Source organism: Lissotriton vulgaris, chromosome 6, assembly GCF_964263255.1.
Source record: "Lissotriton vulgaris chromosome 6, aLisVul1.2, whole genome shotgun sequence".
Taxonomy (NCBI): Eukaryota; Metazoa; Chordata; class Amphibia; order Caudata; family Salamandridae; genus Lissotriton; species Lissotriton vulgaris.
This window is the reverse complement of record NC_141694.1, coordinates 1,903,077,619-1,903,149,707: the sequence shown is the minus strand read 5'-3', so window position 1 is coordinate 1,903,149,707 and position 72,089 is coordinate 1,903,077,619. Positions and strand designations below refer to the sequence as shown.

Sequence of the window (72,089 nt, the reverse complement as noted above, 5' to 3'; positions counted from 1 at the left end):
CCGCATGTCTAAATCATTAATGTAAGGAAGCTTTGCATGTCTAAATCATTAATGTAATGAAGCTCCGCATGTCAAAATCATTAATGTAATGAATCTCCGCATGTCTAAATCATTAATGTAATGAAGCTCCGCATGTCAAAATCATTAATGTAATGAATCTCCGCATGTCTAAATCATTAATGTAATGAATCTCCGCATGTCTAAATCATTAATGTAATGAAGCTCCGCATGCCTAAATCATTAATGTAATGAAGCTCCGCATGCCTAAATCATTAATGTAATAAACTCTGCATATTAAGTGTGATTGTCTAAGTCAAATGAGATGATGGACACAACTTTTGTTCGCTCCAGACCTCCTTCTTCATTTTAAAAGCAGACAATGAGCCAGAGTTCTAATCCTGACTTTCTACACTTGGTAAACACGTGTGATCATCGGGTGACCTTGTTTAAACAAGTAATAGGGGCGTTGTCATAATTTTTTGAGACATTTTGCACAGTGGTAGTACCTGTAACAGGCACTGCCATGGGGCGGGGTGAGGAGGCTGCATAGCTGGCCCTGCGTGTGGCAGCCATGGCGCCGTCTCTTATCTCCTCATCCAGCGTCACCCAGGGCTGCTCAGGGGCTCGCTGCTAGTATGGTGCTCCTGTGGTCATAAATGCAGGGAGTGGGCTGCCCCCCCCCCCCCCCCGGGAGGCTCCTAGCAGCCCTGTGGTTCACCACGGCAGCTATTGTCCCGGCTGCTTCCTGCTTTGAAAGTGGAAGCGAGCGTGGCCCGTAAAATGTAAGCAAAGCACGTCCTAGATAACTAGAAAAAACTCAATAAATAAATAGTACATGTACGTGTTACAGCCAAGTAAAGGGGCCAGTAGCCATGGGAGGATACAATTGACAACATGGCCATAATAAGCAGGGACTAACAAGACTCAAAATGAATAAGAGGCCAGCACTTATGAAAGAGAAACAAACAATCCAATGAAAAGTATGGGCGGGGTAGTGGGCGGGGCTTCTCTCTTGTACTGAACATGCCCAGATCTTCCCTAGAGCAGCGCTTGCGCGCTGCCTCTAAATTCGACCTAAAAAGGACCAGTATTTAGTGAAATCATACATATGAACGCCTCCCGCACATCTTTTAGTTTTCAGGCGATGAGGGCTTAAATATGTGAAGTGCAGGCGAATACGGCAATGGTTGGCGTGTGTACAGTGAGGAAAGCTGGATTCCAACCACTCGATCGCTTCAAACCAAATGGTGCCTCTGTGGGGGAATCAGTAAAGATAAGGACCGCACCAGCGCTGTGCATTAGAGAACAGGAAGGGGGTCAGTGGAGCTCAATGTCAGAGCCTGCAGGGATATGCACTATTTAGGAGTGCAGGGCTGAAATATAAATAATGAAAATAGACTGCCTGTGACCAGTAATTCAGTAAAGTTATACACATGAACGCCTCCTGCACAACGCTTACTAATCAGGCAGCAAGAGCTTACATATGTGAAGCCCAGACACGGCATGTAGACGTGCGCCTCTCTAATTGTAATTGCATTTAAATAGCATTTATATAGCACTTAGGTGTTGAAGTGCTCTTCAGTGGATAGCACGCTTCTTCGAACCCAAACAGGATTTGTTGTGAATTAGCATAGGGAAGTATGAAATTAATTTGAGCGGTGGACATGTGACTTTGTTATTTGTATTGAGAAAGGATAGTGGAGGGATAGAAGAGGGGAGGGTATTGCTCCCAACTGCTCCCCAGGGGGTGCATAAAGACAATGGCCATTCAGGGCAGCCCTCACCCCTCAATTGACATTTTTAAAAAATCCGTGTTGCTAGTGGGCCTTCCGCCCCCAGGGGGGAAGATCAGGGGCTATTGCCCCATCTGCCCCCAGGTGGCGCAAAGACTGTCCCCTCTAGTGTTAGTATTTGGTGGGGTGGTGGCATTGGCATGTCCATTTTGGGCAGTCCCCACCCCTACATATTAAAAAAAAGATTTTCTGGTGCCTTATGTGCTTTCTGTACCCCCTGGGGGAAGATCATGACTATTACCCCGTCCCATAAGTGTTTGGTGGATTGTGGTGGGGGTATTGGCATGCCCAGTTTGGGCAGCCCTCACCCCTATATAATGAAATAAAAAGAATCCCTGATGCCTAGTGGGCTTTCTGCCCTCCCTCGGGGAGGGGGGCAGATAGGGGGCTGTGTTCCCCATATGCCCCCTCGCCGAGGAGGTAGTAAGATTGGAAATGCCCAAAATAGTTGGGGGGAGCAAAGGCCCTTGCCCAAGGGATGATCCCCCTCTCTGGTGTGGAGTGGTGGATCCCTGCTTGAGGATCGGCCTCCTGTGTTGATCCCCATGCAGGGATCCATTAGGGAAGGGTAGCATTAAAAAGGGGAAAGTATCCGCCTTCCAATGGTACGTCTCCCGTCTGCCTACGTGCTCAGGGGGCTGAGATAAACCCATGACCATGTAGGCAGTGAAAGTGAAATGAGCCGATCGCCATTACAGTGAAAGACAAATATGCCTTGGCCAGCCTCTGAAGCTCTTCCCCAGCTCCAGAGGCTGAACAAGTAAAAAGTAAATCGCTCTGCCGTTCATAGAAGAGGGATTTCTGAATGGTGTGCCCTGGACGTAAGGGTTACGTCCTCAGCACCGGAAAACAAAGGGAAATGCTGTATAAAAAATACTGACCTGTAATTACATTAATTTGTCTAGAAATAACTCTCCTCGCCAGATCCAAAGCTTGCAAGTCAGACACATGCTTATAAGAAAACAGTGATCAATTTGGCTGACAATTGCTTTATTGACAGGTATTTATAGCCTGGCCAAGAAACTGAAAGCTCCAGACTATGCTAATGTTCCATAAAAAAGAATATGCAAGCTGAGGAGGCTTCGTAATAAGAATATCTCTCATCAGCTTGCATACTATTGGCTGCTCGCTGGCTGGTTTACCGCCAAAGGTGAATAACCCACTGAAATAACTGATCTAAGACTGTTCCCCCATTGGATGGCCATGCCCGCATAGGCTAAGGATGACAGATTATTCACTACCAAACTACAGTCTGCTCCAACGGGCTCCGCACTCCATTCACAGCACCAATTACACACTCCATTCACAGCACCAATTACACCAGCTTTTCCAAGCTGACGCTAATCGTTTGTGCATTCCTGAGGACCAGGCTTGACAGATAAAAGCATTAGCCTCTCGCGAAAGGCCCAGGAGACTCAATCTTTCCCCGGAAACCTGCCAAGCAATTAGAGAGGTGTTCTGACAGGATCAGTGGATGTGGACGACTGACTAGATCCATAAGAAGGTTCAACAGAAGGGAATTGGGCAGGCACAGACCACTACCTGAAGCACTGGAAACCACACTTGTGCTCTCCAAAGCAGAGTCACTAAGATCAACTCTTCCCTCCGGCATCTCAACTGTGTCAAAAACCTGGGAATCATCATGAATGAGGGAAAGGCGTAACACAGGAAGGGGGACAAATCTGGAAGAAATGCAACTGTGGCCTCGGCTCCCGGATGCAACGGAAAAGGTCTGGGGTTTACGATTGAGGTAAGATACAAACAGGTCTACCAAACATGGCCCCCAATATTAGTGAAGCACACGGAATACAGTTAAATACAAGGGAAACTGCTGCATCGAAGACGTAGACACTGACTATATGGCACATTTTCTCTCAAGGCACGCAGATTGAAACTATAAAATGTAAGTAAATTGTTCTTATCTGTTGTCTTATAATAAGTCCTGGTGCCAAGATGAGTGCCTTCCAGAAAGATCCTAATATCCAAGGTGGAAGAACGAAAACTTACCATATAGTCAGTATCTACGTCTTTGACGCAACTCTAGTAACACAACTGACTTCAAGATACAAGCAAAAGCCTTCAATGAAAAATTAAATATCAGAGATTATCCAACCAACATTGTGACCAAATGTTAAAAATGAGTAAAAAACCAACATTGGAATATCCTGCTCCAAAAAAGAGGCCCCCTCTAATCAAGATCTGATGGCATCTACAGCTACGTCCAATGCAGCATCAAATCATCGTAAGACGCTCATCCGTAAGAACAGGAGGATGTCAACACAGGAGTTTTCAGTTGGCCACAACCCCGCTTGGCCTACAAAAGGGAGAGAAATATGAGAGATATTCTTGTACATACGCAGCCTAAAGAGAGAGCAGAGAGGCATGGAAACTATTACAACAGCGTGGCGTCTGCCCCTAGTGTAGGCCATTACCCATGCGGCTCCTGCTCAGTCTGCCATCTGACCACAGCCACTAAAGAGATCGGTTGAAAACCAGATCTGAAGTGGATGTTGAAGAAGTAAACTCATTGTAACTGCTTGCATGTTAGAAATATGATCACCCGCCATTTACGTTATGTTGGGATGACGCGCCGGAAAGTCAGAACTACCTCTGCGAGCATCGAAGCCATAATCAACAGTGTTCAAAGATCTAGGATTGCATTCGGTGCATTCAGCAGATGCTCATTTCATTACAGATGAGCATCTTTAACAAATGCACCCTACAGAAGTAGAAAGAATACAATTGTTGCCTACACGTGATATAGGAGATTGTAATCACTGTTGTAAGTAGAGGCCACTTATTCAGATTGTCCAGCAAACTGTCTAGCAATATCTGTACAAATGGTGGCGGCTCCCGTCCCACACAAAACCATAAACCTGATGCACACATACTTTTGGGGGCTCCAAACATCTAAGGACACTGGTGTCTGTCTTCCAACCAACCCCAAAACTCCACTTCTCAGCTCCAGGGCAGGATTGCTATTGAGTGGGTTACATTTAAGTGGTAGAGTGTGGTAGAGGAGAGTGGAGTAAAGTGAAGTGGGTTAATGTGAAGAGGGGTGGACTGGGGTAGAGTGGAGTGGGGTAGAATGGAATGAGGTAGAGTGGGGTACATTGGAGTGGGATAGATTGTAATGGAGTAGAATGAGGTATGTTGAAGGCTGTTGACTGGTGTAGAGTGGGGTACATTGGAGTGGGATAGATTGTAATGGAGTAGAATGAGGTAGATTGAAGGCTGTTGACTGGTCTAGAGTGGGGTACATTGGCGTGGGATAGATTGTAGTGGAGTAGAATGAGGTAGATTGAAGGCTGTTGACTGGTCTAGAGTGGGGTACATTGGCGTGGGATAGATTGTAGTGGAGTAGAATGAGGTAGATTGAAGGCTGTTGACTGGTGTAGAGTGGGGTGCATTGGAGTGGGATAGATTGTGATAGAGTAGAATGAGGTAGATTGAAGGCTGTTGACTGGTGTAGAGTGGGGTACATTGGAGTGGGATAGATTGTAATGGAGTAGAATGAGGTAGATTGAAGGCTGTTGACTGGTGTAGAGTGGGGTACATTGGAGTGGGATAGATTGTAATGGAGTAGAATGAGGTAGATTAAAGGCTGTTGACTGGTGTAGAGTGGAGTATAATGGAGTGGGAAAGATTGTAATGGAGTAGAATGAGGTATATTGAAGGCTGTTGACTGGTGTAGAGTGGGGTACATTGGAGTGGGATAGATTGTAATGGAGTAGAATGAGGTAGATTAAAGGCTGTTGACTGGTGTAGAGTGGAGTATAATGGAGTGGGATAGATTGTAATGGAGTAGAATGAGGTATATTGAAGGCTGTTGACTGGTGTAGAGTGGGGTACATTGGAGTGGGATAGATTGTAATGGAGTAGAATGAGGTAGATTGAAGGCTGTTGACTGGTGTAGAGTGGAGTATAATATTGGGGTAGAGTGCAATGGGGTAGAATGGGGTAGGTAGATTGTGGTGGAGTAGGGTAGTTTGGTGTGGAGTGGGGTATAAAGGGCTAGAAGGGGGTAGACTGGGGTAGGGTGAAGTGTGGTAGAACTGGGTGGAGGAGGTAGATTAGGGTAAAATAGTATGTGGTAACTTGGGGTTGAGCAGATTAGGGCATAGTGGAGTGGGGTGGCATACAGTGTGGTGGAGTAGATTTGTGTGGGGTAGTTTGTAGTGGAGTACAGTTAAGAAGACTGGGGTAGGGTGAAGTGAGGTAGGGGTAGATTGGGGTAGGATAGTAAGTGGTAGATAGAATATGGTAGAGTAGGATGGAGTAGTGTATAGTGCAGTGAAGTGGAGTAGATTTGTGGTAGTGTGGGATGGGTATAGAATGGGGTAGATTGGTGTAGATTTTAGTGGGGTGTGGTGGATTATAGTAAGGGTGGGCGTAGTACGCGTAGTCGTGCTACGCGAAGCTACGCGAAGCCGTTCTCGCACTACGCGAGCTTCGCGTAGCTCCGCGAGCTTGCGTAGTAGCTTGCTGGTCCCGTTCGCAAGCCGTTTTTCTTGCTCAGGAGCGCGTAGTGCGTGTTCGGGGCGCTGTCTGCGTGTTCGGGGGATTGTAGCGTGCGACCTTACCCATGTGGTGGGCTATGGGCGCGGCCATCTTGTTTTTTCAATTGTCCCGCCCGCCCGCCCGCGTCCCCTACTTCCTCTTCCGGGTTGCGAATAACGCGTTCGCGCGGTGCACGTCTTGTTCGGGAACACAACTACTTGTTCACACTGACAAAGTGCGTGTTCGCGTGAATCTCGCGCGAACTTACCCACGTGGTCGCGATGGGCGCGGCCATCTTGTTTTTCACACTCTATGATATGGTTCTGGGCCTAGTTTTCTATCCACCTTATATCTGTTCAATCTTTACCTATTTTCACAGTTTTTCTTACTTTTTTTACTTCTCATCTATCTCTCTCTGTCCCTAAGTTTATATTTTGCATTTTATTTCTACTTTCCACCTTTTTTTTAGCTTTTCTACTGTTTTATTTTACTTCTTTATTTAAGCTCCTACTTCTTCCCCCTAACTTTTTTTCCTTTTGTTCTAACTTTTCTTTTCCACCTCCACCTCCACCCCAGAACCATGGCAAAGGGGAGCAGCAAAACCGGCTCGAAGGGCAAGGCGCCTGCGCCCAAGAGCCGGCTGCCTTGCGGCAGAATGCGACCTGCAGGGGTGCAGGCCCGGAATCTTTTCGGGGAGGCGGAGGTGGCCGCCCTGTTTTTTTTTCATCCAGCGCCACCTCCCCTTGACCTTGGCAGCAGGCGGCAGGCCAGGGTCCGGTTACCTTCCAGAGGAGCATCACCGCCGGTGGGCGAAGGTGCGCCGGGCAGTCTACCGTCGCTCGGAAATCCGGCGCACCCACCAACAGCTGGCCCACCGGTGGGCAGACATTCTGGACAGGGAGCAGGACCTGTTGGACCTGATAGGTGTTGAAGTTGTGGGGCTTGGTGAGTAGCTAGTAATATTAATAATTTAATATATATTATAGTAGTATAAGTATTGTGTATAATTCTTGGACGAATAAGTAACACGGTTACTGGTGTGCTTAGTTACATTGCAGATCAATTCTGTCCCAAATTCTTCTGTTATTGTATGACACAGGTGCTGCTCGCCACTTCTCTTACTGGTTTGTAACTTAGCACTAGCTTGGGCTGCTGATAATTGATGTTAGAGTTTTTAGAGAACTGAAGTTAGTTGATGCTATTGCTAGAGTCTAGTCCTTACATTGTCCTTTAATGAAATAGTGGTGGATGGATAGTATTAGTTCATATTTTTTTAACGGTCTGCATGACGCCTCTTCTGTCACTGAATGCTTAGTTAGTTCTTATTTACCCCACTCCTCCATAGAACCGTTTTGAGTTTGTTTACTGAGTGGTAGGCTTAGCATAGCAATAGCATGGTCAGGTGAGTCAGTAGCAGTTCTCACGCAAGCAACCAACAATTATGTGTATGTACAAATTTATGCATGTGTCCTCCATCTCATCATCTATGCATGTTTGAGGGAAAAAATAAAATTGAAATGCCGACTTACTGAACAATTGGCCCGTCTGGATTCTTGAATAGGTGGTGTAGGTCAGGTGGTACTGGCTTCATTAGTATTCTGCACTCAGAATATTTATGGCACATTTTATTAGTGTTCTATAAGTAGACGGTCTGTGGATCTTGCAAGCCAGTAGTCATTTCGAATTCAATTTTATTGGAATTGTTGTTCCCTAAAATGTTTGAGAGGATTTTTGAATGAGGTCTTTGTTTCACAGCACTTAATGTTTCTCTTTCTTTATTATTTCTTACATGATCAGCACCACCCAAGGGCAAGAAGACGGGGTCCGAGTTGGCGGGACAACCACAGGAGCGCTCTTCTACTGAGGATCCTGCTGCTGGCCCCAGTAAGTCCTACAGTGCTTATATTATTAACAATTATATTTCCCTAACTTTTTAACGCACCTTATTTTTTCCAACCTATTAATCCTCCTTCCTAATTCAATGTTAGCAAAACCTTCTTTGGTCTTAAATTTGTTTTCCAAATTTTTGGTAACTATCCAATGCCATCCCTGACTTTCAGTTCCTTCAAACTGCCTCTGCCCCAAGACTCTCTGTGCTACTACTATTAGACTGTGTGTAGCTAAGCTTGCCCTGTTGGCCACTCTTTAGTTAAGGTATTCTTTTGAATAAAGCTGTGATGGAATAGCTGAAGGCACTGGGTCCACTCGTGTCTTTTGTGTTGTCCTCTGTAATCTCCAGTATTTGTCAATTCCCACCAACAAAAATGCATAACCAGATGTTGGCCTACCAATTTTTGTTCAGTTAGTATACTTCTACTACTGTTGTGGTTATTATTCTCTGCACATACACAATCACATATTTATTTATTTATTATGAAGCTTATAAAGCGCACGGCTACCCCCAATGGGGGTGTCCCAGCTCTGTAGACTGCAAGCTAGAAAGAAACGGTGCTACTTACGAGAGAGTGAACAACCAGGTTTTCAGTTTGCTTCGGAACAATGATTCAGAGGAGATAAACCTAAGATCCAGTGGGAGGCTGTTCCAGAGTTTAGCGGTTATTACGCCAAATGCTCTGCCGCCACTTCTAGCACGACGAAAACTGGGCACCACCAGGAGGCGTAGGCTATTCGATCTCAGAGACCTGAGAGACTGGGACAGTTTAATCCTCTTTCTCAAATATCCTGGGCCCAACCCATTGAGGGCACGAAAAGCAAAAACCAAAGCCTTGAACTGAATGCGACGGGCAATGGGAAGCCAATGCAGCTTCCTCTGATAGGATGAAACCGAGTGGCGAAAAGGAATATTGCCAATCAGTCTAGCCGCAGCATTTTGAACTATTTGTAAGCGTTCAATTTGGTACAAGGGGGCGCCAGCATAGAGACTGTTGGCATAATCTAGATGCGATGTAATCAGGGCATGAATAATAGTTTTACGGGAATCAAGTGGGAGGTATGGAAATATCTTCCTGATCATATGCAGTTTGCCAAAGCAAGCTGCTGTGACCTTGTTAATTTGTGATTTGCATGATAGTGCATTATCAAATTGAAAGCCCAGATTTCGAGCTGTCTGGACTGGGACCGGAGGAGGATTAAGTACAGTCGGCCACCACTGAATGGCAGGCAGTGCGGTTTTCTGATTAAAAAATAAAACCTCCGTCTTATCGGTATTAAGTCTAAGATGATTAGAGGTCATCCAGGAGCAGATATTGCTGAGGCAGTAGCGAAAATTGATAAAATTGATGTCAGAGTGATCTCTAAATGAAAACACGAGCTGAGAATCATCAGCGTAGGAGATCACTCTGACCCCCCAAGATTCGACCACCTTCGCCAGAGGTGCGAGATAGACATTGAAAAACAAAGGGCTCAAGGCAGAACCCTGAGGCACTCCACAAAGTAGAGGTTTACCCTCTGATTAAAAAGGTCGAAGAAAGACCTTCTGGGTCCGACCTGAAAGGAAAGATCTAATCCACGTTAACACAGAGCCTCCAATTCCAGTCTGGCCTAACTGATCCAACAGTATCTCGTGAGATACTGTGTCGAAAGCGGCGGATAGGTCGAGGAGGACCAACATGGCCTCCTCGCCCCTATCCACACACTCACGAATCGTCTCCGACACCTCTAAAAGAGTGGTCTCGGTACTAAAACCTGTTCTAAATCCAGGCTGCAAATCATGTAACAATTGGTTGGCTTCTAAATAGTCCTCCAATTGTTTCTGGGCAGCCTTTTCCAGGATTTTTGCCGGCTTAGGAAGGAGAGAAATTGGTCGGTAATTACAGAATTGCGTGGGATCCGCATCTGCTTTCTTCAAAATCGGGACTAACATTGCCTGTTTCCATGCAGTCGGGAATTGACCAGTGCATAACGATGAATTCCAAATAGAGAGGAGTGGGCTGATCAGTAGAGGGGCCAGATTGCCCATCACCTTAGCAGGGACAGGAGCTAAAGGAGACCCCGATTTGCATTGGACAAGCAGACTTCAGGGTCACTGGGAAGAGGGGGGGCCACAACAGGATTGAATGAGGATGTTAAATTAATAATTTTGTCCTGAAAGTAGTCCGATAACCCATTGCATAGGACCTTGCTAGGGGAACTCTGAAACAGCATGGCGGGAGGGTTAACAAAGTCCTTCACAATATTAAAAAGTGTTTTAGTAGAGTTTTCAGCATTCTTAATGTGTTGGGTGAAAAAATCTCTCATTGTGGACTGTTTAATTTTTGAATTTTTTTTAGGGCAGTCTTGTAAATCATTTTCGACTCAAGATCATATGTCTGCCGCCATTTGCGTTCCAGCTGTTTACAGCGGCTCTTTTCCTCTCGCAAAGCGGGGGAGAACCAAGGAGCAGATGGCCTGGATCTGGCGGAGACGATAGGTTTTAATGGGGTAATGGCATCAATGGCAAGTAAAAGGGAGGAGTTTAATGTCACCACTTCTTCGTTAAGGTCCTTTGAGAGAGGATCGTACTGATAAGAAAAGAGAGGATCAACAGCGGCACGTGTTACTTCATGCCATTTTCTCCCAAATTCCCTATCAAGAGTTGACGAGATGGGTAATTAGGGAGGACTAAGATCAAAAGGAAGGAGGTAATGATCCGACCAGGTAAGGGGAAGTGAGGGAAGCGTTGTGATCCCAGGGTGATTCGTGAATATCAAATCAAGAGTGTGTCCCGCTAGGTGGGTCGGGCCCTGAACTAATTGAGTCAAGCTCAGGCCCTGCAAGGTCTCTAGTAAATGAGACGCTTGTGAGCATGAGGGGTTTTCAGCATGAAGGTTACAATCTCCTAGCACTATAAAGTGCGAATGTCTAAGGGAGAGATCCACTATCATGTGTAATAGTGTTGCTAATGATGAGGCGAAAGCATTGGGGGGGTGTTACACTAAGATGCCAGCCAGAATAACAGTAGCCGAATCTAGAATAGTAAAGTACATGGCTTCCATAAGCCCAATATTAGTTAATTTCTTGGAAGTCATATTGAGATGTGGCCTTAGGATGACGACAAGACCGCCACCGGTTTTAGCGTTTTCTCGATTAATACCCACCAGTCGATAGCCTATGGGTGTAGCTAAGTGAATATCAGGTTTCGAGGTGTCTTTGATCCAAGTCTCAGTAAGAAATAGGATATCCCAAGCATGGGTATCGAGTGACAACCAGATCTCACTAGCATGGCGAGGAAGGGAGCGGCAATTAATCAGGGCCGCCTTCAGCGTCATAGTGTGGCTAGGGCGTTTGACCAGATTCGAATGATGAGAGGACCGTTTCGACCAAGGAGTGAGGATATGCTCACAAAGTGGGCATTTAAAAGGGCGGCCCTCAAGGCTGAGTGGACAGCATAGGGCAGCTGGCAAACAAGTACCTAGTCTCCACTCCAGGAGTTGAGTTCTAGACCAGCAAATCTGTCTAGTGTTGGAGCAACCGACAGGGGGACTGGCGCTGGTCGCGGGCCAGGGGCGGACGGGCACAGACAGGCTTGCCTTAGGCGTGCCTTCGGTGCACCTTCGGTGCTCCACCGGCGCGCCCGCTGTGCCCGCCCGCTGCGCGGACAGGGAGTCACTTTGTTTTTATACATGCTGGAGGAGGGTCGGAGGCGTCCAAGAGCTGGACCGCTACCCTGCCTCCCCCTAAGATGGCGGCTAGCCCTCTGACACCCGGCGTCAGCGCCTCAATCGGCTGCGCCGATAGGGAAATCTAGTACAGGGAGCCTTGGTGCGATGCAAGTCTCGGACACAAGGATCGCCACAGTAGGTACATAAAACTGCACAATTAAAATATATACAGATTTAAAAGAGATCCTACAATGTTACCAGCAAAGTGCATACATACAGAACTATGCACAAGAAAACAGGATGTTGTTGATGTTGGTGATAGGGAGGTTAGACCTTACACCCTGGTCACAGAACTCAGTCAGAAGAACCCATAATCCAATGACCGTCTAGTCTACCTACCTAAGTGTCTCGGTGGAATTTGTTAATAATTTTGGAGCTGTTTTCTTTGTACAGATGCTCTGTGGATCCTATGCGTTTAGCTCTGAGTAACTGAGAATAAGGTAGGTGACGCTTGAGACTGGGTTGATGAATGCTTTTATGGTGCAGGTAGTTGTTGCGGTCTGTTGCTTTGGTGTAGATGGAAGTTATGAATTGATTGTCACATACTCTGATGAGTACATCCAAGAAAGAGATTTCAGTCTTACTTAATGTGTGATTGAATTGAATACGTTCATTCACTGTGTTGAGTTCATTGATTGCAGACAAAAGTTGAATCTCGTTGCCCTGCCAAACAAGGAAAATGTCATCAATGTACCGGAAATATGCACACAAAAAAGGTTGCCATTGGGAATTTTGAAGAATGTGTTGTTGTTCAAATGCGTACATAAAAAGGTTAGCATATGCTGGAGCAGCACAGTTTCCCATGGCTACTCCAGACAGTTGAAGGTAGGGTTGATAGCACCTCAGGATCCAGGAGGTGAACACCCGGTGCACTTATAAGATTTGTACTTTCGGTTTCACCATATAGAATACCATAACTACATTGGAGTGCAGCGATTATTTCCCTTTGTTGTCATAGTTGAGCCATACTTATTGAACCCAACAACCACACACCAGGCCTTTCCATCACAGAACTTCTCCAGAGGCTTAAAGTGTAAGCCTTGTTTAACCAATATGGCCACTTCCTTAGCCACGGAGGAAGAGTAATAGAAGTATAAGCTCCAGCTATTGGCAAAATGATTTGCTCTCACAGAAGCAGCATGCTACATCCACCTAATGTCTATTGACTGGTCAATCACCAGTCGAGCCTTGTGGTTATCATTCACCCCACTCACATTCCAGATAGGTCATGCGACAACCACCTAATGTCTATTGAAGTACACGATCACCAGTCGAGCCTTGTGGTTGTCATTCACCCCACTCACATTCCAGATAGGTCAAGAGACACCCACCTAATGTCTATTGAAGTACACGATCACCAGTCGAGCCTTGTGGTTGTCATTCACCCCGCTCACATTCCAGATAGGTAGTCTAATCTTACATCCAGGGCTTTCCTCAGTCATTTTTGTTGTGTCTGCAGTTTTTACTCCGTCTTCCCTCTAAGCTCTTCTGTCAGATCAGGTGCATGTCTGACATCAAACCCCTGTGCCACCTGTGTTCTAGTAACAGCTCTCCCAACAATCCCCTACCCACATTGCATGAGTAACCTTACCAGAGCTTTATAGTCTTGCCTCGGGATGGCTAAACTAGCATCAATCACATTGTTGTACAGACTCATGTGATGCTCTGCAGTGTTAGATATAACAGTAGTGTTAGAAGCCCGTCCTTCTTGCATATCGATGAGAGATGTAACTTGTCTTGAGACTGTGGGTGGTTATTCGAGGATTAGTAGCTACTGAATTCTGTATGGGGGAGACCTTTTCTGACTCACACACTGACTGCCTCCCTCTTTTACAATCTATAACGCACAAGAGCAAGTCTTGCTCTCTGCGAAACTAACAGCAGTTTGCCTTTCATGAACAAGTGAAGAGAAGCATCCAGATTTTTAATATTCTCCATCCAAGTGTCACTGTCTTCAAGATGGTGAAACGACGACCTATCATTTGCCCCCTTTTGTCCATTCAAGGACTGAGGATTCATCTTCGTATTCTTCCTGCTGTGGCTCTTCGGTCACCAGATGGGTCCATACAGATCAGTAACATGTTTTTTTATCATTGTTACTAGCTGGGATCCCAGTTGGAGGCCAGGTCGGATGGGAGTGTGGTAAAATGCTGTTGCATTTGTCATTACAGTTTATTATTATTTATTTATTTATTTGCAGAGTTTTTTAAAGCATGAACATACACCCATCAGGGTATCAAGAGTACTGTGCATATAGCAGTCAGGGCATACAAACAAGAACATACAATGCAAGAGGGAACATGCAGAGAGCAATGTAAATAAAAAAAAACAGGTTGTTTTTTTTCTAGTTCATGGGCATAGTCTGAATGGACATTCAAGCGCTTTAGTAACGGTATAAGAATGATTGCAGTGTTCAAACATCTAGGACTGCATTTGGTACTTTCGGCAGATGTTCATTTATTGAAGATGGGCATGTTTAACAAATTCACCGTACAGAAGTAGAAAGAATACAATTATTGATACATGTGATATAGGAGATTGTAATCACTGCTGTAAGTAGAGGCCTCTTATGCAGATTGTCCAGCAAACTGTCTAGCAAGGTCTGTACAAACGGTGGCAGCTTCTGTCCCTCACGAAACCATAAACCTGATGCACACATACTTTGGGGGATGCAAACCTCTAAGGCCAGTGGTATCTGTCTTCCAACCGACCTCCAAACTCCACTTGTCATCTCCAGGGCAGGATTGCTATTGATCGAAAGGAAATGTCAACAACAAACAGCAAGAACATAACATCCTAGATAACAAACTGAATGTCTTTATCAGAAATGTCCCTAAAACTTTGGATACAAGCTCTAGAAGGCCTTGCAGAACAAATATCACTTTACTGAGTGAATAGGCAGAGTGAGGTCTTATCACAAGATGGCCAAAATTGTCCTTATACTACAGTAGGCTGGGAACAAGGAAATAAATCTAGCTGTTGATTTCTATAGCATTTGCATTTTGTCGAAGTTTGATGCTCTCTGGAGTTTGCATCTTTTAATCTCTGTCGGATAGGGGTAAGGTGGGACCTTTCCTTGAATAATCCTTTGGCACCTACGATGACATCCACTTTTCTGTTCCTTTGTTCCACATTTTGTTCAGGTAGTTCGTTCCGCTCTATCTGTGTCAGGTGTGGATTTTTTTAACGTAGCAGCTGATGACTATTTCAAATGAAAGACTTCAATATCAGTACTTCTTAAACCGGGGTGGCCATTTTGATAACTTATCAGAGAGCGTTTGGCAGGAAATGCTCTTTCACGTTTATAATATTTAAATGGCTTCTCCCTGGTGTATAATTTCTGAACAAGCATTAGCTATTCCTTTGTAATGAATGTCTTATCGCACGGAAGACAGATATAGTTTCTAACTGGAATACATGTAGACACATCAGGACCCTCCTGTGAGAAAACATTTGCAAGAACAAGGTGTTTCTACCATGTTGATCATCTGAGCAATTCCTGGCCACACATATTGCTTCAGTTACTTCCCAGTGTGGATTTTCAGATGTTGCATTAATAGTCCTTTCGGTGTGCAGTGGTATGCATTCTCCACCATCATGACTTTCTACTCTGTGTTGACTTACTGCTATTGTATCAGCTGTGCCCGGCCAATAAATTAATTGTCATGTTCAGTACATTTATATGGTCTCTCCCTAGGGAGGGCTTTTTGACGATGTGTTTGGTCTTTCTTTTTTAATAAATGCCTGTACGTATTAGTTGTGATATGCGTTCTTTGTGTCTTGACTTTCTTCACTTTGTGGACTTTGATATTACATTAGCTGTGCCTTACTAATAACTGCGTTGTTAAATTGAGTGCAGTCATATCATTTCTATCCCATGTGATCTTCCTGATGTCATGCTAGTTTGCTTTTATAACAAATGCCTTGTCACAGTAAGTGCACTGATGAGGTTTCTCTCCTGTGTGGACTTTCTGATGGTTTGTGCTGTACCCATGTAATAAATGCCTTGTCACTTCTGTACATTGAAGCAGTTACTTCCAAGAATACTTTGTCACATTCTGTACATTCAAAGAAATGTTCCTCAATGGGGGCATTTGATGTTGTTTTTAGTCTCCCTTGCTAATAAATGCCTTGCCTCATTCCATGCAGTCTTCAGTGTGGACTTTTGATGTTGCGTTACCTCTCCATTTCTTATGAATATATTGTCACTTTCAATACATTTATATGGTTTGTCACCTGTGTAAACATTCTGATGTCATTGATTTTGTTTTTGTAATGAATCTTGTAACATTCTGTACATTAATATGGTTGTTCCCTAGTGTGGATTTGTTGATATTGCATTAACGTATTCTTCCTGTGGACTTTATTACATTCTTAGCATACATAGGATTTCTCTCCATGTGGAGTTTCTCATGTTCCTTCGGCTCTCCAGTTGTTATGAATGCCTTCTCACATTCTGTACACTGATATGGTTTCTCTCCTGTGTGAACTTTCTGATGGGCAATTACATTTTGCTTTCTAAAAAATACCATGTTACATTCAGAGCATTCATATGGCTTCTCTCCAGTGTTGAGTTTCTGATGTATTTTTTAACTTTGCTTTGCAATAAAGGCTTTGACACACTCTGTACGTTGATATGGTTACCCCCCAGAGTGAACATTCTGATGTTGTTTTAGCTGTCCATTTGCTATAAATGCTTTGTCACACTCTGTACATTGCTATGGCTTCTCCCCAGTGTGGATTTTCTGATGTTGTTTTAGCACTTCATTTGTTGTAAATGCTTTGTCACACTCTGTACATTGATATGGTTTCTCCCCAGTGTGGATTTTCTGATGCCGTTTTAGGTCTCCACTTTGTATAAATGCTTTGTCACACTCTGTACATTGATATGGCTTCTCCCCAGTGTGGATTTTCTGATGTTGTTTTAGCACTTCATTTGTTATAAATGCTTTGTCACACTCTGTGCATTGATATGGTTTCTCCCCAGTGTGGATTTTCTGATGTTGTTTTAGCAGTCCATTTATTACAAATGCTTTGTCACAGTCGGTGCATTGATATGGCTTCTCACCAGTGTGGATTTTCTGATGTCGTTTTAGGCCTCCATTGGTGATAAAAGCCTTGTCGCATTCTGTACATTCATATGGTTTCTCACCAGTGTGCATTTTCTGATGTTGCTCCAGGTTTCTATTTGAAATAAATGCCTTGTCACATTCAGTACATTCGTATGGTTTCTCCCCAGTGTGGATTTTCTGATGTCGTTTCAGCCTTCCAATTGTTATGAATGCCTTGTCACAATCTCTACATTGATACGGTTTCTCGCCAGTGTGGATTTTCTGATGTTGCTTTAGGCTCTCCTTAATCCGGAACACTTTATTACATTCTGTACATTCATATGGTTTCTCTCCATTGTGGACTTTAAGATGTTGCTTTAAATCTCCATTTGTTATAAATGCCATGTCACACTCTGTACATTGATATGGTTTCTCCCCAGTGTGGATTTTCTGATGCCGTTCTAGTGTTCCATTTGTTGTAAATGCTTTGTCACACTCTGTACATTGATATGGTTTCTCCCCAGTGTGGATTTTCTGATGCCGTTCTAGTGTTCCATTTGTTGTAAATGATTTGTCACATTCTGTGCATTGATATGGTTTCTCCCCAGTGTGGATTGTCTGATGTCGTTTTAGCACTCCATTTGTTATAAATGCTTTGTCACACTCTGTACATTGATATGGTTTCTCCCCAGTGTGGATTTTCTGATGTCGTTTTAGATCTCCGTTTGTTATAAATGCTTTGTCACATTCAGTGCATTGATATGGTTTCTCCCCAGTGTGGATTTTCTGATGTAGCTTCAGCTCTCTCTTTGTTATAAATGCTTTGTCACACTCTGTACATTGGTATGGTTTCTCCCCAGTGTGGATTTTCTGATGTCGTTTTAGATCTCCATTTGTTATAAATGCTTTGACACATTCAGTACATTTATACAGTTTCTCCCCAGTGTGGATTTTCTCATGATTCTTTAGCTCTCCATTTGTTATAAATGCCTTGTCACATTCTGTACATTCATACGGTTTCTCCCCAGTGTGGACTTTCTTATGTATCATTAGGTTTCCATTGGTAATGAATGCCTTGTCACACTCTGTACATTCATACGGTTTCTCCCCAGTGTGGACTTTCTGATGTTGCTTTAGATTATTCTTCCTTCGGAACAATTTATTACATTCTGTACATTCATACGGTTTCTCCCCTGTGTGGACTTTCTGATATTTCATTAGGTTTCCACTGGTAATAAATGCTTTGTCACTTTGTGTACATTTATGTGGTTTTTCGCCTGTGTGAACCTGCTGATGTACTTTTAAACTTAGCTTTGCAATAAATGCCTTGTCACACTCTGTACATTGATAAGGTTTCTCCCCAGTGTGGATTTTCTGATGTTGCTTTAGATTATTCTTCCTTCGGAACAATTTTTTACATTCTGTATATTCATACAGTTTCTTCCCTGTGTGGACTTGCTGATATTTCATTAGTTTTCCACTGGTAATAAATGCTTTGTCACGTTGTGTACATTTATGTGGTTTTTCTCCTGTGTGAACCTGCTGATGTACTTTTAAACTTAGCTTTGCAATAAATGCCTTGTCACACTCTGTACATTGATAAGGTTTCCCCCCAGTGTGGATTTTCTGATGTTGCTTTAGATTATTCTTCTTTCGGAACACTTTATTGCATTCTGTACATACATTTGGTTTCTCTCTAGTGTGGACTTTCTGATGTTGCTTTAAATTTCCATTTGTTATAAATGCTTTGTCGCGTTGTGTACATTCATATGGTTGCTCACCAGCATAGATTTGTAGATCCTGCTCTTGAATTTTCCTCCTTCTGAACACTTTATTATATTCTGTATATTTATATGACTTTTCCTCTACGTGGACACTCTGATGCTGCATTAGATCTTTCATTTCAGAGAAAACTTTTCCAAGTTAGTCCACCAATATGACTTTTCTCCAGTATGAAGTTGCAGATGTCGCACTTGCTATTTCTCTGCCGAATAAATGTTTTGTGACATTCATATGGTTTCTCTCCGATGTGTTCTTTCTGACACCAGGTTATCTCTTCCTTCGTAATGAGCACCTCATAAGGCTTGCTTCAGTATGTCGGTGTGGTATATCTTCTTTGTGTATCATCTGAAGCCTAAGAGTCAAGTACAGACCTCATTGGTCAGTTTTGGTTTTCTGTTGTGATTTTGGCGAGGCATTAGCCTTCAAGGAAAGAGATTTCGAGATATACTGTTTTTACATCACTTCCTAATCGATTGATGTTTAATGGCTTCATCGTTTTCGTTTATCACTACATTTATTTCACCTGTTAGATTAAGAAAAAGAAACACTGAATAACCTGAAATGCAGGGTCCATCACAAAAATCTATTGTCATTTAATTGTCCCAATTGATAAGTAAGGTGAAGAAATTCTGGATTACACTTTCAATGTAAAAATGCAATCAGCAGAGTAAGGGTATACAACCCTTCTGTTTTCCCCTTCTATCGAGGAGTGTGAACTCAAGGATTAACCAAGACCCCAGAGAAGGTTGCTTTTTAAGCGAATGAGACCCTTTCCCCTATGACAAACTACAGTGTTAAATTCATAGCGACAAGATGCCTCCCTAGTCCAGGGAATGCTTCTATTATCACGCGACCTAACAAATGAAACAAGATGGAGACTTTTCCAGTGAATGGACCATGCAACACAGAGCATCACAATAACGGAGGAAAACATAAGCAACTGCTGCAGGGAGTCCTTGATACTATCAGAGAGCCTGGGCTAGGACCCGGACATGAAATCTGAGCATCCTCCACATAGTGTAACTCCAGAGATCCAAGACTCTGACCAGAGCTACACAAGGAAAAGGAGGTTTACAACCATTTTAAACACACATTGGCAAAGTCAATAAGTCTCACCTTTTAGGCGTTTTGGCTTTCCCAATGCAGAACAACATTAGAAAAAAAAGAAAAACAGAGAGACTATGATGCATCTTCTTTTTCATAATTCGGTAGGTTGGACGACATTTCTCCACATATGCGCACACCTACAGATTGACACATGCACTTTTATCTGTGTTCAGTCTGGTGTTAGCCAAGACATTTTATTTTACACAATTACATGCATTATATACCTACTTAAAGGGGCTTTCAGCTGTCCTTCAATTGGTCGGTTGTTGTGCCATTCACATTTTGCTTCCATCCACTACAGAATATAGCATGGGGCAGTGGGTCTGCCTACTTCAGTCACTGGCTAACTTCACTCTGAGTGACAGCATTTTACTCTTTCACAAGCAGGTAGTTTCCCTCCGTGCCAGTGTTTATGTTTGTACTTAATTACATTAGTGTTGCCGGTGCGGTTCGAGCTTCATTTTATAGCAGGACGCTTTCTACCAGCTTGTCACAGCACAGGACACATTTCAGCTTTATCAGCTTTATCAGTACCTGCCTCCTGCCAATGATGTTGTAAATTCCTTTTGGAGCCGCCTTTGTTTATCAGATTGCTGCTATATCAGAGTATACCAGATGGTGTCCATTTGAACCTATTCTTTATAAAGTAACTCACTTTTTAGAATGCACACAATGATATGCAATTATACCTGCACTCCTGTCTGTATTTTAATTGAGGACTACAGCTCTGATTGTAAGCCAACTTAGTCTGTATGTCCTGCTTGTAGGTCTTTATAGTTTGCTTTCAGTGTTTGTTTGTTGTGCGTATATAGATATTTAACTGTTGTATTACTAATTGAATCTGCACCATCTATGTTTGCAATCCTATCTGTCTACCTCTGTCTGTGTTTGTGTCGATCTACCCGTCTCACTGTCCATCTATATATGTGTCTACCTGTCAATCCATCATCCTGTCTATTTATCTAGTATCCCTCTATCTACTGTCTTTCCTGCTATCTATGAGACTTCTATCTTTGCAACTCCATCAATCTTTTTGACTTCTATGTCTCTTTGCAAAGATATTTATCTTTGCAAATCTGTCATTCTATTTGTCAGCCTATCTATCTTTTCAGGTGTATCTGTCATATCTACAAGGTTATCTCTATCAATCGGTCTATCCAATCCTGAATCCCTATCTTTACGAGCTGCTCTGTTTTGCAAGCTTCTCTATTTATCTATCTTTTCAAACATCTCTATCTATTTGTAACAAAGATTTCCTAAAAAGCATTCTCAAAGGCAAGAGGATGGCAGCCAACACCAGACCAATTTTTTGTTAGGTTGGGTGTTGAACCTTTCGATTTTATCAAGTTGATGTATTACACACTGTTATTTATAGTGGCTTCAGTCAGACTTCATCTATAAGTCTGTTTTATCATTCACATTTTTTATTATTTTTTCCTTTGCTTTTAGAGCTACGAGGGTCCGGAATCTTCCTCAATAGTAACCTTTTGCAAAAACCATGTCTGAACAAATCAAGCCTTGACAAAGTCAAAAGGCTGGTGACCAATGACAGATCTGTAAGCTTGGATTGCAGCATTTATAGTGCCATCCACTAGAGCGGCAACAAAACGTGCCTTCACGCCAGGACTGCAGCATTTGTAGTACCATCTGATATAGTGGCAACGAAACATTGCTTCAGACCAGGACTGAAGCATTTATAGTGTCACCGACTAGAGTGACAACAAACGTGGCTTCAGGCCTCCCTGTGTAGCCTGGTTTTGAAAGACAATTACAAGGAAAAAGAAAAAAATACATATGGAGCCCCATGCCCTGGAACAGAAATCCCTGGGAGTTTGGAGGTGGGGGAAGGAGAGGGGGGGGGGGTATTTGTTTTTTAAATAACTATATTGGGAGTGAACTCACTATTCCAAACTTTTCATACGAGTTTTTGATCCCAATGCTTGTTTGTTCTTGCATTTAAAAGTGATGATATCTTCTAAAATCTGTATCTCCAGAACCCTCAGGTGGATTTTGTTCATCAAGGTCTCTAAAAATTCATAAAATTATAATTTATATCTAGGATTCAAAGTCTTCTTTCGTTCATGTGTCGTTGTTTTCTTAGTTAATTGTTTGGTGCTGTTAAATGCTTTGGACATCAGGGCTTCTTTACAAGCCCTTGTCGCCGCCGGTGTGTCACTTTTTCCCACATTAAAAGTGACGCGCTAGTGGTGCAAAGGCTTGTAAATAAGCCCCATAGATCCTCTGCTAGCCTTTACTGCTCAAAGCCCCAGTTACCCAGGGCGGGGCTTGAGGTTAAGTAACCAAGCCTGACTGGACCCAAGATGGTATTTGTGAGTGTTCTGTGTGATAAGGCCCCACACCCAATCCTCACATTGATGGCAGCGGTGGGATCCAGAACGTGTGTTTAGCTGTAGCTTACAATTAATAAGTCAGTGACCACTGAAAGAAAACATCTAAGTTGACAATGAGAATAAAAAGAATTCTGAGGCTACTAAGTTCTGTTACAAGGCACCTGATTTCCAAGAAGAAAAGTTACAAAGTTTGCAAAATGTTTAACCAAACGTCTTCAAAGATGGAGAACAAGGAAGTTGACTTGTCCACCTTCCCCACATTGATGATCAATGAACTAAGATGTCACACTTGGAAATTCTCTTACCAAGTTTGGTGCACTGGAGTGGTTCCCAAATTTGGTTCATGAAGGTTCTGGTCTGTCCCAGGTATGGGTGACCCTATCCGCTAGCCACAGTGCTGCCGGCATTGTAACACCAGAGCAGACTGTGCCTTCCAGAAGGAGTCCCAAAGAGGAATAAACCCTAAAGGGAAAAAACTCTCACTGTCAGTGCAGACTCCAGGAAGGAAAGGGTTGAAAGGAGATGACCAAGAAAAAGACCAGAGGAAACCAGCAAGGAGAATGGACCTGAAGACAGGAACTCCAGGCAAATGCAGAAGGCTTCAAGCAAATCCAAAAAGCATTGGCATAGCCAATAGGTCTCGTGTTTTGGGATCTTATAAGTATTTAGTTATGCAGCACAATATCCTTGGTGCAACAACATCAACTGTTGCATGGCTAGACACTTCTAAGGTCCCAAAGGCAAGACCTATTGGCTATGCCAATGCTGGTTTAGGACTTTGTGCCCTGAGGGAGCCGAAGGGGTAGTGTGTGTTGTCAATGGGGTCAGGTACATTGGGCAGAGTGCAGTTGGGTAGTCTGTGAACAGAGGGGGGATTGTTCAAGCAGAAGGCACAGGGAGCCGATTTGGGAGTCAGTGAGATGGGAACAGTGTGAGAGCAGAAGGGGCAAGGGGCAGAGTGGAAGTGTGAGAACAGAAGAGAGGTTGTGTGCATACGAAGGGCAGTGTGTGAGCAGAAGGTACAGTGAGCAGAAGGTTCTGTTGTTGAACTGAAGGAGCAGGGTGCAAATTGGGCAGCGTGTGAGAAGAAGGGTCAGGGAGCAGAGGGAGTAGAGGAGGAGAACAGGGTCAAGTATTAGCAGAATAGCCAGGAAACAGCGTATGGGATGGGGCATGTTCCGAGGGAAGGGGCAGTGTATGACCAGTAGTCAGTGAGTCAGCAGAGGAAGCAATGAGTGAGCAGAACTGGTAGGGAGCAAAGTATCAACAAAGGAGGTAGTGTGTAGACAGAAAGGATAGGGGCATGATGCTGTGGTAATCGTTATATGTGAGTATACAAGTAGTTTGTGGGCACAGAGAGCAGTGACTGGCCATAGGTTTTCTAACTGTATATCCAGGGCTTTAAGTGGGCCAGGTCCTGCTATTGCGGAGACTGTTCTCTATCAGACTCTCCATTTTTGCCCTCACCATCAGGGTGAAAAAAGATCTTAACTCGACAGCTGTACATCTCTTCATTGCCTGTGGTACAACTTCAAAGACACTCGTTATAGTTCTTGCAGTCTCATCCTTTCAGAATTTAAACAGTTTCAATATTATATACAACAAAGCCATTGTTGTAGCTGATTTATCTTATGCAACTAACAACCATCGACAAAGCCAATAGTCCCGGCTTTTTGTAGGTGTAATGTTACTTTTTGTATTCTATATCTGGATGCAATGACAAGCAGCAAAATACTAGTCGACTGGTACACTATGCCAAGCACAGATTTTTGGCATATGTGTTTTGAAGCTGCGCCCTTAATTACATCGACCACGTCCCTTTGAGAGAGCCCCCCATTCTCAGTTTTTTGATCCCACATAAACCTGTGTATATTCTTAAGGGTTTATTGTATTTAAAAAATAACCTTGCCATTCCTAAAATGGATAAGATTTAACACATTTCAAGTCGATAAGCCTGTCAAACTCAGACCCCATCAATAATTTTATGCACTCCGCTACCAATGTCTATTTTTTAAATGTGTGCTTGCCATGTGGGGTATTTTCCCTCGTGGATCATCGGCCCTGTACAAAACTTTATACCAAGCCTGCAATCCCAAAATATAGCAAAGTCCCAAATTGCCTCTTCCAACAAAGCCTGTCGGCTGACCTACATACAGTTATTTCCACCGACAGCTGAGAGACAACTGCTTGGAGCTTTATCCAGGTTGGGAGGCAGGGAGAGCAGGGCAGCAGGAGTTGATTGGACGGAGCACAGAGGGGGGGCACAGGGGCGGAGAGAGGCCTTGAAGGTAAAGAGAAATCTGGAGAGAAAGAGAAGGCGACTCAGGCCTAGATCGAAGTGAGCACCACTTAAGGGTGAGATCTCACCCGCCTCAAGGTGTTGAGTTTCTATCCCATTAAACTGCTGGACCAGAGCACATAACTTATTGTTAATGCCACTTAGAAACAGCAGGCTTGTAGTGTGCGCACTAGAAAAAAACACTGCCCAACCACAGGAAGGCTACGAACAAGCGGTGTTAGTGGACAGGATCTGAGTGGAACGACGAGCCATACCTTTTTAATTTTTTTATTGAAGAAAAACAGTTACCCTACTTGTGAAAAAGGCAAAAATCCCAGGTGGTTAATTTCAAGAGATAACAAGCACAAGCTCGCGCGGCAGCAGGAGCTGGGGAGAGAGAAGGAGGCTGGAGCGAGCGGCTGGAGCAGCGAGAATTGATAACATATGGCGCTGCGCGCTCACGCAAGTGAATCGCCACACGTGCACGCGTTGTCATTGAAGGCAATGGAATACGTGCACGTTTTTGGCTGAAAAGCCAAAGCGATGGCTAATGGTCTTTTTGCCTATGCAGTGCATGCGCGCTGCATAGACGAGACCTAAAAAGGAACAGGACGCGCCAACAGGAAGCGAAAATATACCAGACAGGAGCAGAATGCACTGATAGGAGCAAGACACACCAGCAGGTGCAATGAGTGTTGCAACACAAGGAAATAAAAGATTCTGCCCTTTATATACCCATGGACAGGAAGTGATGTAACAGGAAGTAAGTAGTTGTCATCTTGGATAGGAAAAAAGGAGTGAAGGGAAAAGGAAAGGCCGTTATCTTAGAATGGTAGACCAAAACCCCTACCATAGCCTTCTGGGAACAAGACTGTGGAATCATGGGAGGAAAGGCAAGAAGATGGACCACATATAGAAGGATTGAAATCAGTAATATTGTTCAACAAGCATAATGTAGGAGTATCAGGGCCCCAGCAGAGCTTTTATATTGCAAGCCATAGTTCCAAGACTGGAGCTGCAGAATTCCTGAAATGCCACAGACCCTACTACGGACCGTGGCGTGGCCGACACAGATAAGAAGAAGACCGGCCATCGCGTAGAACCCCGACATGCCCGTGAAGAAGAGGAAGGCACCGGGGGATGTGCAGTGGCCCACAGCAGCACAGCAGGCAGCGTCACAGGCTGAACCACGGCCCGCAACACAACATAAGAGTACTGTGCAAGGAGAGGAAACTTTTCCTTGGCCCTGAGAACACGGGAAGGAGCCAGAAAGAATCAGGCTCAACTGGAGGAAGAAATCACCCTTGAGAGACGAAACTATCCCAGTTGACATTGAGAATAAAAAAAAATCTGAGACTACTAAGTTCTGTTACAAGGCACCTAGTTAAAAAGAAGAAAAGTTACAAAGTTTGCAAAACGTTTTGCCAAATGTCTTCAAAGATGGAGAACAAGGAAGTTGACTTGGCCACCTACCCCATATGGAGGATCAATGATCCCCATATTGAGGATCAATGAACTAAGATGTCACAATTGGGTCTTCTCTTACCAACTTTGGTGCACTGGGATGGTTCCCGACTTTGGTTCTTGAGGGTTCTGGTCTGTCCCAGGATTGGGCGACCCCATCTGGTAGCCACGGTGCTGCCGACATTGTAACACCAGAGCAGACTGTGCCTTCCAGAAGGAGTCCCTAAGAGAAACTCTTACTGCCAGCGGAGACTTCAGGAAGGAAAGGGGTGAAAGGAGATGACCAAGAAAAAGACCAGAGGAAACCAGCAAGGAGAATGGACCTGAAGACAGGAACTCCAGGCAAACGCAGAAGGCTTCAAGCAAATCCAAAAGGGAACAAAAAGCGCCAACAAGAAGCAGAAATACATCAGCCATTAGCAGAATGCACTGACAGGTGCAAGGACACACCAGCAGGAGAAAGGAGTGTCATTGCACAAGGAAATGAAAGATTCTGCCCTTTATATACCCATGGGCAGGAAGTGATGTAACAGGAAGTAATTAGTCACCATCTTGGATAGGAAAAAAGTAGGGAAAAGAAAAGGAAAGGTCGCCATCTTAGACTGGTAGAACAAAACCCTGGCCATTGCCTTCTGGGAACAAGACTGTGGAATCATGGGAGGAAAGGCAAGAAGATGGCCCTCATACAGACAAATGGAAATCGGTAATATTGTTCAACAAGCATAATGTAGGAGTAGGGGCCCCTGCAGAGCGTTTATAATGGAAGCCGCAGTTCCAAGACTGGAGCAGCAGAATTCCTGAAATGCCACAAACCCTACACCGGAACGCGGCGTGGAGCTGTGGCGTGCCTGACACAGAAAAGAAGTAGACGGGCCATCGCGTAGAACCGCGGTGAGCCCGTGAGGAAGAGTAAGGCACCACGGGCTGTGCAGCGGCCCACACCAGCAAAGAAGGCAGCTTCATGAGCTGAACCACGTCCAGCAGCACAACATAAGAGCACTGTGCAAGGAGAGGAAACTTTTCCTTGGTCTTTCTGCTGGAAAAAGCCCTGAGAACCTGGGAAGAAGCCAGAAAGAATCAGGCTCAACTGGAGGAAGTAATCACCCTTGAGAGTGGGGATGAAGAAGAGGGCAGTATCCATTCTGACCCAGAGGTAGAACCTGAGAGGGTGATCCCCTCAGAGAGATCAAGAAACGTATGCAAAGGACACTAAATACATATTAAACATTGTTCAAGAGAATGATTTTGTTCAAAATTCCAATTTACTCATGACTCTAGATGTAGACACCTTGGACACAAACATTCCTCAGTTTTAGAGATTTTACGGAACAAGGTACCATTGGACTCCATCTCACCCATAGACTTTATACTTGATTGCGCACATATGGCCCTTACCCAAAACTACTTTCAATTTGAGAAACAATTCTACCTATAGGCACACCAGACATCAATGGGCAGAACCTTCACCCTAAGCATAGCACGTGTTTATGTACAACATTTTGAAACCATGCTTATCCTTAATAGTGACAACCCATTCAATACCAACATACAAATCAGGAAGTTACATTTTTGTTACCTGGAAGGGGAATGAAGCCGAAGCCTCAGATTTCACCAGATGGATTAACACAAGAGATAAATTCTTAAAATTCACTATAACACGGGACAAGAAGTCGATATCTTTCCACGATTCGAGCATACAAGCACACATCACCAGCCTAAAATCCGAGGTGTGTTATAAACGGATATACTGTAAAACCTTCTACGGTATGATAGTTTCCACCACAAATCACTGAGGGATAATTTATCAGGAGGCACATTCCTAAGATTAAGGAGGAACTGCACCAAGAAGGAGGACTATGAACAGCATGCGGGATTATTGACCAGCAAACTAGAGGCAAAAACCTATCCAGTGAACTGTATAAAGATGACCTGAAAAAGATCTGAAATGCAGACAATCTCTTCTACAAACTTTTGAGAAACCGAAAAATGGACACCTCATTCTTATCACCACATTCGACACACAATCCAACAGAATGAAAAAAAAATATTAATAAGCATTGGAGGATCCTCCCATTGGGTCCCTTAATTTTTAGAAACCCAGTTTTTTCCCTTTAAAAGTGGTCGATCATTAAGGGATTCACTTGTGCACACAAGACAGAAATCTTCCCACAATAGTGTTCTAATCTATGGCGAGGCCGTGGGTAGTATTAGATGTGCAATCAAAGAGGAATACTATAGCAACTGAGCTCCTGTATGGGATTCTTCGGGTACTCCGGAGTGTTTAAAGATGAACTGGCTCTACCAATAAAGAAGGTGGGCATACAATACTGGGGTAACATTTTCTGTGGCTGCAGGTACGTTTCATGGGGTGGGATGGGGGAAAGCTCTCCAGGTTCAAGTACTTGCAGCTGAAAAGTTGGGAGCAGAGTTTTTAATCGATTAATCACCTGTAGGAACAACTGTCTGTGAATCTCCCAGGGAAGAAGTAAGTTCCAATCTAATATTGGGAACTTTTAGAGACCCTGAATCAGGATTGAAACTGGTGGAGGAACTCTGGGGAGGAGGCTTGCGGAGGGAACAGTTACAAGACTTGTGGCAAGTATTGAGGAACACTTTATTTTCTGTTGTCAAGCCTGCATTTTTAAGAAGAAACCATCTTTTCCCTTCACAGAGCTTATTTATCGCCGTCCAGAATATCGAAGATGCAGAAAGGGGGTGTCGCCATATGTGCTAAATGTGGGTTAGAGAAGGCAACGGACATTTATATTATCGTGGAATGCCCAGAAATCCAGATGTTTTGGGATGAAGTGGCCAACCCCGTTTGAAGCATTGTGCGGGTGGATATTAAGGTAAGCTTCTCTTTGATTATTTTTGAGATAGCAGAGGCTGGAGTAGTTGAGTGGGAATACGAGAAAGCTACTCCTCTATCTCATTGTGCTGGTGAGAAGGGAAATCGGTCTGAAATGGGTGAGTGTTCCGCCTCCTCTCCACTCAGAGTGGCTTTATGCCCTTCTTTATATATCAAAAATGGATGCGGCTGGGGAGTCTCTAAGATTTACAGACTGTCGGATCAAGTCAAGGCAGCATTAAAGCTGAAGTTGCTAAGATGCCGGAATTGGGGGTGTTTGAGCCCTCTAGTATTCCATGGGTGAGCCCAGTGGTTCCAGTGTCCAAACCCAATCCAAGGGAAAAACCAGTGATGAGATTGTGTGCTAAATGACCAGTTTCAAGATCGACCAGTTAACTTTATCAGCCGGCGACTCCTCCCCAGATCGCAGGCTGCGGCACTGAAGTGCCATTGAACGGGAGGCCTTTGCTGTGGTTCGGTCCCTGAAGAAGCTAAAACCCTGCTTGATTGGGACTCACTTCACACTTCAAACTCACCACAGGCCTCTCAGATGGCTGATGCAGATGAGAGAATCCCGCATTGTTGAGGTGGACCATTTGTCAGGGAGCTGTATTTTGTTAAGTAAGACATAATTTTAATATGTTTTAAACAGCAATCCTTTCAATTTGTCATTTTGCTGTAGATAAAGTTAGTAGCACCAATGGCTAACACAGGGTTAGCAGTTTCCACCCCAACTTGGTTAACTCCTGAATGGGACTACCTAACTGGGTCATGTATGGTATCAAATTCATCATGGCATTAAACCCAATGTCAAATTTAATACCACTATTAAAATATACACAACTTTTAAAAAGATGCCACCTTGTACTCCAGATAGCCCACCGGCCTCATAAAGGCTCTGGCACACAGATAGCTTTCTGACCACCTGAGGAGACATTTGAGCGTCTCCCCAGCACAGGAACAAAGGCAGCTGCAGCAGAGTGAGGTGTCACCTCCTCTCCAGGGATGTAAGCCCAAAAGGCAAGCTTCAAAGGTGAAGCCGCCTTGTAAGGGAAGTAGAAGCAACACCCCAGAGCTGGATGTCTTTTGCTACTGCAGACAAAGTGGAGACAGGGTGAAGCAGGAAAAAAACTTGCCCGCAAACTGGTTCTACAATAGTTGGGTAGCCCTCTGGCAGCCACAATTCTAGGGCTGGCTACCAACCTCCTAACGGCTGAGGAAGGGTTGTACCATCTTGGATGGGCAAGAATGTGACACTCTGGGGTAGCCAGATGGCACACATTGGAGGAGCTTCGTCGTTAGATAGGAGGGGACGCAGTAGCCCATTTGCTGGTGACCGCGTGGTACCCTCAGGGCACTTTCCTGGAATAAATATTGCACAGAGGCACGCTGACCCTTAGATAACACTAGAATTGGAGAGAGAGCTGAAGGACTGCCCAGCTGCCCTTTGACCTGAAAAGCTTGTACTGTGACTGCAGGTCCTGGCTTCGGGAAACGTTTTTTGCCCAATCCACCCATGGACGGGGAAGCACCCATAAAGACAGCCCTGTCGCGCACCACAGCCAGAACATTCTTAGAGCATCTTTTGTCTGCTTTCTGCGTAATCAGGACCGCCACATTGATGTTGATGCTGTTGTCCAGTAAAGTTTGGATTTTGCTTCAAAAGTGTGCTGGTGGCCGGGGAAGTGTGTAAAGCTTTGTTACAAATGTCTGTTACAGCCCCCTTTTTTAATTTCCTTGTAAGCATATCTGTGCCATTTTAGGAGGTGCAAGCCCATCAGCACCCGTCCGTGCCATGACTGCGCCTAGCACCATACCCCCTGGCGGTTTGAAGCCCCATCACCCCCAGAGGAGAAGCTATACTCGTGAGGCGCTACTAGCGCTAGCAAGGGTGGTAACGGCATCAGAACTGAGCCAGGTTCCATGGCTAATACCTTCAACTTGCCTTAAGGGCTGTAATAACTTGCTGGAGAGCTTTCAAACTTGCGGCAATGGTAGCCCAACTAATACCGTGGAGTCTCGCCCACACCCCAGTCAAGGAAAAGTCATCCATGCTGTCATTAAGGCGAGGTCACTGGTGAAACACAAAATAGAGTTTGCAGTCTTTCTTGATTATCACAGCTTGGGTTTTGTCTGCAGTACCACCTGGTAACGCTCTCTACAGACTAGATAGGTCTCCGAAGAGGGCGAAGGATTCGCTGTCATATCGAGGCCACGTGCCGGCATTTTAACAACCAGTTCCCTCCTTGGAGTTGAAGCACTTTCCTTTAATAGTGACTTGTCAAGAACCCAGTTAGGCATGGGTCTGTTCATCTATTGTCCACCCGGACCTAGGAACATCTTTATACAGGATGTTACCTCCCTCTTGGAACTGTGTTTACATTCATCAGATTACACCTTCCAAGAGGACTTTAATTTGCACGTGGATAAAGATATGGATGCTTTGATTGACATCATGTCCTGCTCTTGCCTCACTCAAAGGGTGGATGGCCCAACCCTCCTTGCAGGACACACACTGGATGGCATGTTTACAAACAACCCCTTTCTAACCAAAAACAGACATTCTACAGCTGACTCAGTCTGATCATAACAGGGTAATATTTGATATAAAGGTTGCTCACAGCGGGCATTCGGCACAGCGCCTGCACCTCTCAGCCAGTCACTCAAAATTAACATTATTCGGCCGATTAAAGCCATCAAAGTACAAATAACAAAACAAGACAGATCGAATCTAGATTCATAAAAAACATAGATATAAAATCTTGTATCCATGTAACAGACATAGAGAGTAAAAAACCATAAGACAATGATTAATCTTCATAGAGACCTGCTCCACTCAGTGTTCATTAACTACCGCTCCCGTAGGGAACAATAGAATCGATACAGTCCATCATGTAATACAACAATTCATACAGAGTGAGCACACCTCTCGGATCCATAACAGGGAAGATAACAACAAAAATGACAATACAGCCCACCAACACACAACTAGGCCTGGGAGTAAATAAATAAATAAGCTAAGATTAGCCCAACTCAGACTTATCCATCCTTGCATATAAAAACCAAAAAATTATATTTAGATAACTTGATTCGATGCCGTATCCACAGGGGAGCTCATACGTGACCTGTTCCTGTGCCTGATTGCTCCTGTTAGAAAACTTGCTACCCCAGAACAGACCTTGGGTGATGCTAGAGTTTGTAAGTATACCAGCGCCGGCCTAACTTGTTCAAAATTACAACCTCTAAGCAAAGGAAAGATACATTTTCTGCGTAGTGAATTGTAATAATCACATAAGAATATTATGTGAAGAGTGTTCTGGTCCGAGAAATTATCGCAAGGAGAAGGACTTAATGTTCTTTCTTTGAAGTACCTTTTAGGAAAAGCAAGGAGCCAGGGAACCATATTCAGCCTGAATCTTGTCAAAACAAAGAGATGGTACGGTTTGTTTATATAAGATAAATATGGTTGCATTTGTCGTCCCAGGCTCAGTATAGCAAATCTTCTCACCATGGGTTTTTTCAATTCGTTCTCCTCCCTTAGTACCCGTTGTCTATCTAGGAACTGCTGCTTGTGGTCTCTGATGATCGGTTTACCCAATGCTGTGGGGCTCAAAAATAAATCGGGGCAGCCGAGGATTCCCATCTGATCCTTAATAAATCTAATCCACGGAATGTCTAACACCTTTTCCAGGGTGAGACAATCTTGGATGATCAATTTGTTAAAATTTGGAGTAGGTTGTGCCCAAATTCTTAGCCAACACAATAAAGGGGCAACCGCAATCTGGTCAGAAATAAAACCTGCTCCTAATTCCTTGGGTATGCTAAAAATTGCCGTGGAAGCAGGGACCGAAAGCAGTTTACGCAAAAAAATGTTTTCGGCCCCCTGGATTTCTCTGACGTCTGTGTAACCCCAGATGTCGCTCCCATAAGACGCCATGGGAAGACACTTAGCATTATAGATCTTCATAAGTGCGGGGAGTGGTTTTGATCCTATTCTTTTTGCAAAGTGTAAAGTGGCCCCCGATGCTCTAGCAAATACATTGTTTTTGTGTGCACGCTGCTTGCTCCAAGAGCACCGGTCATCAAAGAGTACCCCTAAATATGGAAAAGCGGGTACTTTTACTAACTCTAGTCCCTTGCAAAATAGAACTTTATCTTCGCTGCCCTCCTCGAGCCTATGGACATAGCATGTGACTTTTTTAAATTAGTGATGAGGTCCAATTACTCCATAAAATCTATTTAACAATTTAAAAGCGTTTGCAGCACTGTTGGACCTAGCCCTCTTGGCAGGGTCATCCCTAAACTTTTTGCCTTCCTCCAATACTCTCTCTGACCTGTTTTTGTTGGTTTAATGACTCTAGGCACTCTACCACTGCTGACCAGTGCTAAAGTGCATATGCTCTCCCTGTGCAAAATATATATGTGATTGATTTCCATGATTGGCTCATTGGATATACTGTCAGTCCCCAGTAAAGTGCACCAGGAGTGCCAGGGCTTGTAAATGCCGATACTGCTAGTGGGCCTGCAGCGCTGGTTGCGCCACCCACAGAAGCAGCCTTTTTAAAATGTGTCTAGGACCTGCCATTGCAGAACCTGCGTGCAGCCTGGTACTGTCATGCTGGCTGGGCAAGTGCACACACTTGCCAGCCTCTAAACCTTCCCTTTGCTTCATATTAGTCACCCCTATCGTAGGCCCTAGGGCAGGGTGCATTGTAAGTGTAAGGTAGGACATGCTCTGATGTATGTGGCATGTCCTAATAGTGAATTACAGCCAAATTCGTTTTTCACTGTTGTAAGGCTACCTGTTCTCTTAGGCCAGGATGGGCTGCTGGAATTATTACACCCTATAATCCCAGCAGGCTCAGGGAACATGGTAGAAGTAAAGTTTAGTATGCCTGAACTCAGAATAATAAAATACTTCTTTTAGTAAAGTTTATTTTAATATCCTGTGTTTGCAAATGCTACTTTTAGAAAGATAGCATTTGCTTGCCTAACCATTAAAGCCCGCCTATGCTAGGATGTGTATCTGACTGCCTGGGATATGTGAGTGACAGGGCTGGGGGATGACAGGTGGTGAATACAAGGATTACACCTTAGTGGAAGGTGGGAGTGCCCCTGACTCTGAATAGGGCTGTGCTCCACCACCACAATGCTAGCTCCACCTCCTGGAGAGCGACTGATGACTCAGCCCGACACCTGGCCCAGGAAGGGAGAAGCACTGTCAAAAAAGTACTCTTGGCTGCCCCTGTCCACACAATGCTGGCTCCACCTCCTGTGGAGCGTCTGATGTGCCTGCCCCTCACACTGAAAGGAGAGACCAGAATACACCCAACAAAGTGCTCAGAGACTGAAAGAAGTTATGCAGAGGCCCCCCTGGCCTTTAAGAACAAAGTAAATACTGTAAAAAAGTAGGAGCCCTGCTCCTTGCAAATCAGAATCCTGTTTCCCACAAAGAACCTCTGCCCAACTAGAAGGAGAAGAAGACGCTGGAAGGACTGGCCTGCTGATTGCCTTGCTGAGGAAGGAGAGGAAAAGACTTGCTGAAAAGACTTTGTAAACTTGTGCTAGAAACTTTCTCCAAGGGCTTGACTGAGCTTGCCTCCTGACCTGAGCCACAGGATCATCTGGCTCAACCTGCTCCCTGCTCGTCTGCAGGTTACTGTAAGGATTTCTGCCCCGCCGGAGCCGTGACCCTGGTGCCCCCAGCCCCTCTTGAGGCCATGACTGCTGCTGTTTGGCCGTTCCCGCCGAGGAAGAGCCCCGCTCTGCCGAGCCGCTCTCCCCCCGCTGTGTCAAGCCGCCTGGTCACCTCACCACTGGAGGCTCGCTGCCGTGACCTTGGTGCCCCCCAGCCCCTCCTCGAGGCCGTGACTACCGCCGGTTGGCCGTTCCCGCCGAGGAAGAGCCCCGCTCTGTCGAGCCGCTCTACCCCGGCTGTCTCAAGCCGCTCGTCACCTCGCCACCGGAGGCTCGCTGGTGTGCCCCCCACGCTCCTGCTTGAAGCCCCCACCGGACCCAAAGATCCCGAGAGCAGACCCCCCGAAGTCCGGACGCCTCGGGCGCCAGCCTCGCCTCGGGCTCCAGCCTCGCTCTGTCCAGGAGCCACTGTGCACCTCGCATCTGCCTTCGCTGGGATCACCAAGAGAACTACGATACTAAGGTACGTCGCTAGCACATCGGGCTTGGGGCCCGCAACGTTTTATTTCCCCGTGTTCTAATTGTGCTCGTCGTATTACCTGTACAGAAGCTATACGCTACTACCAGAGCGCCCCGTGTTGCCTAAGTGACTCAGAAGCTGTACGCTTCTCACTGTCAAACTGAAGCACACTGAAGCATCAAAGCGCCTTGCAGACCGGAGGCGCACTGAAGGCTCGAAGCGCCTTGCAATCCCGAAGCGCACTGTAGGCTCAGAGCGCCCTAGCCACCTGAAGCGCACCCGAACCTCGACGCACCTTCCTAGCTGGCGCGCGACCTGGGGACAGCTCCGTTCGCCTCGTTGTCAGAACCGGTAGGTCGCGTACCCCAGCTCACGGGAGAGGCATGCGACTTGACCGCACTGCCCCGTACGCCTCGTAGGTGGAAGCAGTATGCGTCGTACCCGTGCTTACACTAGATGCGTGAGTCGTGGTAGGGTTTCGCCCATTTTCACCCGGAGAAGCGTACAGAAGCGCTACGAAGCGGCCAGGAAGTCCCAGAAGGCCTCAAGGGACTAAGAACAGTTTAAAATAACTATTCTGGAAGTAAAAAGAGACTAACAGGAAGCGGCTGTTATTCCAAAAAGAAACGCCTGCCTATTTACAATCTTGTGGCCTAAGTTAAAATCGTTATACTGGTCTTGTGATAAGTCTTGCCTGCATAGATATATTTTTATATAAAGAGAACGTATTTTCATATATCCACAGCCTGGTGTCCATTTGTGGGGGGATTGGTAAATTTACTGTGTGTGTTATTACAAATACTTAACTCAGAAACGCCTGAAGAATAGCCTTGGCTGCTCACGCCACGCACCTAGAGGGTGAGCAAGTGTAATTCTAAGGGGTCATCCTTCGCCCTGACTTAGAGGAGAGGGTCCCTGCTTGTCACAAGTGTATACTTGTACCAACCAGAGACCTCCAATTCTAACAAGCACCCTTGCAGTCCTGGCCACCAACACCGCATCGTCAGCATACAGAAGTGCGGGAATGATTTTGGTGCTGGCTCTAGGGCTATCTGTACAGCAAGAGATAAGAGATTCCCCTAATTTATTAATATAGAGGGTGAACAGCAAGGGGGCCCAAAATGTACCCCTGCCGGCCCCTCTTTTTACTGCCCATGAATCAGTCAGGCTGCCAACTTCATTAACGCGCACAGCCGCTGTCGTGTTTTCGTGGATGGCTGCCAGAAATGAAATGAAATCAACGTCTAGCCCTATATCTGTGAGGATCACCCAGAGTTTTGATCTGGTAACAAGGTCAAAAGCTGAGGTTAGATCCATAAAGGCCAGAAGGAGGTCTCCTTGCTTTGCAACTGTATACTTCCCTATCACCAAATGGAGATTAAGGCATTGGTCCACCGTACCTTTCCCTTGCCTAAAACCATACTGGAGATCGGAAACTATACTTGCTTGATCGAGCCACTCAGTTAGTCGTGCCAGGACAACTTTCCCCATAATTTAGGCCGCGGAGTCAAGAAGCGAAATAGGCCTAAAAAAGCCGGGTCATCCCTTGCTCCCTTCTTAAAGATCGGTATAATAACCACTTTGGCCCAGGACAGGGGAAAACCAGACAGGCAGGCCGCATTAAAAACATGAGTTAAAATCTTGGCCCATCGCTTACGATCTGTCTTATAGGTCAGCCGGTACTCCGTCGGGACCTGGAGCTTTCCCCCCTAAGGTTGATGTAATCGCTTTATTGACTTCATCAATGGTAAAAACAAGAGGGTGGCATATACAATCACTAACTAATGTCCCTGCAGGAGTCGCGTCACTGTACACTTTCCCAAAGTGTTGCACGCACCTCTCAGCAGGAACTAAACAGTCTTTACTAGAGTTTGATGAATTGTCAAACAATGGACTGTTTACAACAGACCAGAATCTAGAGCTGTTGGCAAGCACACTGGCCTGGCTAAGCTCCTCCCACGCCTTCTCCCTTAATTGCCTTTTCTGACTTTCCTTTTTTTTTTTTTTTATTGAAAGTTTTGATACAATTTTACCCCTCCCCCCCCCCCCCCCCCCCCCCCCCCCCACAGGACATTTCCATTTCGATACGGACAGGAACAGACGATATAAACATCCCATTAAAGTACAAATCACTTAAAATAACACTTCAAATGAGAGGATAAATAAAAAAATACAAAGGGAAAAAAAAGGTAAGGAAATGACAAAATCCTAAATAAACCTTATGGGGAAGCAGTGAGCTATAAGCAAGAACAAATAGAAATAGAATTAGAACAGACAGAATTATATCTAAAAAGAAAAGGGAAGAAACATTTTTTACATTTTTAATTTAACCCACCCCTTCCCTTCATTTATTGATTGGGGCCCATATCTGTTGCCCCTTTACTCTCCCTTTTTTCCCCCGCCTGGCATAGATCGCGTTTTCTAAATTACAGCTATGCAGCAGGCTGGCTACCCATTGCTGCATTGACGGTGGTGTTCTATCTTTCCAGGCTGTCGCTATACATAGACGGAAGACTGCCATAGCTACAAATAGAAAATATTCTTGGCTCCGGCAAGGAGTTTCACTTGAGACCCCTAACATAACTAGCTCTGGGGTTAACCTTACTTGCAGTTTCAGTGCCCTATCCAAGAAAACCTCCATAGCTTTTATTAAAGGTTGCAGATCTGGACAGGTATTATATCGGCCTCGTTACTATTGCACCTGGGGCAGGTAGTTCCCTGCGTTCCCCCCATTGAGCTATTTTTGCAGGGGTGTAGTATAATGTGTATAAAGTTTTATAATGCTGTGCTTGCAAAGTTGCCGAACAAAGAATTTCACATCCATACTTTAGAGATTTCTTAAACACCCCCCGCTCTATCCCCAATCTGTTTATCCATTTCAGCTCTATCTTTTCTAGATCATCATCTCTATTCTTAATTAATTCTGCATACAATCTGCCAATTGTAGAGTCTTGCCCCTCCTCAATAATCTGCAATATTAAATTATTATCAAAACCTCTAACTCCCCCTGTCTTATCTAACAAAAAACTTCTTGCCTGCAAATATTTAAAGAAACTTCTTGAGCTCAGCCCAAATACCCCTTGAAGAGCCGAGAATTGAAACATACCCTCAGAACCCATAATGTCTCCCACCTTCCTAATCCCGAGCCTTACCCACTCCCCTAAGATTACATCCCCAAATATATCCTGTGGGAGAGTGGAATTCCTCGCCAATCTTGTATGGGCATTGAATCTACCCAAGCCAGAGCTCTTCTTAAACGCCTTCCATATCTTATATGCCGCATCTACTGTTTTAGATTTGTTTTTTTTATAGAAGCTCGGTTCCGTTTGTTTCAGAAGGACATTCTCTGCCTCCTCTCCTAGTATCAAACCATAAATCTCCTTGGACCCTGTATGTTGTATTGCTTCCATTTCAGCCCCTCCAAGAAGACTTGATATTTGCTGTAACGCTGCTGTCCAATAGTACAGCTTTAGATCAGGCATGGCCCAGCCCCCTCGTTCCCGTGGTAGTGACATAAATCTCTGCGCCCTCCTGGTTTTTGCCGTGGGCCCAAATAAAACGATTAAAGATTTGCTCTATTAATCTAAACCAACCAACATTAAAAAATAAGGGAATAGACCTAAATAAATACAAGAACTTTGGGAGAAGGTTCATATTAACAAAATTCACTCGACCTACTATTGACATATGGATGTTATGTACCCTATCCAAATCTTTTTTAGCCTTACTTATTATTGGACTAATATTTATTTCAACCAATTGGTCTAGATTTGCAGTGATAGATACTCTTTGCTTTATTTAAAGCGTACCCCGCAACCCATCCGAACTTATCAGCCTCAGATTCTATCTCCCTAATGGCCTCTGTTGGCGTCGGTGTAATAACTGCCAGGTCATCCGCATACGCTAATACTTTACATGGGCCCATCTTTGTTACCAGGGGTTGTATCTGTGCATTATATTCTAGCTTATCAATTAGTGGGTCAATATACAACGCGAACAACAGGGGGGAGCACGGACACCCCTGCCTGGTGCCGCGTGAGATATCAATAGATCTTGACCGTTCCGCGTTCACCTTTATACATGCAATTGGATTCTTATACAATGTTCGTATCAATTTCAAAAACCTTTCCCCGCATCCTGCTTTCCTTATTACTGCCCACAAGAACTCCCATGCCACGCGGTCATAGGCCTTCTCAGCATATAATAGGAGGACTGCCATGGGTCCCCCTACCCCCTCATGTGCTATCTCCTGGGCATCAAATAAAGTAATTACTTTTCTAATATGCTGTGTCGTCCCCCTATTTGGGAAGAACCCATGCTGGTTCCTACTAACTAATCCTCCAATTACACCTGACAACCTAATGGCTAGTGATTTTGAAAGAATTTTAACGTCCGAGTTAATTAAAGTAATAGGATGATATGACCCAGGATCACTCGGTATTTTACCCTTCTTGAGAATTATAATTATATCAGCCCCCGCCCAACTTGCAGAAATTGATGCTCCTTCCTGGGCCGCAGCTATCATATTCATTAGATCACTTTTAAGTGTCCTAAAAAAAACCTTATAAAATTCTCCTGGAATCATATCCGGCCCAGCAGCTTTACCAGAGGGCAGGCTGATCATAGCCTCCAAAATTTCGTCTTCACTCAGTGGGGCCCCCAACGCCTCCTTGTCTTCCTCTGATAATACTCTACTTGATATATCCCCTAGGTAACCACTTATGTACTCTGGTGACCTAAGCTGTTCCTCTGTATACAATTTGGTATTAAATTGCTTAAAAATCTTCGAAATCTCTTTCTCTTCCGAAACTATATTACCGCTTGTATCCTTTATTTCCCTGATTTTCCCTCTTGCAGCTCTCTGCCTTGTTCTAACTGCTAGAGTGTGGCCCACTTTTTCGTTGTATTCATAACAGATTTCCCTTTTCGTGTTAAAGATCTTGGCGGCCCTCTTCGCTAAGCTCTCCTCTGCTGTCGCCTTAACTTTCATAACCTTTAAAACCTGCTGTTCCAATTCCTGCTCTGCTGCTAACACTGCTCTATTTAGTTGATCTGAAGTTTCCTTTACTTTTTTCTGTTTAGCCAAGCTGTAACTCAGGGTCTCGCCGCGAATCCCAGCTTTAAAAGCATCCCAAGGATTCCCTATTGCAGTACTACCCCTATTGATGTCCCAAAAATCCTTAATCCATACATGCATGCGTTCTACATAAACTGGATCTACCAGGAGCTCTCTTTCAAATGACCAAGCCCTTATTTTCCTTCTAAAACCATCTCCACAAACTGTCAGGGTAAGAGGGTTATGGTCAGATACTATGCGTGGTAATCTCTCAATAAGCAGGTTAATGTGAGAAAAGCCAGCTGGGAAAAAATAGTCTAATCTAACACAAATCTTATGTGGAGCTGAATAATAGGTATATCCAGGTTCCAAGGGTTTTAAATGTCCCCATACATCACATAATGAATTATTGCCAACCATCCTGCAAATTGCCCGACAGACTCTTTTTTTCCTACCTACATAATGCCCATTTGTGCCCAGACCTAACCCGTCAGCACCGTTTATATTAATATCACCGGCTAAGATTATTTTAGGTGCCCAATTTGAAAGCTCTATATCCAAAAAGTCGAATATCTCCGGATCATCCTGAGTGGAGCCGTATACTGAACCTAATGTGACCCACTCATCCCCAATCCAGCATTCTATCAAAGCCCACCTACCCCACTGGTCTTCTAATTTCTTCCTAGTCTGTGTCTCAAACCTCTTTGTCAGAATGGCCACCCCCCTTTTCTTAACTCACTGTTTGGAGTAAGCTAGTACACGAAACCCTAATTGCTTCAGTAAAAACAACGTATTCCCTTCTATATGGGTCTCCTGCAAAAAAATAAAATGTGCCCTACTCTCTTTAAGCCACACAGCAACTTTTTGCCTTTTGCATTTGCCGTTGAGACCACAGGCGTTAAGTGTGACTAGCTTGATATCCATGTTGTTTATAGTGCTAGTGCCCATTACATCTGCTGATATTCACAATAATCTTGCTTTCCCATGCATCTCCTACTGCATTCTTAATTGCTCTCTTAGATTCCTGCATGCCCCTTTGATATGTCCGCCTGTCCCAGCCCTTGTTCCAAAAAAATCCTATCCCTATCCCCTGTCCTGTGTACCCCTGTCCCCCCCACCTTACAGGCAAATAGGTCAAAGCTGACCTATGTATGGCTGCTTCCTAGCCCGTCGAAGTGCCGCATTCCCCTCTCTCCCAACTCAATAACCTTGCTAAGTTTCAATAAGTGTGCTTTTATTATCTAATAAATAATACAATTCCCATATACCAACTGAAAGAAAAGAAAGAAGAAGAAGGGGAAAATACCTCCCTCCCATATATTACATCACTAAGAACCCCTCCTTTTTATGTCCAAAAAAAACTGTCCGAGTTCCATTATCTTGTGCCTTCAATATGTCTTCTATATATTCAGGAGATTTGATTACCCATCCAGGACGCCCCCGGTCTAGCTTTCTCTTTATTTCCTCCAGGAAGGCTTGCGCCTTGATCTCTGAGAAAAACATCCTTGTCCGCCCTTCCACAATTATTTTGAGTCTAGCAGGAAAAAGCAGCTAGGCCTCGCACCCTTGTTTCTGAAAAGGATCGATTATCTGGCGTAGCCTCCATCTCCTTTCCACTGTAGCGTGGCAGAAGTCGGGTCGTGCAAAGAAGTTTACCCCTTTAAACACACAACGATCCTGTGGCCTAGCCCTGTCCATGATATCTTGCCTGGCCAAGAAATTCCCCATAAATACCAACAACGCTCTTGGTTTTTCTTTCTGCGAGCCATGGTAAGATTTTTTTTGAGTTAAAGGGAATCTGTGTGCCCTCTGCACCTCTGCATCCCAGTCCCATTTCACCATCTCTGGAAACGACTCCGAAGGCCCTCGGGTCCTGCCCTTCCATTCCCTCCTGTATCCCCAAGAGCCTGATGTTGTTTTGGCTCTGTCTATTTTCAATATCCTCGAGTTTCCAGTTCATATCCTCTGTGGTCTTAACTTGTGCCTCCTTAAACTCCTGCCACCTGGAAACCTCATCCTCCATTTTCCCGGTCCTTTCCTCAACCTCTGTGACCCTACCAGCCATCTCAGCATATAGTTTGTTCATCTTACTGAGAGAACTCTGTATTTTTTTGTTCGCCTGCTTTGTTCTCCGGCTTTCTGCCCTCATATCCCCCTGCATCTGTTTCAGGGTGGAGTATACCAGCCCGATTGTCGGGCGTCGCCTTTTCTGACTTTCCACTGCAGTTTATATGCCCTTCCTGCATTTTTGACCCGTATCGCTATCCTAGGTTTTTGCTTAACCACATCCATGCTTATGACGAACCCAGCTCGTCATGGGGCACAGTGTAGCTGTGCTCATGACGTGCTGGGCTCGTCATAACGGCCACAGCACTCCCACGCGCAATTGATTCCCCCCTGTGTGGGAGAATCAATCAGTGGGTGGAGTCGTGACGAGCCCAGCTTGTCATGTGCACAGCTCCACTGTGCCTCAAGACGAGCTAGGCTCGTCATGAGCATTGCGGCCCTGCGCCCACTCCTTCCCCCGTGCCGTGGGGGAATTACCCCTGCGGCGAAGGGGCTAAGTTCCTGCATGAGTTCCTTATTGGTATTCATACAGGTTATGTCAAACCATTTTTTTAAATTTAGGAGGCTTGGTCTACAGGATACAGTTAAATTCAAGGCAACCTGCTTTGCAATTCAGTCAAAGGCATCAAGGACCGATAGTAGGTGGGAGTCCTGGTCTGAACAGATCCCAAACTCCTAGGCTCAGTTGGTAATTAGACTGTCAATAAAACTGTCAGGGGTGATCAGATCCCACCTCATTCAGCGCGCTTGATCTATAGGCGCAATATTAGCATTATTTAGTTGGGTCATGCTCCTACCATTCTTTACTAAAAAACAGTAATGGGTCTTGACTCCAAACTTCGTCAGGCTGAGTCAAATACTATATGAAACAAAACGTTTGCCAGAACTAAGACAGATTAAAGAATCTTCAACTAAACATTTATGAATGAAACATAAACGTCTGCTTTGTCATTTGCAACATCTAATGATTTATTCAAATCGTTTGTTTTTGTATTTTTTTGAAAACACTATATTCTTTGTGCATAGTAACCATACAAGATATAAACAACTTATCTATACAAATATGTACAAAATATACAAAACATACAAAACATTTACAAATTGCACATTTGACCTGAACCACATACACACCTCTCTCAAACTGCAGACACTCCTAATATACAATGGTCCCAATGTACAAACCCAATACAAAACACTAAAAGAATAAAACAAACTATCATCCAAATTCAAACAACTTTTATCTTTTTATCAAAATGAATAAAGCTGAACTTTTTCTTTTTCTTTTTATAACACCCAACAGATACAAAGTCTGTGTGACCTGGGACCAGGTTTACGCGTTTCCAACCCTCAATCTGGTGGAGTTCTCCTCAGGACCAACAAGACTCTTAAGTCTTCTGGATCACTGCCTTCATATGTGGTTCTGATGAATCAATATCCCCGTTTTGTTTGAAGCAGTTATTTTTATTTGTTTGGGCACCAAAGCTTCCAAGTGGACGTAAATCCGTTGATCCGTTCTCCTGGGAAGCTGCCAGAAAGTGTGCTCACTTCGCTGAATTATTCTCAAAATCGGCAGGGGTGCATCCTGTCACTCCTACCATTCTTTACAGCATGTATATTAAGGTCCAATGTTAGAGGATTGTGATCAGTAAGACAATTTTTTGTTGTGATAAATGTGCCTAGTGTCGACATCAATGAAGAGGAGACGAGAATATAATTAATTATACTGTGACGGCCATGACTAACATATGTAGGTATAGGGACTATCCTGCCCGAATGCTCAGGGCAAATCAAGTTATGGGATGATAAAAAACTTTCTAAAACAATTCCGTATGAGGTACGTTCAAAGTGGGTTAGCCCCTGAGGGCCATGATCCTCCTCCAGCCTTGCTAAGCAATTGTTAGGGAAAGCATGAATATTAAAATCTCCCAGGACTAATGTGTCATAGTGTGTTTCAGTACTGTCACCATAATCGCCCAAAAAACCAGTGAGAGCTCTAAGATGCTATAACACGTCAGTTCTAGTGAAAGAATTATAAAAATTAACCACTAGAAGAGTTGGCCAGTTCTTCCCTGTCAACTCTACCACTAAGATTTGGGGAGAACATCATTTGATCAACTTTACTTTGTAAGACAATTTAAGATTAATCATCAATAGTAGCCCCCCCCCTTGCTCTACCCATACTGGATGGTGTCGCGAGTTTACAGAAAGATATAAACCCATCCAAATAGTAGGTTTCATTAGCCTCCAACGTTTCCTGAAGGGCTATAATGTGATGTGCGGCAAGAAAAAGTTCCCAACTGGCGTCACCCTTTTATGCCCTTAAACCAGCAATATTCCATGTTAAAACTTTCATTATGCCTCCATCAGTTATTGTTAAGATAGAAGTGGATTTTCCTATACCAGCTGATGAAGTCTGGCGGTTCAAGGGACAGGACGGATTAAAATTCGATAAACTAACCATGGGAACATGTATTACATCGTCCAGTAATTCCACCAAATTGTCTAAGACAACGGGTACTGCATTGCTAACAGGTAGTCGATCTTGAGCATCTAAACCAGAAAGTGCCTGAAACCTGCTGGACAAGGGGATGGAGGGAACAGACACCGTCAAGGTTCTCACAGAAGGCTTATAAAAGTATCCCTATGGCAAGGCCTAAATGGAGGTGGCGAACATTGGGCACGGATCCTACGCCCTTAAAATCGTCTGTACCACAGCAGGATTTCGAAAATTAATGACCACACAATCCCCCTCAAAGTTCTTCAATGATCGTCCCACCCTCCCAACTCTGTATACCATGATGATATTGTTGCTCATGGGTACCCTAAAACCTTTATGTTTAGATAACCAGTCTACCGTTTTATTGCACAGTTGGGTCCAAGATTCAGTTTGGTCTGGTCTAAGTGGTGGAACACCGGCAAGAACCAAGACCTAAGGACATGCAGCCGGGGGCAGATCTAGCACATCTGCAGAGCACATAGTATTCGCGGCCTACAGCGCAGTGGGACCATCTCTATGATGATCACCAGCTCTCATAGTAGACTTGGCCTGATCAATAGCTGGTGGTCTCGAAGGGCCCATGTGCTGGGGCGGGATCTGATCAGCTGGACAAAAGGAATTAACCCTACCACTTATCCCCAAGCCTCCCAGGCCCAGATCTGCGGTTCCCATTAGGGCTCGATGTCATACATAATGGTCGGGGGATAGTGGGACTCGCATCACCAGTGAGCTCAATTCCTGCTCTGCAGGCCAATTCCCTGTAGTTAGCACCCACAGGGCCAATGGCTTCTGGCATTACGGGTACGTTAGCTGCCCCTTGTGCTGCACATTGACTGCACAAACAGCTTCACAAAGCATAGTGGAGAAACGCTTTTTTAATATTGTTACACTTTAATACTGTTATACTTTTTTCCGCACAGCTCCACTTAACGCATGGAGAAAGCGTCCGTCACAGGTCAGAAACAAACGCCATCACAATTTCACACTTGCATGTTGCACATTTGCAGAGAAGCGGTTCACATATATCGAATACGTACGGCACGTATACCGTTTCACTTTAACCGCAAAGTCATAGTATTATGCACGAGAACCTGTTCCTTTACGAATATTCATAACCGAAGCATTAACCAACCCACCTATCTACCTGGCACGAAACGTTAAACACATGGGTCATTTTCTTTAAACTTGGTCGTTATTTTCTTTAAATTTTGCCGTCTTTCTGATACCATCCCCCTGAAATTATTCTTTTGTTACATCAGAACAAGGTTTGCATGATTGCATGTTATGGTAATCTATGTTTTACGCAAATATTAGAAACCTGGAACTACATGCTCTTGTATTATTTTGCAGGACTTTCAAGACCCCTGACGAAGGGCTAAAGCCCGAAATGCATTGGGCAGAACTAATATGAACGTATGTTTTTGAAACGTTTTATGAAGGAATAAAATGAACTAAAGAAAATAAAAACATTTGAAATTTCTACAAGTACCCGTTAAGACCATCATTGAACCAATAACGTGAATCTTATTCAAGAGTGCGTCGAAGGGACGACACTCCTGAGGGAAGTGCCGCACTTTGGATGTTAGTCAGCTTAGAGCACAGTGAGCTACACTTCGACAGCACCACCCACCAGTCTGAACCGTATCTACTAACAGCAAACGCAAGTGCGATTCCGACTACTAACACAAGTCACCTAGGAATTCTCCCATTACCACTTAGGAACTCTCCCATTACCAGCCAGGAACTCTCCCATTACCAGTTAGGAACTCTCCCATTACCAGCCAGGAACTCTCCCATTACCAGTTAGGAACTCTCCCATTACCAGTTAGGAACTCTCCCATTACCAGCCAGGAACTCTCCCATTACCAGCTAGGAACTCTCCCATTACCAGTTAGACACTCTCCCATGACCAGCTAGGAACTCTCCCATTACCAGCCAGGAACTCTTGCATTACCAGCTAGGAACCCTCCTATTGCCCCCCAGGAACTCTCCCATTGCCACCTAGGAACTCTCCCACAACCAGCTAGGAACTCTCCCACAACCAGCTAGGAACTCTCCCATTACCAGCCAGGAACTCTCCCACTACCAGCTAGGAACTCTCCCATTACCAGCTAGGAACTCTCCCACAACTAGCTAGGAACTCTCCCATTACCAACTAGGACTCTCCCATTACCAGCTAGAAACTCTCCCACAACCAGGTAGGAACTCTCCCATTACCAGCTTGGAACTCTCCCACAACTATTTAGGAACTCTCCCATCACCAACTAGGAACTCCCCCATTACCAGCTAGGAACTCTCCCATTACCAGCCAGGAACTCTCCCATTACCAACTAAGACTCTCCCATTACCAGCTAGGAACTCCCCCATTACCAGCCAGGAACTCTCCCATTACCAGCTGGAAACGCTCTCACAACCAGCTAGGAACTCTCCCACAACCAGCTAGGAACTCTCCTATTACCAGCCAGGAACTCTTGCATTACCAGCTAGGAACTCTCCTATTACCCGCCAGGAACTCTCCCATTACCAGCTAGCAACTCTCCCATTGCCACCTAGGAACTCTCCCACAACCAGCTAGGAACTCTCCCATTACCACTTAGGAGCTAACCCATTACCAGCCAGGGACTCTCCCATTACCAGCCAGGAACTCTCCCATTACCAGCTAGGAACTCTCCCAATACCAGCCAGGAACTCTCCCATTACCAGTTAGGAACTCTTCCATTACCAGCCAGGAACTCTCCAATTACCAGCTAGGAACTCTCCCATTACCAGTTAGACACTCTCCCATTACCAGCCAGGAACTCTTGCATTACCAGCGGGGAACTCACCCATTACCCGCCAGGAACTCGCCAACTACCAGCTAGCAACTCTCCCATTGCCACCTAGGAACTCTCCCACAACCAGCTAGGAACTCTCCCACAACCAGCTAGGACCTCTCCCATTACCAGCCAGGAACTCTCCCATTACCAGCCAGGAACTCTCCCATTACCAGCTAGGAACTCTCCCATTACCAGCCAGGAATTCTCCCATTACCAACTAGGACTCTCCCATCACCAGCTAGGAACTCTCCCATTACCAGCCAGGAACTCTCCCATTACCAACTAGGACTCTCCCATTAACAGCTAGGAACTTCCCCATTACCAGCCAGGAACTCTCCCATTACCAGCTAGAAACTCTCTCACAACCAGCTAGGAACTCTCCCACAACCAGCTAGGAACTCTCCCATTACCAGCCAGGAGCTCTCCAATTACCAGCTAGAAACTCTCCCACAACTAGCTAGAAACTCTTCCATTACCAAATAGGAACTCCCCCATTACCAGCTAGGAACTCTCCCAGTACCAGCCAGGAACTCTCCCATTACCAGCTAGGAACTCTCCCACAACCAGCTAGGAACCCTCCCATTACCAGCTAGGAACCCTCCCATTACCAGCTAGGAACCCTCCCATTACCAGCTAGGAACTCTCCCATTACCAACTAGGAACTCCCCCGTTACCAGCTAGGAAGTCTCCCATTACCAGCCAGGAACTCTCCCATTACCAACTAGGAACTCCCCCATTACCAGCCAGGAACCCTCCCATTACCAGCTAGGAACCCTCCCATTACCAGCTAGGAACTCTCCCATTACCAGCTAGGAACTCTCCCATCACCAGCTAGGAACTCTCCCATTACCAGCCAGGAACTCTCCCATTACCAACTAGGACTCTCCCATTACCAGCTAGGAACTTCCCCATTACCAGCCAGGAACTCTCCCATTACCAGCTAGAAACTCTCTCACAACCAGCTAGGAACTCTCCCACAACCAGCTAGGAACTCTCCCATTACCAGCCAGGAGCTCTCCAATTACCAGCTAGAAACTCTCCCACAACTAGCTAGGAACTCTTCCATTACCAAATAGGAACTCCCCCATTACCAGCTAGGAACTCTCCCAGTACCAGCCAGAAACTCTCCCATTACCAGCTAGGAACTCTCCCACAACCAGCTAGGAACCCTCCCATTACCAGCTAGCAACCCTCCCATTACCAGCTAGGAACCCTCCCATTACCAGCTAGGAACTCTCCCATTACCAACTAGGAACTCCCCCGTTACCAGCTAGGAAGTCTCCCATTACCAGCCAGGAACTCTCCCATTACCAACTAGGATTTCCCCCATTACCAGCCAGGAACCCTCCCATTACCAGCTAGGAACCCTCCCATTACCAGCTAGGAACTCTCCCATTACCAGCTAGGAACTCTCCCATTACCAGCTAGGAACTCCCCCATTACCAGCCAGGAACTCTCCCATTACCAGCCAGGAACTCTCCCAGTACCAGCCAGGAAGGTAAACAATCTGTCTCAATGAACATCAAGCTCGCATATGGAGATCAAGTCAATTCCACTCTTCCCTCCTCCTTCTTTACACTAAAGATAGTGAAGAAGACCCTCCCTTATATTCCACCGGTTTTACAAAAACCTACGTGGCAGACTTAGTCTTATTTAAAATAGACGACTGTAATGGTTTCTACTTGAACATGCAACAATAGTTTGTGAACAGTCTCCAAAGCCTCCAACATGCAGCGGCAAGCATGTGGCTAGGGATTCTTACATTTCAACCTGTAACACACGCCCTGCACAAGCTTCATTGGCTGCTTAAAAACAACGAATCAGCTCTGAAGCTTGTGCACCACCTACAAGCACCTCATGAGACAGGCACAGAATATCTGAGAGAAGGTTTTCAATGGTGCTATCTAATAGGCAGCTATGCTTCATTGGTGACAAGAATGTTGTTGTCCCTAAATTCAAATGCTCCTCATAGGGTGGGTAACGCTTTGTGATGTGTTCTTCTAAATTGCGGCACACTCTTGCTCTACACATTAAATACATTTTTGAAAACAGATTTTATTGGTTATTTTCATCATACATGAAAACATTTCTTACATTCTTCATATACCACAAACCTGTCCCCTTAATTATCCCCAACTCTCCCCATACATACCCTCCCCCCCCCGATTGCAGTGGTGTGGGTATATTCACTTCTCCATAGTATCTAGAACTCTCAGCGATCCAGATAGTTATAGACAATTCCCCCTGTAGATGACCACATGCCCGTAATTACTCATTCATCCTCTTCGTCCGATTGTTGTAATAACAAAGCTTGAACCAGTGCTTCCCATGCTCTCGCCATTTCCATTGCCTTATCTCCTCCCCCGCGCTTAGCTTGCCGGAACCTGATCACACTTTCACTGCTTGCCCATTTACAGAACTCCGCTCGCCAGCGGCTGCTAGACGGCCCGTCCCTTGATTTCCAATGCCAAGTTATCTCTCTCTTGGCTAACAATAGGCCCAAGTCAATGAATTTACTGGTGATCTTATTCTTGGCTGTGTGTGGAAACCAGTGCAGCAAGCATGTTGCCAATTCATAGGTCAGTTGCCTATCTGTGAGTTCAGTCAGAAGAGCGCCTACCTCCACCCAATAGCTGCCCATCACCAGACAATGCCACAACATGTGTTCCAATTCCACCTCTTCCTCTCGGCACCTGGGGCATGCCGCAGTTTGGACATTGAAATATTTGTTAATCTTCCCTGGAGTCAGGCAAGCCTGATACAAGATAAAGAACTGCACCTGCTGAAATCGGGCATTCCCACTTCCTTTCCATGCCCTCCCAAGAATCTTGCACCATGCCGTATCTGGGATAGGGCGGCCTACACTCGCCTCCCATTTCGATTTCAACTCCAGCAACGGTCTCAACCCTTCGTCCAGCATCCTCTGATGTACGCAAGTAATTGCTTTGAAGGTCCCCGCTGCCATCACTACATACTGGCAAGCCATTGTGGTCTCAGGTTCCTCCTGCCCCCTGCCCCAATGTTTCCTCACCGCTGCCGCTACAGCCGCGTGAAGCAGGAAGCTACCTTCCGGGAGCCCGAATGTGTCGTGTAGCGCCCAAAACGGCATCAGCTCTCCGTTCATGTACAAATCTCCCACCATTTGGATTCCTAACTCCTCCCATTCCAGGAGGGGAGACCAGTCTCTGCCATGTGGAAGCGCCGTCAGCATACCCAGAGGAATCTCAGGCGCGTAGGGATGTACCACACCCATCCTGCGCTGACTCCTGGCCCAGCACTGCCGTAGCGTGCGCTCCTCCAGCGTGAGATCCCGTACATCAAGCCTCTGCTGCATAACTATGTAGGACAGAATGTGTCGCGGTATCCCGAGCCCCCTCCTATCCTCCGGACCTCTGAATTCCGCGTCAATCTCCTGTGTCAATTTCTGCAACTGAGCAGCCAGATAATAAAGCTCAAAATCAGGTACAGCCACCCCTCCTGCTTGGGTCTCACCAGTGTGGTCAGTGCTACTCTCCGTCTCCCGGAGCCCCACAAAAGGCCCACGATCAGTGACCTCAACTCCTTAAATACCCGCGGCGGGACCCAAACTGGTAGAGTACGAAAGTAATAAAGCAATCTGAGCAAAGCCACCATCTTGAGTAGAGCTACTCTCCCCACCACCGCCAAAGGGAGCGTCGACCAAAACGCCATACACCCCTTCAGAGCTCTTATGCATCTCCCGACGTTCCCGTCTAGCAGGTCTGCACTCTCATGATAAATCCTGACCCCTAAATAGGTAAAGCTTGTTGGTTCCCATTTTAACTCCCCTACCTCCAACGACTCATGCAATCCAGGGCGGACCGGGAAAAGACACGTCTTATTCCAATTGATCCTAATGCCTGACACCCGCCCGAATCGCAAAAGCAGTGATTCCGCGGCTCGCAATGCTATCCCGGTGTTTCCCATTTTAACTCCCCTACCTCCAACGACTCATGCAATCCAGGGCGGACCGGGAAAAGACACGTCTTATTCCAATTGATCCTAATGCCTGACACCCGCCCGAATCGCAAAAGCAGTGATTCCGCGGCTCGCAATGCTATCCCGGTGTTTTCCAGAAAAAGGAGCAGATCGTCTGCATATAGAGAAACATACTGCGGTGCTCCCTTCAACACGAGCCCACGGTAAACCTGCCCCGAACGCGCCTGGATCGCAAGTGGTTCCATGGCCAGTGCAAACAGGAGCGGGGACAGCGAACATCCCTGCCTCGTTCCCCTCAGAACTGGATATTGGGTAGATATGACCTCTCCCAGCCGCACCCTAGCCGTCGCCGCAGCGTATAACACTCTCGTCCAATGCACAAATCGCACACCCAGGCCAAACCGCTCAAGCACCCGATGTAAAAACGGCCATTCCAAGCTATCAAAGGCCTTCTCTATGTCGACAGACAGGACCGCTGGCAGTTCGGAGTCAGGCTGACCGCCCTCAATAACCCGCAATAACCTCCTAATGTTCGACGCAGTGTGCCTAGTAGGAATAAACCCCGCCTGGTCCTTATGGACCAACGTAGTCATGAACGGCAAGAGACGGGTCGCCAAGATCTTACTCAAAATCTTATAGTCCACTGTCAGCATGGACAGCGGCCCATAAGAAGCCATATCCTCCTGGTCTCGCCCCGACTTACACAGTGGTATAATCAACGCCTCTCTCATTGACGTCGGCAGGTGGCCCTGCTTCCCGGCCTCTTTGTATACCTCCAATAACCGAGGTGCCAAAATATCAATGTATTGTGCATAAAATTCAACGGGTAGTCTATCAACACCCGGAGTCTTTTTCCGGGCCATTAGCTTTATCGCGACCCGTACCTCAGTTAGCATGATATCCTGGTCCAACAGTTTCACCCGCTTGTCCTCCAATTGAGGCAGTGGGATCTCATCCAAGTATCCCTCGATATCGGCATCCCCCACGTCTAGTGTACTCCTATATAAGGATTCGTAATAACTTCGAAACCGGGCAAGCACCTCCGCCTGAGAATAAACCAACTGTCCTGCCTCATTCACCACGCTCAAGATCGGGTTGCCCTTCGACACCGGATTCGCCAATCTTGCAAGCAGGGTTCCAACCATATCTCCCTCCGCATGCGTCCTCGCCATGTAATTTTTGTGGTCGAAGCAGCGCAACCTCTCCGCCTCTGCCGCTACCTTCTCTTTCGCCTCCAGTAGCTGCTCCTGTAATTCCGGCTCATCCGGCCTATGCTTCTCTAGTTCTCGCAACCCTTCCTCAGCTCTCGTCACATCGTTAAGTACCACCTTCCTGGCTCCCGAGTACTTACTAATACACAATCCTCTCACCACAACTTTAAAAGCGTCCCACTCCGCTGCCCTAGTCTCCACTGTCCCATGGTTTTCCTCAAAATAGTGTTCTATTCCCACTTGTATCTCCGTGCAAAAAACCCGATCGTCCAGCGTCTCCGGTCAGAGCCGCCAAGTAGGAATCGCTGAGCGCACGCGCTGCCAAGTAAGCGAGAGTAGCATCGGGTTATGATCCAAAACGGTGCGTGTGAGGTACTCAGAGCGCGCAGCCATATGTGCTATCTCTCGAGAACAAAGAATTGTGTCAATCCTAACATGCAGGTCGTGTATAGCGGAGAAAAAGGAATAATCCCTATCTCTGGGATGTTGCCTACGCCATGTATCTACCAGCCCCCAGCTGTCCTGCCATTCTGATCTGCTTTTCGCCAATCTCCTAACTGGAGACGCAGTTAGTGGAAGATGCAATCTGTCCAAGGCAACGTCTGTTATCGCATTAAAGTCTCCCCCCACTATCGCAGAACCCGCCAAGTAATGCGCCAATGTCCCAGATAGCCTCTCATAAAAGCGTACCTGCTCTACATTCGGAGCGTAAATGCTACAGAGCACTACATCCCTCCCATATAGCTTACCCTCCACCGCCACGAACCCGCCCTCTGCATCCAAAGTATGTCTCGTGGCCTGGAAAGGGACTCCCGCTCTCACCCAGATTAGCGCCCCTCTAGCAAAGGCCGAATACGCCGTGCTAAAAACTTGTCCTCTCCATCGAGGCTGTACCGCCTGACCCTCCTCTCTAGTTAGATGCGTTTCCTGCAGCAAGGCGATCTGGACCCCCCTCCTCACCAAATATGCATGTACCTTATGCCTCCTAGTCATCGTATTCAGACCCCTTACATTCCATGTGATACATCGCAGTTCAGGTAACGTTCCCATCGTCTTCACCTGCCCGCTTCAAGAGTTTCGTTCCACCCACACCACCAGTAATTCCCCAACAATCAACACCCCACTCAACTCCCACAACCCTCCCCCCCAGAACAGGACCTAATATCAGTCTATCAGCCCCCATCCAAACTATTCAAAAACACACAACTATAGTCTGCAGTAGTCACTGCAGAGTGCCTTAAGGGCAGTTGAGGGGTGTCTCGGCTCCAACAGGAAGCAGTGTTCGCCGCGCTAACCCCCGCCCTAGATCCCACTAGGCAGTGCTCTGTATGAATCAGTCCCCCCGCCAACCCCAATTAGAGACATTTGTGTCGCCAGTCCAAAATGGCCTACCCATCGCTCCAGTTTTCTCAGATAAGTCATTCATCCAACATGCCTTCCGCCGTCGCCGGCGTGACCGAGGGGCCTTTGCTGCTGTCCGCTTCAGAAAGTTCAGTGTCCGATCGCACTTTACCGTCGTCCGATTCCGTGCCCACCTCCGACTCCATCTTCTGCGACCCAGTGATCGCCGCCGTCGCAGCCAATGCCCCCTGTTTGTCAGCCGCAATTTGCGTCTTTTTGTTGTTTCCGCAGGGACCTGATCCTTTTTTGTATACGTTGGGATTTACGCACAGTGTTGGAGGCCTCCTCGGTCCGTGCCCGCCCTGTACGTCTCAAGCCATATCCATGCCTCGTCAGGGGCAAAAAAGAACTGCGTAGTTCCATCGACGATGACCCTCAGCTTGGCCGGAAACAGCAATGAGTACTGAATTCCTTCTCCCACTGAGCTCTTTTTTAACTGACAGATAGGAGGCCCTGCGCCTCTGGATCTCCTGCTTGTAGTCCGGGAACAGCGTGACTTTGCTGTTCTCGACCGTGAAGGGTCCCATCGTGCATGCCTTCTGAATCAGCGTGTTCCTGTCCTTATAATGAAGCAGCTTCGCCACCACAGGTCTCGGTGGACGGCCCTGTAGTGGAGGCTTGGCCGGGACCCTATGTGCTCTTTCAAGCGTGAAAAAGGGAGACAGGCCCTCTGGTGCGACCACTGTCCTGAGCCAGTCTTCCAAGTAGGCCATCATGTCCTCCCCCTCCACTTTCTCCGGCAGGCCTACCACCCGTATCTTATTACGGCGATTCCTGCTTTTGGCATCCTCCGCTCTCTTCTCCAACAACTCTATACGCTCCAAAGCGTGCCCCAATTTAACAACCGTAGCAGCTTGGGTCGGCACCAGATCTTTCAATGCCGCTTCATTTGCTTTCACTTTGTCCGCCAGCTCCGCATGATCTGCTCTTAAAAGCCCCAGCCCTTTGCCACTTGTGCAATGTCATTCTGTAGAGCCTCCTTCACTATACATTAAATCCATGAACGATCTTTTGTCCTTCAGGATGCTTTAAAAACCTTTCCTTTTAATTATCAGTAGGGCTTTTCAGACCTTTGTGACAGTGTCAGTGCAAAGGCACATCTGGGTATTTGTGCATTTTGAAAGTATTTATGACATAACAAAGTGTCCACCTTGGCCCCCGAGACCCCTGTCCTGCTGACATCAGTTCCCCAACCCGGCAGGAGTAACCAAATTAACTGTTTCAAACTTTTCCAAAGTTTTCAAAGTTTTTGTTGGCCAATGCTTGTTTGCAATTGCATTTAAAAGTGATATTATCTTCTAAAATCTGTATCTCCGGAACGCTCTGATGGATTTTGTTCATCGAGGTATTTATAATTTCATAAAAATATAATCTATTTTTATAAATTGATGTCTTCCCTCTTTCATTTGTTGTTGCTACTTATTTCCTGTGGGCTGAGTTAGCCGATTGATTGGGCTAATTCCTACACTACTGGTCTCTTGCTGAATATATTGGCAGAGCAGACCTACAGGCGTTATTTATAATTGCCCAAGTGAAATTAAAACAGTGCATTTTTTTGATTGAATTATTGGGGCATTGCCACTTTCCATTTATTTGTTACCTGCTGAAGATATGGTTTAAGCAGACTCAAAAAGGCTATCTATGTTCGCCTGAGTAAAACTGGAAGCATTGGATTGCTCTAGCAATTGAATCTTTTAAAGTTTGTTTTTTTCCTGCAATCAGCCAACCTAGCTAGGATTGGCCTGCCTTGTATCAAGTGAAACTTTACGCTCAAATAAACTGTAGTCCTGATGATGACCGCACAGTAACCCTGCGGTCGAAACGCCGTCGAGGCTTCCTGTGGCCACAATTTGTGACGGACACATCATTGTTGTTTGTTGTTTCTTTCTTTTTATATGTAATGTCTGGTTGTTAGCCACTTGTTTGGCATGTGAATTGTTTGTTAGTGTATTGCCAACGGTTTTTCCTTTTTGAGCGTTATTGTGTTGTTTTAAATACATTGTGTAATACATTTCTTTTGTATATATAGGCTTCTTTTTTCCTCTTTTTCCTTCTTTTTTTAGTAAATGTTTGATTATATGTTTGTAATTTGATTGTTCCACTTAATTCTCCCACCTGAACCTTTTGTTAGGTGTTATTATTTTTGTTATTTTGGCGGCACCCGCAGTTTAGCTTTGAACATCTTAAGCTAAATCGCGGGTGCTGCAATTCCTTCAATCAAAAGTAAAGAAATAGAAAAAAAGGCACAGGGATGCATTCCTTTCTATTTATTTACTTTTGAAGCAATCGCGGCACCCGCACTTTAGTTTAAGATGTTTACATCTAAAGTGGACGTGCTGCAATTGTAAGAAACGTAAAGAAATTGGAAAAAAAGGTGCTGCTAAGTTCGGCGAGCCGCAAATAAGAAAAGAAAGGTGTGGCTACCAGTATTGCAGCTGAGGTGTGCCGTGCTGGGAAAAAAAAAAACATTTGGGGAGAGTGTGTAGGCAGGAGTGAGTGATTTAAGAAAATAGTACTTGAAGATTGCAATGAAAATATTTGGAGTAATGACACATGTATCAGAGGCTGTCCTTGTGGAAGGTTACAACAGGAGAAAGGGAGGCACTAAGGAAGGACAAATAAGCTCATTAATGAATAAAAAGGCACCATTTACAAAGGACACTAACAGGAGCTCATTGAAAAAATGGGAGAAAAATGGGTGGAGCTTCAAGTCCATACCTGAGTACAGAAAGTCTCGACGAGACAGCGCAAGCGCAGCCTAGGCGAGACCTAAAAATGAAAAGAAAGCATTTTCATTTTTGAAAGGCATCCCGTTTTCCTTTAAGGACAACAGCCTGCATTTTTTTAAAGTGCTTTATTTAAAAAGCAGTCACAGACAAGGAAGTCTCCTGACCCCATCAGGCCACCATCCCAATGAGTGCCAACCATTCTTCATAGGTCGTAAATTGCGACCTGCCTCATGAATATTAATGAGCCAGTGTTTGAGGCACTGTTGTACATCAGATTTTGTGACTCACAAGTTGCGAGTCGCTAAAATTTCAATTTCGGAGTTGAAAAGTTGAGGGTCGTACATATGGCCCATAGTTCCTTTGCTAAGCATTAGTGCTCGCAGCCACAGCTGCCCAGGGCTGGGCTTGAGGTTAAGAGAACGAGTCTGACTGGACCCAAGACGGTATTCATGAGTGCACTGCACAATAAGGCCCCCCCCATATCATACAGTACCCCCAAATCCTCACAGTGCCCCTTTCACTTACGGCCACATTGTCCTGCTCTGGCTTAAAGTCCTGCATTTGAGAAAAGAATAGTTTTTTAAAGTGCGTCATTGCACCCTAATGCTTTGAATAATGAAACAGAAGGGCTGTGAATGTTGGCTTGTTCACTACAGCCGTTCTGTCGCAGTGATTCGGGGGTCACTCAGAAGACCTCGGGGTGCAGCGCGTTGGCACCATCGGGCATGACCCCCACTGTAAGAGCTGATGCCCCAGCAGTGATTGACACCTGATGGCTCTGTCATCCTCTGATGTCCGGAACCCTTCACATGTTAAAGGTTTGCTTCTCTCACTCCCTGTGCTGATAATAGTGGAGGTGGCCAAACGTCATGGGGTTGTGGGTGACCTGTCCATGTACCTAAAATTGAACATTTTTGTTCGGTAAAGCAAATTCAGTATTATTACTGGCTTTAGAACAAGTGACCTGCATGTTATCCACAGACCACCCCAGCAGGCACTGGACTTCCTGACCTCTCTCAGTGGGACTGGACTGTATAACCTCATGTTATCCACAGTCCACCCCAGCAGGCACTGGACTTCTGACCTCTCTCAGTGGGACTGGACTGTGTAACCTGATGTTATCCACAGACCACCCCAGCAGGCACTGGACTTTCTGACCTCTCTCTGTGGGACTGGAGTGTGTAACCTGATGTTATCCACAGACCACCCCAGCAGGCACTGGACTTCTGACCTCTCTCTGTGGGACTGGACTGTGTAACCTGATGTTATCCACCGACCACCCACGCAAGCACTGGACTACTGACCTCTCAGTGGGACTGGACGGTGTAACCTGATGTTATCCACAGACCACTCCAGCAGGCACTGGACTTCTGACCTCTCTCAGTGGGACTGGACTGTGTAAGCTGATGTTATCCACAGACCACCCTAGCAGGCCCTGGACTTTCTGACCGATCTCTGTGGGACTGGTCTGTGTAACATAATGTTATCCACAGACCACCCCAGCAGGCACTGGACTTCCTGACCTCTCTCAGTGGGACTGGACTGTATAACCTCATGTTATCCACAGTCCACCCCAGCAGGCACTGGACTTCTGACCTCTCTCAGTGGGACTGGACTGTGTAACCTGCTGTTATCCACAGACCACCCCAGCAGGCACTGGACTTTCTGACCTCTCTCTGTGGGACTGGACTGGGTAACCTGATGTTATCCACAGACCACCCCAGCAGGCACTGGACTTTCTGACCTCTCTCTGTGGGACTGGACTGTATAACCTGATGTTATCCACAGACCACCCCAGAAGGCACTGCACTTCCTGACCTCTCTCAGTGGGACTGGACTTCATAACCTGATGTTATCCACAGTCCACCCCAGCAGGCACTGGACTTTCTGACCTCTCTCTGTGGGACTGGACTGTATAACCTGATGTTATCCACAGTCCACCCCAGCAGGCACTGGACCTCCTGACCTCTCAGTGGGACTGGACTGTGTAACCTGATGTTATCCACAGACCACCCCAGCAGGCACTGGACTTCTGACCTCTCTCAGTGGGACTAGACTGTATAGCCTGATGTTATCCACAGACCACCCCAGCAGGCACTGGACTTCTGACCTCTCTCAGTGGGACTGGACTGTGTAACCTGATGTTATCCACAGTCCACCCCAGCAGGCACTGTACTACTGACCTCTCAGTGGGACTGGACTGTGTAACCTGATGTTATCCACAGACCACCCCAGCAGGCACTGGACTTCTGACCTCTCTCTGTGGGACTGGACTGTGTAACCTGATGTTATCCACCGACCACCCACGCAAGCACTGGACTACTGACCTCTCAGTGGGACTGGACGGTGTAACCTGATGTTATCCACAGACCACTCCAGCAGGCACTGGACTTCTGACCTCTCTCAGTGGGACTGGACTGTGTAACCTGATGTTATCCACAGACCACCCACGCAAGCACTGGACTACTGACCTCTCAGTGGGACTGGACGGTGTAACCTGATGTTATCCACAGACCACTCCAGCAGGCACTGGACTTCTGACCTCTCTCAGTGGGACTGGACTGTGTAAGCTGATGTTATCCACAGACCACCCTAGCAGGCCCTGGACTTTCTGACCTCTCTCTGTGGGACTGGTCTGTGTAACATAATGTTATCCACAGACCACCCCAGCAGGCACTGGACTTCCTGACCTCTCTCAGTGGGACTGGACTGTATAACCTCATGTTATCCACAGTCCACCCCAGCAGGCACTGGACTTCTGACCTCTCTCAGTGGGACTGGACTGTGTAACCTGATGTTATCCACAGACCACCCCAGCAGGCACTGGACTTTCTGACCTCTCTCTGAGGGACTGGACTGTATAACCTGATGTTATCCACAGACCACCCCAGCAGGCACTGGACTTCCTGACCTCTCTCAGTGGGACTGGACTGTGTAACCTGATGTTATCCACAGACCACCCCAGCAGGCACTGGACTTTCTGACCTCTCTCTGTGGGACTGGACTGTGTAACCTGATGTTATCCACAGACCACCCCAGCAGGCACTGGACTTTCTGACCTCTCTCTGTGGGACTGGACTGTATAACCTGATGTTATCCACAGACCACCCCAGCAGGCACTGGACTTCCTGACCTCTCTCAGTGGGACTGGACTGTATAACCTGATGTTATCCACAGTCCACCCCAGCAGGCACTGGACTTTCTGACCTCTCTCTGTGGGACTGAACTGTAAAACCTGATGTTATCCACAGACCACTCCAGCAGGCACTGGACTTCTGACCTCTCTCAGTGGGACTGGGCTGTGTAACCTGATGTTATCCACAGACCACCCCAGCAGGCACTGGACTTTCTGACCTCTCTCTGTGGGACTGGACTGTATAACCTGATGTTATCCACAGTCCACCCCAGCAGGCACTGGACTTCCTCACCTCTCTCAGTGGGACTGGACTGTGTAACCTGATGTTATCCACAGACCACTCCAGCAGGCACTGGACTTCTGACCTCTCTCAGTGGGACTGGACTGTGTAACCTGATGTTATCCACAGACCACCCCAGCAGGCACTGGACTTTCTGACCGATCTCTGTGGGACTGGTCTGTGTAACATAATGTTATCCACAGACCACCCCAGCAGGCACTGGACTTCCTGACCTCTCTCAGTGGGACTGGACTGTGTAACCTGATGTTATCCACAGTCCACCCCAGCAGGCACTGGACTTCCTGACCTCTCTCAGTGGGACTGGACTGTGTAACCTGATGTTATTCACAGACCACCCCAGCAGCACTGGACTTCTGACCTCTCTCAGTGGGACTGGACTGTGTAACCTGATGTTATCCACAAACCACCCCAGCAGGCACTGGACTTCTGACCTCTCACTGGGACTGGACTGTGTAACCTGCAGGTGACAGTTCATATCAAGGGCTCTACTCACCTCTTTATTGTCAGCGTCTCGAGCTCTTTCTGTCCAACTCACAGACCTCAAGACTGGGAGAGGTTTGAAGGGTTCAAGAATGATTCTACCTTTCCACTACAGTCCACCCTGACACTCGCATGGCCCCCACAACTCACCCTCAGCCCCACCCCCTTCTCTTTCTCCCATTCTTGTGTGTTTGGTGCTGCAAATGCAACAGAAACATGCAAAGGAAACACTGAAATACAGCGCTGTGAGTCTTCTTACAGACGCTGCAATTTAAACTACGAGAAATAAACTGATTTTATAGAGTTATGAAAGCAGCAGACACATCAAAGTCATTAAAAATAAACACTGACAAATGGATTCCACCCCCCCCAAACCCACCCTTCCACCTCAATGCCTGGATTCCATCCAGAGGGAAACATTACACTGACACCCCATTGGCTCACTGGACCAGAGCACATGCATGGAGCCCCGCCCACAATACCCCTGTCATGTGAACCCACAGCCGCAGACAATCTAACGCTTGAGCACGAAAATAACACATCATTGTTAAAAAAAGTGTTTAAATGAACATCAAATTACATCAAATCCGCTGTTAGATGACATCACACCCCATACCTTGTTATAACAGCATCTAATATCCACTTCACAAGGATGAGAGGCTGAGACAGCCCTACTGGGGCTAAGGATGATGGCCTGATAACCAGTGGCTTCTTTTAGGTGCAATAGTTATTGCAGCTGATAAAATCAAGGACCAAAGTGTATGTAGAGATGAAAGATAAAGATGGAACAAACAAAGGGGAGGGGGAGGGGGAGGGGGAGGGAACAGAGGGGGGAAAGAGGAGGAGAGTGAGAGAGAAGAAGGAAGAAGAGGGGAGAGATGGAGGCAGAGGGGAGAGAGGAAGGCAGAGGGGAGGGAGGCAGTGGGGAGAGAAGGAGCGAGGGGGAAAGAGGGAGGCAGAGGGGTGGTGAGGGAGGCAGAGGGGAGAGAGTGAGGCAGAAGGTGGAGAGGGAGGCAGAAGGTGGAGAGGGAGGCAGACGGGGAGAAAGAGGCAGAGGGGAGAGAGGGAGGCAAAGGGAGGAGATGGAGGCAGAGGGAAGATATGGAGACAGAGGGGGGAGAAGGAGGCAGAGAGGGGAGAGGGAGGAAAGAAGGAGTGAGTATGAGAGAGGGGGAAGACGGGGCAGAGGGAGAGAGAGGGCAGAGAGTAGAGAAGGAGGAAGAGGGGAGAGAGAGGGGGGCAGAGGGAAGAGATGGTGAGAGAGGGGAGAGAGAGATAGAAAGAGAGAGAGTGGAGAGAGAGGGAGGCAGAGAGAGAGAGAGAGGGAGAGGGAAGAGAGGGAGGCAGAGAGAGAGAGGGGGAGAAGGAGGCAGAGAGGAGAGAGGGAGGCAAAGGGGAGAGAGTGAGGCAGAAGGTGGAGAGGGGGGCAGAGGGGAGAAAGAGGTAGAGGGGAGAGAGGGAGGGAGGGAGGCAGAGTGGAGAGAGGGAGGGAGAGGGGGCAGAGGGACAGAGGGATAGGACCGGCAGCGGCACTGGAACAGCCGTCCCATTTACAGCCCAGTTTCAATGGTCAGAGGCCTGAGACCCTCCGGAAGCGCCCCCTTTTTATTACACTTAGTACATCCCACAAAGAAACAAAACCCCCTCACTCAGTAACTTCCCTGGCTCCAGCCCTCCCAGACAGAGAACTCACCTGCCGCAGATCACACGGCGCGCTCACCTGCTGCAGATCACACGGCGCGCTCACTTCATAGCACTTTGGGTTGAAAATAGCTCACCTGTCGGAGTCTGACATTCAGGGCTTAAGCGTCACCCCCACCCGTCATTAGCAGTGCTCAGACAGGGGGGGGGGGGGGGGGGTCTCAGACACCCTCCAAGCACCCCACCCGAAGCGATGCTGAGAGGTTTCAGGACAGATGGTTACACAATAAATGTGCCCCCCCCCCCCCCTGTGCTCTGTGGCGCGGCTCCTCTGAAGACAGGAAGGGGCTGGCAGCATCCTGTAGACATGTGCTCAGGAACTTCCTCTCCCCAGCCCCCTGCTTCCTCTTTTCATCTCCACTCCCTCCCTCTGACCCCCCCCCCCCCCCCCTTCTCCTTGTGGTCCGTGGTGCAGGGACTGTGAAGCGCCTTCCTGCCCTGAACACTCACCGCACCCAGTGCTTGCCCCCCTGTCCTGGCTGCACCCCTTGGACTTCAGTACAACTCCCCCCTCCACCCCAGGCCCCCCGCACCCCCCACCTTGTCCTGGCTGCACCCCTCAGACTGCAGCAGAGCTCCCCCCTCCACCCCTGCCCCCCCCCCTCAGACTGCAGCACAGCTCTCCCCTCCATCCCTCCATCCCTCTGACCCACACACCACCTCCTTCTTGTGGTCTGTGGTGCAGCCTCTTGTAGGGACGTGTGAAGTGCCTTTCTGCCCTGAACACACCCCACACCCCGTGCTTGCACCCTTGTCCTGGCTGCACCCCTCGGACTGCAGCTCAGCTCTCCCCTCCATCCCTCTGACCCACACACCACCTCCTTCTTGTGGTCTGTGGTGCAGCCTCTTGTAGTGACGTGTGAAGTGCCTTTCTGCCCTGAAGACACCCCACACCCCGTGCTTGCACCCCTGTCCTGGCTGCATCCCCATGACTGCATTACTGCTCTCCCCTCTGCCCCCAGCTCCCCTGCTTGTCCCCTGTTGTCCTGCTGCACCCCTTGAACTGCAGTACAGCTCTCCCTCCACCCCTGGAACCCCTGTCCTGGCTGCACCCCTTGAACTGCAGTACAGCTCTCCCCTCCACCCCTGGCCCCCCCTGCTTGCACCCCTGTCCTGGCTGCACCCCTCAGACTGCAGTAAAGCTCTCCCCCTCCACCCCACCCCCTGCTTTTCCCCCCTGTCCTGGCTGCACCCCTCGGACTGCATTACATTTCTCCCCTCCATCCCTCTGACCAACACTGCCACCTCCTCCTTCTGGTCTGTGGTGCAGCCTCCTGTAACTTCCTGCCCCAGCACCTTTGGGTTGATTAAGCATGAATGAATACACAAAACTCGCTGTTGCTGTTTTTTGCTTCATCACATTGTGCCTTATGGTGCAAAGGCTTATCGCCGATATAGGCACCCTCCCCTCCCCCCGCAAGAAGAGCAAAGCACGCACAGCAAAACAATAAACACACAAGACATGTTTGTTGGGAAGCATTTTGCTGCAGGCTTATTTCATACAAGAAATATACCAACATGGTGGGTTAACTTACGGGGGATCCAAGGGCAGGCAGCGGTGACTAACCTAAGCTACCCTGCCCGCCTGATGAGCCAACTGCACCGTGGCAGACCAATTGGTGCTTTTGTGGGGTTTATCCCTCTTAAATACCATCGACCACCAGTCCATCCCTTTACGCATGCCTTTTTAGGGGCGGAGCATGTCCGGGGAAGCCCTCGGTTGCTCGGAATTACAACCAACCGAAGGACTAGGGGGGCGCCGTTGCTTTGCCCCAGGGTCCTGTGGTAAAGACTCCTGAGGTTGTTTGGCTTCTGCGCCCCTATTGTGCTCCTGAAGAGGGTACACCGTACGTACCATTCAGCCTCTGGATCGCCCTGTAACTCCGCCAAGCCCTGGATGTGGCCGCCGTCATATCTGGGGCCCCCCACCATGGCAGGCTCCATAACCTCCTGCAACCTACAGATACCAGTCCTTCCAGCTGGACCAATTGTCTCTCAGCCTCTAACAAGTATGCCCCGTCCCTATCGGGGTCCCATGTTTTGTTTGCGCTAAAGAGGCCATGCCTAATATACCAAGCCATCTTGCTTGGTGGGCTTGCACGTGGCTTAATTTACCCTTCTGTAGGAACTACGGTTCCAATATATGTCCCTCTGGTGCCCTCATGTGCTAATGGGCCTTCTGATTGGGGTTTGGCTGGGCCCAATATTTACCCCTCACTGCCCAGGCCTGACTTCAGGATTTGCTGGTAAGCGTAGAGGTGTCCGCCTTCAAGGCCACAAGTATGTTTATTTTAAATAAGTTATTGTTGTGGCCAATACAATACCCTTATCTTTATCCGCTGGCTCCGGCCAGGAATGGGGCCTCTCGGGGTTATAAAACGTCTTTCACCGTAACCACAGTTCTGTGTGATGCAAACCATAGCGCACTCTGTGTCAGTTTGTGCCTTTTCTTTGAGGAGATGATTCAGCCCTTGTGAACCCACTTACTTGAAGGGTACTAATTACGAGGGTTCAGACTGATGACCAAGTGCTCTCCAGCGAGTGAACATGTAGAACTGATTCGAGTTTACACTGCGTCATGTCAATTCAATTCAATCTTTATTTCGTTGCATTGCAACATAAAAGATAACAATAAAATACAATTCATGATAAAAAAAAATATACAACAATATAACATCCATTATAAGGGCACTCTTCTACATTTCATCAAATTTTAACACGTTTAGCTAGTATTTCATTATAAAAGAACATGATTTATACTTCAGTTTGACACAGTATCAATAAATATTTAAAATGTTTTAAAAAGTGTAAAAAAGTTAAAAAACATTAAACATTAGTTTGAGTTACAACCCGGATTAATATACAATGCATTGGCTTAGTTCATGGTTCCGGGGAGTACAAGTAACAACTTTCTTAATTTAGAAGGAAAGAGATAATTTCCTTCTGACAAAATAGGTGGACAATAGAAATTTGCTAATACCGAACACAATTACCTGGCTGGTGTCCGTACTTAGGATTCTGCCAGCTTCCCTATGGGAAGTAGAGCCAATGTTGCGGCACAAGGGGACTATCCACTTTTTCCTGGCTTTATCATAACTAGGGCAGAAAAACAATATGTGGAAAATGTCCTCCCTTTGGTTATTAGTGCACAGGGTACAATGTTCTTTGTCAGTCTTCCCCCAACTTTTCTCAGTTACTTTTATTCTCAGCGTTCCATACCTAAATTTTAGATATAGAGATTTTGCCAGTGGGGGTTGGATTTCGTCTAAAAATTGTTCGAATAGAGCCTCATTTTTTGCCATAAGAAATTTTTCAGTAAGGGGGCCATGGGTTCTTGAATACACAGATTCATAATTCACTAATGACCAGAAGCTTAGTTTGACAATTTTTTTGGAATTTAGGTTAAGAGATTCAGGCTCGTTCCAGAAGTGTGATAATCCGAGCTTGGTAAGCCAGCTTTTAACATGCTTAAACCAAAAGATCTTGTTGTCTCTATCCAGCTCTAATACTTCCTTCATCCCATTTCTATAGTCAGATAGTTCCACAGTTGTCCATAATCTGACCCACATCAGCAATGGTCTCAGTACAGCGTGCTGATCTGTGTGTTTGATGTTAAGATCTAGGAATAATGGTATCAGGGGAGTGTTGGTTGGAACTTTTAATAAGCCCCTGACAAATTTATTTTCCAATACTTCAAAAGATTTTTTACATACTGGTCCCCAAATTTCTGCCCCATACAAGGAGGCAGACTGTACCTTATATCTGAAGAGCTCTATCGCTGGAGTAACTGCTTTATTCACACTTTTATTGTACCTCTGTGTTATAGGGAAGCAGTTTTGTTTAAACACCAATTTAGATTTTTCCAGTTGTGGGCCCCATCCCATTGCAGAGTCCATCAAAACCCCCAGATAGGTGAAGCTGTGCTCATAATCTAATCTTTGCCCATTTAACATTAAGTTCTTTTTAAAAGTTTTATGCGGGTTCAGTGCCATATATTTTGTTTTTTTTATATTAATTTCTAGTCCTTTATTGATACAGTACTGTTGGAACCTGTCTAATAAGATCTGTAGTCCACGTGGCGTTTGCGATATTAGGATTGTATCATCCGCGAAAAGGAGGGACGCAACTCGCTCCCCTCCCAGTCGAGGAGAATCATTATCGCAATTTTCCATGTAGGTTGCAATATCGTTTACATAAAGGGAGAATAAAGTAGGGGCCAGAACACAGCCCTGTCGTACTCCCCTTTTTATCGGGATCGGGTCTGTGAGTTCTCCATTTGGGCCCCATCTAACCTTGGCGTAATTCTCCCGATGCAATCCTATTACAAGTTTTAAAAGATCGCCTGGCAGCCCTTGCCTATTCAGGGTTTCCCAAAGTAGGTCTCGTGGAATAAGATCGAATGCTGCTCGCAGGTCGACAAAGGTCACATACAAGTGACCTTTGCGGATGATGACATACTTCCAATACAAGCAGCATAGCCTAAATACTTGATCAATAGTACTTGTTTTGCTTCGGAATCCCGCCTGGTATTTAGATAAAATTGACTCCTCCTCTAACCATGAATTTATTCTATTTAGAATGTGCCTAGCATATATTTTTTGCGTAATATCTAAAAGGCTGATGGGGCGGTAATTTGCTGGATCACCACGATCCCCTTTTTTAAAAATAGTGATGATTTCTGCGCCATTCCAAGTATCCGGTATGCACTCACTAGCCGCTATTATGTTAAATAAATGATTTAAATAGGGTGCCCAGATCTCGATATTATACAAATACAGGTCACCAGGGATTCTATCAAGCCCTGGCGCCTTCCCTTTCTTAATTGAAGTGATTGCTGCCACTGTTTCTTTTAAGGTGAACACTACCTGGGGACTATTAGCTGATAGTATAAGCGGGGGTGCCTCATTTGTTGCCTCGATCGAAGTTTTGGCTGCATACAAGGACGAAAAGTGCTTAACCCAAGTATCCTCATCTAGGTAGACCTCCCTGGAGCCTTTCTCTTGATTATTTTCCTTGGCTGCCAATTCCCAGAATTGCTTCTGGTCCTTGTTTCTAGCGGCTGTTAACATATTGAGCCACAATTCCTCATCCCATGAGGATTTGGCTCTTAATATTACTTTGTTATAAGCCTTTCTTTTTTCTCTAACTATTAACGGACTTTCCCCTTTAACAGCGTTAATCAGTGCAGTTTTGGCAAGACGGCATTCCTTGTTATACCAAGGTTTGCCTACAGATTTTGCATTAGTCCTACCTGCACCTCTTTTTGGTTTCTTAGTGAGAATTTCTAATAATTGGCTGAAAAGGGTTTTATGTAAATCAACAAATTCTTTAGGAGTGCAGCTATGGGGACAATATTGGTCCAGGGTATCTGCAAAGATGCAATAGATATTGGCTAGTAAATCCTCTTTTTCTAGGACAAATGCCCATTTAACTGCCCTACGGTTATTGCTAAGAACAATGTTATCAGCAACGGCTGAGGCTTCTATGCTATGGCCTCCCTCCATATTGTCATGTTCACTAACCATGATTAGGAGAAAGCTCATCTCTAAGGGGTAGTGGTCACTTTCGTATCTTTCTTTAACCTTTAGGTCCACTGTAAAGGGCCAGAGGTTAAGGGAGACAATAACATAGTCTATTTTACTCCCGTAGTTGCCTCTCTTGAATGTATGGGCTTTAGGGTTGTCTGAGGGCATACGGCCATTGCATGCTCTCAGACCATGTGAGGTCAGGAACCGTGTAATTTGTAGCGCCAATGCTGTACCGGCAACCGTACGGTCCTCATTCAGGGCAGGTATTGCATTGGCGTTATCCTCCTCCTCAAACAATGTGGCTATCCCTGAGATTGGTTCAAAATTACAGTTCAAGTCTCCACATAGAATGACCCCTGACTCTGATTTTAGTGAATCCATGAGCGACTCCAACTTCCCTATACACATAGATTCCTTATGGGAAGGTTGGGGACTGTTGTAAACATTGAATAAATAGAACGCCCTATTATCCACTGTTGTTATTTCTAGACAAAGAATGTCTAAGGAGTCGGTGTTAATCATTTTGATAGCTAATTTGATGGAAACATTGACCCATACTAAGAGGCCTCCAGATGCACGACCTCTCAAGGAAGGGACAGCCTCTATTTGGTAAGTTTTATAGCCAACCCTGTGTAGTTGTGCTGTAGCCCAAGTTTCCTGCAGCACACAGATTTCAAATGTATTTATGTAAGCATTCCAATCGGGATCATTCAATTTTGCACGCACCCCCGCAGTGTTCCATGAGACGAATGTAAATAGGGAGGATCCCTCATTCCTGTCATAGGGCACAGCCGGTGTAGCTAATATTTGGCTCCTAGTCACTTCATCTGTACCCATAGCAACTGAGCATGTGTCCTCCTTAGGTCTACTATCACCTTCTTTTCGGTGGCTAAGTCCCAAAGTACATGACACATTTTCAATCCCCCCAGAGTCACTGCTTATTTTACTCGGGACAAATGGTAGCAAGAATAGGTCCTCATTTATCCCAGAAGACGCCACAGGCGATGTAACAGTCAGTCTATTTTCAGTTGTTTCTTCACAAACGACGGCAGTGTGTGAACCTAACTTCAAACAACTTAAACCTTTTTCCTCAATACACTCCCATGTACATGAAACATTTGCAGTACCCCTATTGTCTTCCGTGCTCTTTAAACATCAATCACACTCTTCTAAACTACCGAATGCCTCAAACCTATTTGTTAGTTCCAAGGGAGTAAATGGGATGAAATTAGACATATTGCCATTCCCTCTTAGGTTGTGGTTAGGTGGTACAGTGTTCCACCCATGGATTAAAGGGGGTGGAACAGGATGATGTAAGTATGCAGGGTTCCTAGCTACTTCCATATTTAACGATTGTGTATTAAAGGGAATGAAGCTAGTTACATGTTGGGGGGGGAAGACAGTTGATCTTGGATAGAAGTAGGTCAATGGGCGTGGCACTATACAGTTATTTTCGTTACCATAGGGCCAATTCAAAATATATTGGACCGCCTTCTTATCCCTGAAATTTACAACCACAATGTCACCCCCTATATCCTTTGTTCTGCCACCCAGCCATGACAGACGACGCACGTGAACTATTTCGCCATTTACATAGTTGGCTTTGGGTCTGTACAATGACAACCAGTGCATGATCTTATTCTTTAACTGAAAGTAACCTTCCCGCCTTCCACTTGTCAACTCAGGAACCCCGGTAAGCACTACTACATATGGTAGTGCCTCCGGTGGGAGTTCTGTAGGTGGTGACCCTCCCTGACCCCCTCTTACGTGACCAACCTCTTTCTCTTCAATTCTGGGCAAACAATTTGGGAGAATGGTTGGTTCCCTAGGTTGAATGTTAACTAGGGTTTTCATCGAATTTGGTGTTATAGTGGATCTACTCTTGGTAGATTGTATTTGTTTTGGGTCAGTATTCTTGGATACTTTACTAACAGAATGGGCACCTGTTTTTGGGTGGCTAGGAGCAGCTGCATTAGCCACTACTGTGTTGCTATTAGTAGTAGAATTAGTAGTTTTGGCAGCTGCTCGTTCAGCAGGGGTAGCGCACATTGTGTGTGGAGCTTTTTGGGGCTGTATTACATTCTGGGAGCTAGATGATCTTCCCAATTGCCCAAAAGCTACCAAGTCCAACTCAATCCTCCCCAACCTTGATTCCACTCCCTTTAATGTATCAGATAAAGCCAACATATAGGTTCGTACAATCAATTCAATATTGTCCAGTAGGTTCTTCGGGAAGATTGTCTGTGAACCTTCTTCCATTGGAGAGTGGGTGATGTCAGGCAGTGTGGTTGATGGGGAAGTAGGTACTATGGATTTTGACGGAGATGTGACAGTTACCGATGTTTGTTCATCAATAGACTTTCCCATGGTCACGGTAGAGGTAAGGCTGGACTTCTTACCAAAATCTGAGAAACTAAACTTGGACTTACTTGTGTCCATTTTTGTCCGTCTCTTTTTAGAGGGTGGGGGCCCGTGTACCTTGTTCACCAATGTCTTCTGTTGTTTCCCTCTTACTACCTTTCCCGGCCTAATTGTGGGTGAAATCAAAGTAGCCGCGGGATTAGGTGTACTAGGGGGAGCTGAACCCTCATTTTGTGACTCGGCCAAAGGTTGTGTTGGTGAGATGGCGGGTGCTAAACATTCTTTAAGCAATAAGGGCACACTAGCGGTTGGAGATACATTATCAGTAGGAAGGATATTTATATCATTGTCCAAGGTAACAGAGTAGATGGGCTCAGACAGTGTCCTGTTTTTGATGCGTTCTATAGAGCGGCGCCTATCCGCCCGCTTCTCAGCAAGTAATAGTTCTTTAGTACCATCTAGAGCAACCTTGGGGAAGTAATCATCCAAAGTTCTGTTTAATATACTCCCAGGTGTCTCTGAGCCCGTAGTGGCAACAATAGCGGCAGTAGCCATCGAACAGTTTCGGGCTACTAATAGTTGTAAGAATGAATGTACTTACACGGATCTTTGGCCAGGACCTCGGGCCCAACCCAGCCTCCTCCGGCCTCTGAGGGCCACAGAGGGCCCGCCCTTTGCCCGGGCTTCGCCCGGCTGCTCCCGCGCGCGACTCGCGTGACGAGAGGCACTCCTCTCTTTTCTGGCGCCTCCGGGCGCAAAGCTGGCGTCAGGGACGCGACTTGGCCGCCGGGGCACCTGGGAGGTGTAGTTTGTGGCCCCCGGTGGCTGTAGGCGGTGTTGCGGCGTTTACAAGCTACCGTTCCCGTCACGGCGTGTCCCTTGGTCTGGTGCAGGAGCCGTTGCCCTCACGGCAGGGTAAGTAAAAATACAAGCGTCCCAAAGAGCGCTCGGCGCTCCTCTCTTTTCTGGCGCCTCCGGGCGCAAAGCTGGCGTCAGGGACGCGACTTGGCCGCCGGGGCACCTGGGAGGTGTAGTTTGTGGCCCCCGGTGGCTGTAGGCGGTGTTGCGGCGTTTACAAGCTGCCGTTCCCGTCACGGCGTGTCCCTTGGTCTGGTGCAGGAGCCGTTGCCCTCACGGCAGGGTAAGTAAAAAATACAAGCGTCCACACTGCGTCATGTACTTTCAAGGACACCTGGTGCTCCTCTCCCTCCTAAAACACGACCAGGTGGATCTAAAAACAGGGTCAGGACTGAGGTCCACCATGTGCACTCCAAATATAATGCTACATATCATGTCCTTATTGCCTGCAAAACCCATCCCCCTGACTGCGATCTACAGATGCTGTGTCGCCATCCTGGTGTCCCCACCCTAGCTTATGTAGCCCACAGCCAGACTTTTGCTAAAGATATACCACTGTGCAGGAAAGGTGCCACAGCTTTTGGGTAGTGAGAACCAAGGGTTACATATGAACAAAGATTGCCTGCACCTTCCTAACTAAGGCTGCAAGATGTGTTCTGGTGATAGTCAGCATATCTGCCTAAAACCCAATGTATCCGCGCTATTGAAGCCACGGCTCACTTGTTGGAATGCCAAACTAACGCAACCCACCTAGTGAAGGGCTGCAAGGTATATAGCTGAAATGCCGGAACCCTTTACCCACACTACTCTTTACAGTATTCTGCTTCATGTCTCCATTGCCTGCAAGCCCATCACGGTCTGACTGCGATCCTTGGCTGCGGTGTCACCCTGCTGCTGTCCCCATCCTCGCGTCAGTAGCCCTGTGGTCTATCTCCGTCTGACTGCGATCCTTGGCTGCGGTGTCACCCTGCTAGTGTCCCCACCTTTGCATGAGCAGCCCTGTGGCCTATCACGGTCTGACTGCGATCCTTAGCTGCGGTGTCACCCTGCTGGTGTCCC

General features: G+C 46.2%; 1 protein-coding gene across 1 annotated transcript; it reads right to left on the bottom strand.

Annotated features, from left to right (window-relative positions):
- Positions 1-13,413: 13,413 nt before the first annotated feature.
- LOC147709859 (uncharacterized) lies at positions 13,414-62,525 on the bottom strand. The gene is made up of 2 exons (XM_086928311.1): positions 62,276-62,525; positions 13,414-19,249 (listed from the first exon to the last, which is right to left on the bottom strand). Exon 2 carries the CDS (start codon positions 18,844-18,846, stop codon positions 16,612-16,614), a length of 2,235 nt encoding a protein of 744 aa, XP_086784437.1. The 5' UTR covers positions 18,847-19,249; positions 62,276-62,525; the 3' UTR covers positions 13,414-16,611.
- Between the last annotated feature and the right edge of the window lie 9,564 nt (positions 62,526-72,089).

Coding starts and splice junctions, on each gene's coding strand:
- LOC147709859 (XM_086928311.1), bottom strand. CDS start 18,846: ATGAAAGATCTAATGCAGCATCAGAGTGTCCACGTAGAGGAAAAGTCA.